This window comes from Stegostoma tigrinum, chromosome 39 (genome assembly GCF_030684315.1).
Source record: "Stegostoma tigrinum isolate sSteTig4 chromosome 39, sSteTig4.hap1, whole genome shotgun sequence".
Classification (NCBI taxonomy): Eukaryota; Metazoa; Chordata; class Chondrichthyes; order Orectolobiformes; family Stegostomatidae; genus Stegostoma; species Stegostoma tigrinum.
In genome coordinates this window covers 23708478-23780329 of record NC_081392.1, presented here as the reverse complement: position 1 = coordinate 23780329, position 71852 = coordinate 23708478, and the positions used below count along the sequence as shown (strand labels likewise).

At 44.8% G+C, this 71852-nt stretch overlaps 1 protein-coding gene and 1 long non-coding RNA gene across 3 annotated transcripts; both read right to left on the bottom strand.

Moving 5' to 3' along the window:
* Positions 1-21466: 21466 nt before the first annotated feature.
* LOC125450234 (gastrula zinc finger protein XlCGF71.1-like) lies at positions 21467-24292 on the bottom strand. The gene is made up of 2 exons (XM_048526237.2): positions 24056-24292; positions 21467-22382 (listed from the first exon to the last, which is right to left on the bottom strand). Exon 2 carries the CDS (start codon positions 22273-22275, stop codon positions 21574-21576), a length of 702 nt encoding a protein of 233 aa, XP_048382194.1. The 5' UTR covers positions 22276-22382; positions 24056-24292; the 3' UTR covers positions 21467-21573.
* Positions 24293-27709: 3417 nt separating this feature from the next.
* Positions 27710-38322, bottom strand: LOC125450233 (uncharacterized). Of its 2 annotated transcripts, none has more exons than XR_007247058.2 (3): positions 38181-38322; positions 33329-33480; positions 27710-30050 (listed from the first exon to the last, which is right to left on the bottom strand). It is a non-coding gene; the product is annotated as an uncharacterized LOC125450233 (long non-coding RNA). The 2 variants fall into 2 exon arrangements; XR_007247059.2 differs by having other exon boundaries at positions 27710-29356.
* Between the last annotated feature and the right edge of the window lie 33530 nt (positions 38323-71852).

Below are 71852 nucleotides of genomic sequence, written 5' to 3'. Positions count from 1 at the left end.
GTTTCAGCCCCACTGTTTCAGCAACTCTGCTTCAGCCCCTCTGTATCATCCCCTCTGTTTCAGCCCCTCTGTTTCAGTCCCTCTGTTTCTCGCCCTCTGTTTCTCGCCCTCTGTTTCAGCCACTCTGTTTCAGCCCCTCTGTTTCAGCCCCTCTGAAAAACCCCCTCTGTTTCTCGCCCTCTGTTTTTCGCCCTCTGTTTCAGCCCCTCTGTTTCAGCCCCTTTGTTTCTCGCCCTCTGTTTCCCGCCCTCTGTTTCAGCCCCTCTGATTCAGCCCTCTGTTTCAGTCCCTCTGTTTCAGCTCCTCTGTTTCAGCACCCCTGTTTCAGCCCCACTGTTTCAGCAACTCTGCTTCAGCCCCTCTGTTTCAGCCCCTCTGTTTCAGCCTCTCTGTTTCAGCCCCTCTGCTTCAGCCCCTCTGTTTCAGACCCTCTGTTTCAGCCCCTCTGTTTCAGCCCCTCTGTTTCTCGCCCTCTGTTTCAGCCCCTCTGTTTCTCGCCCTCTGTTTCAGCCCCTCTGTTTCTCGCCCTCTGTTGCAGCCCCTCTGTTTCAGCCCCTCTGTTTCAGCCCCTCTGTTTCAGCCCATCTGTTTCAGCCCCTCTGTTTCTCGCCCTCTGTTTCTCGCCCTCTGTTTCAGCCCCTCTGTTTCAGCCCCTCTGTTTCAGCCCCTCTGTTTCTCGCCCTCTGTTTCATCCCCTCTGTTCCAGCCCTTCTGTTTCAACCCCTCTGTTTCAGACCCTCTGTTTCAGCGCCTCTGTTTCAGCCCCTGTGTTACAGCCCCTCTGTTTCAGCCCCTCTGTTTCTCGCCCTCTGTTTCTCGCCCTCTGTATCATCCCCTCTGTTTCAGCCCCTCTGTTTCAGTCCCTCTGTTTCTCGCCCTCTGTTTCTCGCCCTCTGTTTCAGCCACTCTGTTTCAGCCCCTCTATTTCAGCCCCTCTGAAAAACCCCCTCTGTTTCTCGCCCTCTGTTTTTCGCCCTCTGTTTCAGCCCCTCTGTTTCAGCCCCTCTGTTTCAGCCCCTTTGTTTCTCGCCCTCTGTTTCCCGCCCTCTGTTTCAGCCCCTCTGTTTCAGCCCTCTGTTTCAACCCCTCTGTTTCAGCTCCTCTGTTTCAGCACCCCTGTTTCAGCCCCACTGTTTCAGCAACTCTGCTTCAGCCCCTCTGTATCATCCCCTCTGTTTCAGCCCCTCTGTTTCAGTCCCTCTGTTTCTCGCCCTCTGTTTCTCGCCCTCTGTTTCAGCCACTCTGTTTCAGCCCCTCTGTTTCAGCCCCTCTGAAAAACCCCCTCTGTTTCTCGCCCTCTGTTTTTCGCCCTCTGTTTCAGCCCCTCTGTTTCAGCCCCTCTGTTTCAGCCCCTTTGTTTCTCGCCCTCTGTTTCCCGCCCTCTGTTTCAGCCCCTCTGATTCAGCCCTCTGTTTCAGCCCCTCTGTTTCAGCTCCTCTGTTTCAGCACCCCTGTTTCAGCCCCACTGTTTCAGCAACTCTGCTTCAGCCCCTCTGTTTCAGCCCCTCTGTTTCAGCCTCTCTGTTTCAGCCCCTCTGCTTCAGCCCCTCTGTTTCAGCCCCTCTGTTTCAGCAACTCTGTTTCTCGCCCTCTGTTTCTCGCCCTCTGTTTCTCGCCCTCTGTTTCATCCCCTCTGTTTCAGCCCCTCTGTATCAACCCCTCTGTTTCTCGCCCTTTGTTTCTCGCCCTCTGTTTCAGCCCCTCTGTTTCAGCCCCTCTATTTCTCGCCCTCTGTTTCAGCCCCTCTGTTTCAGCCCCTCTGCTTCAGCCCCTCTGTTTCAGCCCCGCTGTTTCTCGCCCTCTGTTTCGCGCCCTCTGTTTCAGCCCCTCTGTTTCAGCCCCTCTGCTTCAGCCCCTCCTCTTCTGACCCTCTGTTTCCCGCCCTCTGTTTCAGCCCCTCTGTTTCAGCCCCTCTGTTTCAGCCCCTCTGTTTCAACCCCTCTGTTTCTCGCCCTCTGTTTCAGCCCCTCTGTTTCATCCCCTCTGTTTCAGCCCCTCTGTTTCAACCCCTCTTTTTCTCGCCCTCTGTTTCTCGCCCTCTGTTTCAGCCACTCTGTTTCAGCAGCTCTGTTTCTCGCCCTCTGTTTCTCGCCCTCTGTTTCAGCGAATCTCTTTCTCGCCCTCTGTTTCAGCCCTCTGTTTCAGCTCCTGTGTTTCAGCCCCTCGGTTTCAGCCCCTCTGTTTCAGCCCCTCTGTTTCAGCACGCCTGTTTCAGCCCGTCTGTATCCCGCCCTCGGTTTCAGCCCCTCTGTTTCAGCGCCTCTGTTTCAGCCCCTCTGTGTCTCGCCCTCTGTTTCTCGCCCTCTGTTTCTCGCCCACTGTTTCAGCCCCTCTGTTTCTCGACCTCTGTTTCAGCCCCTCTGTTTCAGCCCCTCTGTTTCTCGCCCTCTGTTTCTCGCCCTCTGTTTCAGCCCCTCAGTTTCAGCCCCTCTGTTTCAGCCCCTCTGTTTCAGCCGCTCTGTTTCTCGCCCTCTGTTTCAGCCCCTCTGTTTCTCGCCCTCTGTTTCCCGCCCTCTGTTAGACCCTCTGTTTCAGCCCCTCTATTTCTCGCCCTCTGTTTCAGCCCCTCTGTTTCAGCCCCTCTGTTTCTCGCCCTCTGTTTCTCGCCCTCTGTTTCAGCCACTCTGTTTCAGCAGCTCTGTTTCTCGCCCTCTGTTTCTCGCCCTCTGCTTCAGCCAATCTCTTTCTCGCCCTCTGTTTCAGCCCTCTGTTTCAGCTCCTGTGTTTCAGCCCCTCTGTTTCAGCCCCTCTATTTCTCGCCCTCTGTTTCAGCCCCTCTGTTTCAGCCCCTCTGTTTCTCGCCCTCTGTTTCTCGCCCTCTGTTTCAGCCCCTCTGTTTCTCGCCCTCTGTTTCAGCCCCTCTGTTTCACGCCCTCTGTTTCCCGCCCTCAGTTTCAGCCCCGCTGTTTCAGCCCCTCTGTTTCAGCCCCTCTGTTTCAGCCCCTGTGTTTCAGCCACTCTGTTTCTCGCCCTCTCTTTCAGCCCCTCTGTTTCAGCCCCTCTGTTTCTCGACCTCTGTTTCAGCCCCTCTGTTTCACCCCATCTATTTCTCGCCCTCAGTTTCTCGCACTCTGTTTCAGCCCCTCTGTTTCAGCCGCTCTGTTTCAGCCCCTCTGTTTCAGTCCCTCTGTTTCTCGCCCTCTGTTTCTCCCCCTCTGTTTCTCGCCCTCTGTTTCAGCCCCTCTGTTTCAGCCCCTCTGTTTCAGCCCCTCTGTTTCAGCCCCCTGTTTCTCGCCCTGTTTCAACCCCTCAGTTTCAGCCCCTCTGTTTCAGCCCCTCTGTTTCTCGCCCTCTGTTTCAGCACCTCTGTTTCAGCCCCTCTGTTTCAGCCACTCTGTTGCAGCCCCTCTGTTTCTCGCCCTCTGTTTCTCGCCCTCTTTTGCAGCCCCTCTGTTTCAGCCCCTGTGTTTCAGCCCCTCTGTTTATCGCCCTCTGTTAGAGCCCCTCTGTTTCTGCCCCTCTGTTTCTCGCCCTCTGTTTCTGCCCCTTTGTTTCAGCCCCTCTGTTTCAGCCCCCCTGTTTAAGCCCCTCTGTTTCTCGCCCTCTGTTTCAGCCCCTCTGTTTCAGCCCCTCTGTTTCAGCCCCTCTGTTTCAGCCCCTCTGTTTCTCGCCCTCTGTTTCAGCCCCTCTGTTTCAGCCCCTTTGTTTCATCACGCCTGTTTCAGCCCGTCTCTTTCCCTCCCTTTGTTTCATCCCCTCTGTTTCAGCCCCTCTGTTTCAGCCCCTCTGTTTCTCGCCCTCTGTTACTCGCCCTCTGTTTCTCGCCCTCTGTTTCAGCCCCTCTGTTTCAGCCCCTCTATTTCTCAAACTCTGTTTCAGCCCCTCTGTTTCAGCCCCTCTGTTTCAGCCCCTCTGTTTCTCGCCCTCTATTTCAGCCGCACTGTTTCACGCCCTCTGTTCCTCGCCCTCTGTTTCAGCCCCTCTGTTTCAGCCCCTCTATTTCAGCCCCTCTGTTTCAGCCCCTCTATTTCTCGCCCTCTGTTTCAGCCCCTCTGTTTCAGCCCCTCTGCTTCAGCCCCTCTGTTTCAGCCCCTTTGTTTCTCGCCCTCTGTTTCTCGCCCTCTGTTTCAGCCCCTCTGTTTCAGCCCCTCTGTTTCAGCCCCTCTGTTTCAACCCCTCTGTTTCTCGCCCTCTGTTTCTCGACCTGTGTTTCATCCCCTCTGTTTCAGCCCCTCTGTTTCAGCCCCTCTGTTACAGCCCCTCTGTTTCAACCCCTCTGTTTCAACCCCTCTGTTTCTCGCCCTCTGTTTCAGCCACTCTGTTTCAGCCGCTCTGTTTCTCGCCCTCTGTTTCCCGCCCTCTGTTTCAGCCCCTCTGTTTCAGCCCCTCTGTTTCAGCCAATCTGTTTCTCGCCAACTGTTTCAGCCCCTCTGTTTCAGCTCCTGTGTTTCAGCCCCTCGGTTTCAGCCCCTCTGTTTCTCGCCATCTGTTTCAGCCCCTCTGTTTCAGCACGCCTGTTTCAGCCCGTCTGTTTCCCGCCCGCGGTTTCACCCCCTCTGTTTCAACCCCTCTGTTTCAGCCCCTCTGTTTCTCGCCCTCTGTTTCTCGCCCTGTGTTTCTCGCCCTCTGTTTCAGCCCCTCTGTTTCTCGCCCTCTGTTTCAGCCCCTCTGTTTCAGCCCCTCTGTTTCTCGCCCTCTGTTTCTCGCCCTCTGTTTCAGCCCCTCAGTTTCAGCCCCTCTGTTTCAGCCCCTCTGTTTCAGCCGCTCTGTTTCTCGGCCTCTGTTTCAGCCCCTCTGTTTCTCGCCCTTTGTTTCCCGCCCTCTGTTTCAGCCCCTCTGTTTCAGCCCCTCTGTGTCTCGCCCTCTGTTTCAGCACCTCTGTTTCAGCCCCTCTTTTTCTCGCCCTCTGTTTCAGCCCCTCTGTTTCAGCCCCTCTGTTTCTCGCCCTCTGTTTCAGCACCTCCTTTTCAGCCCCTCTGTTTCTCGCCCTCTGTTTCACCCCCTCTGTTTCAGCCCCTCTGTTTCAGCCCCTGTGTTTCAGCCACTCTGTTTCTCGCACTCTCTTTCACCCCCTCTGTTTCAGCCCCTCTGTTTCTCGCCCCTCTGTTTCAGCCCCTCTGTTTCAGTCCCTCTGATTCTCACACTCTGTTTCAGCCCCTCTGTTTCAGCCCCTCTGTTTCAGCCCCTCTGTTTCAGCCCCTCTGTTGCTCGCCCTCTGTTCCAGCCCCTCTGTTTCAATCCCTCTGTTTCAGCCCCTCTGTTTCAGCCCCTCTGTTTCTCGCCCTCTGTTTCAGCCCCTCTGTTTCAGCCCCTCTGTTTCAGCCCCTCTGTTTCTCGCCCTCTGTTTTTGCCCATCTGTTTCAGCCCGTCTGTTTCAGCCCCTGTGTTGCAGCCCCTCTGTTTCTCGCCCTCTGTTTCAGCCCCTCTGTTTCAGCCCCTCTGTTTCAGCCCCTCTGTTTCAGCCCCTCTGTTTCTCGCCCTCTGTTTCTCGCCCTCTGTTTCAGCCCCTCTGTTGCAGCCACTCTGTTTCAGCCCCTCTGTTTCTCGCCCTCTGTTTCAGCCCCTCTGTTTCAGCCCCTCTGTTTCAGCCCCTCTGTTTCAGACCCTCTGTTTCTCGCCCTCTGTTTCTCGCCCTCTGTTCCAGCCCCTGTGTTTCAGCCCCTCTGTTTCAGTCCCTCTGTTTCTCGCCCTCTGTTTCAGCCCCTCTGTTTCAGCCCCTCTGTTTCAGCCCCTCTGTTTCTCGCCCTCTGTTTCTCGCCCTCTGTTTCAGCCCCTCTGTTAAAGCCCCTCTGTTTCAGCCCCTTTGTTTCTCGCCCTCTGTTTCCCGCCCTCTGTTTCAGCCCCTCTGTTTCAGCCCCTCTGTTTCAGTACCCCTGTTTCAGCCCCTATTTTCACGCCCTCTGCTTCAGCCCCTCTGTTTCAGCTCCTCTGTTACAGCAACTCTCTTTCTCGCCCTCTGTTTCTCGCCCTCTGTTTCTCGCCCTCTGTTTCAGCCCCTCTGTTTCAGCCCCTCTGTTTCATCCCCCTGTTTCTCACCCTGTTTCAGCCCCTCAGTTTCAGCCCCTCTGTTTCAGCCCCTCTGTTTCTCGCCCTCTGTTTCAGCACCTCTGTTTCAGCCCCTCTGTTTCAGCCATTCTGTTGCAGCCCCTCTATTTCTCGCCCTCTGTTTCTCGCCCTCTGTTTCAGCACCTCTGTTTCAGCCCCTCTGTTTCAGCCATTCTGTTTCAGCCCCTCTGTTTCTCGCCGTCTGTTTCAGCCCCTCTGTTTCAGCCCCTCGGTTTCAGCCAATCTGTTTCTCACCCTCTGTTTCTCGCCCTCTGTTTCAGCCCCTCTGTTTCAGCCCCTCTGTTTCATCCCCTCTGTTTCTGACCCTCTGTTTCTCGCCCTCTGTTTCAGTCCCTCTGTTTCAGCCCCTCTGTTTCAGCCCCTCTGTTTCAACCCCTCTGTTTCTCGCCCTCTGTTTCTCGCCCTCTGTTTCAGCCCCTCTGTTTCAGCCCCTCTGTTTCAGCCCCTCTGTTTCTCGCCCTCTGTTTCAGCACCTCTGTTTCAGCCCCTCTGTTTCAGCCCCTCTGTTTCTCGCCCTCTGTTTCAGCCCCTCTGTTTCAGCCACGCTGTTTCAGCCCCTCTGTTTCAGCCCCTCTGTTTCAGCCCCTCTGTTCATCGCCCTCTGTTTCTCGCCCTCTGTTTCAGCCCCTCTTTTTCAGCCCCTCTGTTTCAGCCCCTCTGTTTCAGCCAATCTGTTTCTCACCCTCTGTTTCAGCCCCTCTGTTTCAGCTCCTGTGTTTCAGCCCCTCTGTTTCAGCCCCTCTGTTTCTCGCCCTCTGTTTCAGCCCCTCTGTTTCAGCCCCTCTGTTTCATCCCCCTGTTTCTCACCCTGTTTCAGCCCCTCAGTTTCAGCCCCTCTGTTTCAGCCCCTCTGTTTCTCGCCCTCTGTTTCAGCACCTCTGTTTCAGCCCCTCTGTTTCAGCCATTCTGTTGCAGCCCCTCTATTTCTCGCCCTCTGTTTCTCGCCCTCTGTTTCAGCACCTCTGTTTCAGCCCCTCTGTTTCAGCCATTCTGTTTCAGCCCCTCTGTTTCTCGCCGTCTGTTTCAGCCCCTCTGTTTCAGCCCCTCGGTTTCAGCCAATCTGTTTCTCACCCTCTGTTTCTCGCCCTCTGTTTCAGCCCCTCTGTTTCAGCCCCTCTGTTTCATCCCCTCTGTTTCTGATCCTCTGTTTCTCGCCCTCTGTTTCAGCCCCTCTGTTTCAGCCCCTCTGTTTCAGCCAATCTGTTTCTCACCCTCTGTTTCAGCCCCTCTGTTTCAGCTCCTGTGTTTCAGCCCCTCTGTTTCAGCCCCTCTGTTTCTCGCCCTCTGTTTCAGCCCCTCTGTTTCAGCCCCTCTGTTTCTCGCCTTCTCTTTCAGCCCCTTTGTTTCAGCCCCTCTGTTTCAGCCCCTCTGTTTCTCGCCCTCTGTTTCTCGCCCTCTGTTTCAGCCCCTCTGTTTCAGCCCCTCTGTTTCTCGCCCTCTGTTTCAGCACCTCTGTTTCAGCCCCTCTGTTTCAGCCCCTCTGTTTCTCGCCCTCTGTTTCAGCCCCTCTGTTTCAGCCACGCTGTTTCAGCCCCTCTGTTTCAGCCCCTCTGTTTCAGCCCCTCTGTTCATCGCCCTCTGTTTCTCGCCCTCTGTTTCAGCCCCTCTTTTTCAGCCCCTCTGTTTCAGCCCCTCTGTTTCAGCCAATCTGTTTCTCACCCTCTGTTTCAGCCCCTCTGTTTCAGCTCCTGTGTTTCAGCCCCTCTGTTTCAGCCCCTCTGTTTCTCGCCCTCTGTTTCAGCCCCTCTGTTTCAGCCCCTCTGTTTCTCGCCCTCTGTTTCTCGCCCTCTGTTTCAGCACCTCTGTTTGTCGCCCTCTGTTTCTCGCCCTCTGTTTCAGCCCCTCTGTTACAGCCCCTCTGATTCAGCTGCTCTGTTTCTGCCCCTCTGTTTCTCCCCATCTGTTTCAGCCCCTCTGTTTCTCGCCTTCTGTTTCTCGCCCTCTGTTTCATCCCCTCTGTTTCTCGCTCTCTGTTTCCCATTCTTTGTTTCAGCTCCTGTTTCTCACCCTCTGATTCTCTCCCTCTGTTTCAGCCCCTCTGTTTCTCACCCTCTGTTTCAGCCCCTCTGTTTCAGCCCCTCTGTTTCTCGCCCTCTGTTTCTCGCCCTCTGTTTCGGCCCCTCTGTTTCAGCCCTTCTGTTTCACGCCCTCTGCTTCAGCCACTCTGTTTCAGCCCCTCTGTTTCAGCCCAGCTGTTTCTCACCCTCTTTTTCAGCACCTCTGCTTCAGCCCCTCTGTTTCTCGCCCTCTGTTTCTTGCCATCTGTTTCTTGCCCTCTGCTTCAGCCCCTCTGTTTCTAGCCCTCTTTTTCAGGCCCTCTGTTTCTCGCCCTCCACTCCACCATTTAAATCATGGCTGATGGTCATTGAAACACCCACTTTCCTTTACTCTCCCCGTAGCCCTTGACTCATTCTGTGATCAAGAATTTGTTGATCTCTGCCTTGAAGGCATCCAACGTCCCGGCCTCCACTGCACTTCGTTGCACTGAATTCCACAAGCCCACCACTCTCTGTTTGAAGAAATGTCGAATCATTTCAGTTTTAAATTAACCCCCTCTAATTTTAAGTCTGTGCCTAGGTGTCCTAGTCTCCCCACCTAACGGAAACAACTTCCTAGCATCCACCCCTTCTAAACCATACATTAACTTGTAAGTTTCTAGTAGATCTCCCCTCAACATTCTAAAGTCGAATGAGTACAATCCTAGGATCCTTAGCCATTCATCATACGTTAAACCTACCATTCCAGGGATCATCCATGTGAATCTCTGCTGGACACGCTCCAGGGCTAGTATGTCCTTCCTGAGGGAATTTTCAGAAGAACTTAAGAAATAGGAGCAAGAGTAGGCCATGTGCTCTGCCAAGCAAGCCGTGCCATTCGATAAGATCATGGCTGATGTTTTCGTGGATTTAGCTTCACTTAACTGTCCACTCACCATAGCCTTCATTTCCTTTGCTGTTCAACAATCTTTGCCTTAAAATCATTTCATGAGGTACCTCAAATGCTTCACTGGTCAGGGAATTCCACAGATTCACAATCCTATGGGAGAAGAAGTTCCTGCTGAACTCAGTCCTAAATCTGCTCCCCATTATTTGAGTCAATGTCCCCTAATTCTAATTCCACCCTCCCAACATCCCTGCTTGTATCATATTTAACCCATTCATAATTTTATTCACTCCCCCATCATTTTTCTAAATTTCAGTGAGAATAGTCCCAGTCTACTCAATCTCTCCTTATCAGCCATCTCAATTCTGGAATGAACCTAGTAAACTTCCTCTGTACCAGAACATCCTTTCTCAAGTCAGGAGACCAAAACTGTACACAGTACTCTCGGCGTGGCCTCACCAGCAACATATGCAGCTGCAGCGTAACCTCCCTATTTTTAAATTCCATTCCTTTTCTACTGAAGGTCAGTATTCCAGGTACTTTCTTAATTACCTGCCGCATCTGCATACTAAATGTTTTTGGTTCGTACACAAGGAGACCCAGTTCCCTCTGCACAGCAGAATACAGCATTGTTTCACTATTTAAATTGTAGTCAATTTTGCTGTTATTCCTCCCAAAATGGATAACCTCAACATTATACTCCATCTGTCAGACCCTTACCCACTGTCCTAAACTATCTATATCCATCTGTAAACATTCAGTGTACTCTGCACACTTTGCTTGACCACCTATCTTGGCGCCTTATGCAAACTTTGAAACAATGCCCTTGGTCCCCCAACTCTTAATCATCTATGAAAGGGAGGTTGGAGATGGACAGTTTTGAAAGATGGCAGGATGAAGAGTCAGTCTTTCTCAAGAAGACCAATGATGGTGGAATTATCAGTGAGAGAGACTGAACCAACTGTTATAGAGAGAGTGGAGCCACTGTAGAAGGACGAGGAGCTGGGTCCCATGAACAGGAGCTCTCTCAGGTTAAACTCATCACCAGTCATCTCTCTTTCTCTCTAGTGAGAGCACAACCCTATGGTTGTCTGGCACTGTGGAAACTATTACGGCAGGAGAGATGCAATGCACGGCAAAAGGGACTGAATATTATTTGAACTATTACCAAAAGATCATAAAATATAGGAACTGAATTAACCCATTCAGTTCCTTAAATTTGCTTTGCCATTCAATCATTGCTAATATGTTTCTCAAAACCATTCTCCTGCCTTTTCCCCATAACCCTTCAGCCCCTGACTAATCTAGAAAATATCCATTGCAGACTGAAATATGCGCAATGACTCGGTCTCCACAGGTCTCTGCATCAATTAATTTTAAAGGTTCACCACTCTCTGAAGAAATTCCTCCTTCACTCAGTTCTAAAATGGCACTTTTTTCCTCTGAAGGAAAATCCTTGACTCTCCTGTAGTGGAAGCATCTTCTCCATGTCCACTCAATCCAGATTCCTCAGTATTCTGTAACTTCCATACAGATTCCAAAACCCCCACCCCATCCTTCTGAACTCCATCAAGAACAGAGAGTCCTCAACCCATCCTGATACGACAAGTCCTTCATCCCTGTGATTATTCTTGTAAACCTCCTCTGGACACCCTCCAACACCAGCGCATCTTTACTTCGATACTGGGCCAAACTGCGCACAATATTCCAAATGCAGTCTGAACAGAGTCTTGTTTATCCTCAACAGTACAACTCTGCTTCTCTTTTCCAGCTGTCTTGAAATGAATGCCTACATTGTATTTGCTTCCTAACCACCAACTGAAGCTGCACACTAACTGTAAGAGAACTCTGAACGAGAACCCTGAAGTCACTTTGTGCTTGAGATTTATAAAGCCTTTCCGTTTCAACTGTAATCTATGCCTCTAGTCTTCTGACCAAATTGTATACCCTCACATTTTCCTTGTTGTATTCCACCTGCTGCTTCTTTGTCCACTCTCCTAGCCTGTCCAACTCACTCTGCAATCATCCTGCTTCCTGAATATGACCCGTCCCCCCACCTACCACAGTGTCATCTGCAAACATAGCAACAATGCCCTCAATTCCTTTGTCCAAATTGTTAATGAATGACATGAATAATTGTGATCCCAACACTGACCCCTGCTGAATGCCACTTGTCACTTACCCCGTCCTCAAGCTGTGCTAGTACCTTGGCCCTGAAATCACGGGCTCTTATTTTATTTAGCAGCTTCCCATGTGGCACCTTGTCAGATGTCATGTGGATGTCCAAACAGATCACTTCCACTAGCTCTCCTTCACCTAACTTGCTCAGTACTCCCTCAAAGAATTCTAAGATTTGTCAGGTATGACTTCCACTTGATGAAGCTGTGCTGACTCTACCAAATGCTCCGTGATCACATCTTTACAATGATCTCCCACATTGTTTTTGACATAAAGCTGATTGATGTAAGTTTTAACCAAAATATGAAAACTTTGCTTTCAGTCCTGAATGTGATGAACGGCAAAATCCAATCGCCTTTGAGAAGTGCAAACTCTGTTTTTTTTCACAGTATTTTGAACAGACCGGGCATTTACAAGGTCTCTGATTAATGTGAGGTAACCGACGGGATGACATCTCCCCGGAATTTTTAAAGCATTTTCCACAATCTGGGAATTTAAACGGTCTGTTTGCAGTAGGAACACATTGATGGCATAAAAGCCCTGGAACTTTTACAGCACATTCCACAGTCCAGGCATTGAAATGTTCTCTCCTTAGTGTGAATGAGTTGGTGTAACAGCAGGTTAAATGACTGAGTGAGTCTCTCCACACATTGAGCAGGTGAATGGCCTGTTACTGTTGTGACAGTGTCGATGAATTTCTAGCTCAGGTGGGGAAATGAATTCCTTCCCACAATCACCACATTTTCACTGTTTCTCCCCAGTGTGACTGCATTTGTGGTTTGTGAAGCCTGAGAATTGGCTGAAGCCTTGTCCACACACACAACACGTGTAGGGTTTCTCTCCAGGGCTGTTTCCTCCCATGTTCAAAATCGGATCATATTCTATTTGTGATAAAACAGACAACTCCATCAGATTATGTTGTAATAGTTGGGTTTGTAAATCTCCCCCTTCGAATATCCTGTAATATTGACGTTAAACAAACAACAGTAGAATGAGAGGGAATATCTCCCAAGACTCTGGATTCTATGTGAAGGAAGGGACTGAAGGAAGGTGATTTTCAACACACACAACTTGACTATAACCTTATCAGAATCTTCCAAATACTCAGCCTCTACGACTGAGAAACAGCCGGGAATGTGAACACCATCACCGCCAAATTCTGTCCGGTTCACCCACCATCCTGACTTGTCTGACGTCTGGCCCTGGAGGAGCAGAGATTTCCTTCAATTAAATAATAGCAGAACTGAAATCTATGCCTTCAGTCCCAAACACAAGCTCCACTGCCTCATGACTGACTCCATCCCTCTCCCTGGCAACTGTCTGAGCCTGAATCAAACATGCCATCGCCATGGTGAAATACTTCACACGCCAAAATTACTTTTCAATCATATATACCCACTGTCACAAAGACTGCCCACTTCCACCCCAGTAACATCACCCGGCTCTTCTCAGTCTCTGCTCATCTGCTGCTGAATGTCTCATCCACTCCTTTGTTCCCTCTGAACTTAACTATCCAAACACATTCCCCACCATACTCTCACATTCCCCTCCCTGCACTTGTCTGACTTCCTCTACCTTTATTAATGGATATATTTGAGCTCTATTTGGTGTTTTAATCTTCCTTCCATTCACTGTATCTGAATGAGAGTTTTACCATTGCCCATTCTCCCAAGCATGTGCTGCTGCCTTAGCAGCTTTATCTTCCCAGACAAACTCCCGCAAAGCTGTCAGGGAAGGATCCACAGGTTATTCACCCAGTGATGTAATCCTGAGGTCATCCAAATCTCTGCTGCCTGTTTGAGTGTTTGAACCAAGTCTGCTTCACCCACCATCCTGTACTTGTGTTGCTGAACTTTAAGCTTTTCATTCTGCTGTTCAATCTCTTGATAGTGTCTTTTTTCTCTTTCCCTGAAATGTCCTCCAGCCCTCTCAAAGGCAATTACAGATCACCAATAAATGCTAACCGAGCCGGTGAAGCCCACATCCCAAGAATGAATTTTAACAAATGTCCTCCAAGATATCTGCATTACCTCTCATTCCAAACTCCTGAGCATTCTCAAATTTAACTGTTCCACATTTGGTGCCTTCAGCCTTCATTGCGAAGGCCATAAAATGTGACAATTCCTCACTAAACTTCTCACTCTCTCAACCTCACTTTTACACTTTAAAGTACTCCTTCAAAACTACATATTTGACCATAAAAAGATTTTTGTCAACTCTCATATCTTGTTATGTGACTGTAATCAAAAATTGCTTTATAACCACTCCTGAGGAACAGCTTGGAAGTTACCACTCTGTGAAAGGCATTATATTGATAAGAATTAACTGCCATTGATTTGGACACATATCACATTCCCCTCATCATCTTGGTGAATAACTCCTCCGCTAACAGCATCGTGGGAGCTCCTAAGGGAGAATAATTGCCAGCAGCAGATGGTCAGGGGATGTTCAGCTGTAAAAAATAACCTCATTTAAGAGTCAATGAAAGTAACAATAAAATACCTAAGACAGTTGCACCTATTATTGGAGTTAGAGGAGGTTAGGCAATGACAGAGAGTTGATCAGGGAGAGCAGAGATGAACCAGAGTAGTGGATGGATATTGATTCAGGTCCACAGTAAAGGGGGCACACCAACCCCAGGGCCATGTCAGGCTTTCACAGATAACTAAGAACAACACTAGAAGCTGAATTATGCAGGTTACTAGTTAAGAAAAACTGAAAAAAATTCAGTGTTTTCAAATTTAAAATCAAATGTTAAAGTCTTCAGATCTAAAGAAATCATAAAAACTGGGGTCAGCGGAAACTCTCACCCAGCAATCATGGTGATGTTACTGAGCAATTGATTGTGTGATAAGATCACACGCATGAACACAGTGCATTTGGGTCTCCGCAAACAGGTGATCACCATAAAAGATGTGAGCATCTGTGGAGAGATTTAAAAGGAGATTGATCAGAATGAATAAATGTGGAGCTGGAAAAGCTTAGTCAGTCAGACAACATCCAAGGAGCAGGAAAGTCAGGTTGAAACCTTTGTCACGACTGGGGTTGATCAGAATGGTTCAAGGAATGTATCAGTTTTAAAGTCAGGTGGAAGAAACTGAAGTTGCTCTGCATAGAGCGAAGGAGACTGACATGAGATTTGATAAAGATGTCTACATTTATGATAGGTTTAGAAAAGGCAGATAAAGATCAGCTGTTATGATTTGCTGATAGTAAATGTATTAGTGACACAGACATAAGATATTGGGTAAGTGTTACTGGGAGATGTAAGGAAGGAAGTTTATCTAACTTTTATTTCACTCTACTTGCATTCAAAGGCCAATAATATCCAATGCTTGCTGAATGAATTAAGAATAAAGTGGCACCATCAGTTCTTGATATATTCAAGATAACAAAGTGTGGAGCTGGATGAACACAGCAGGCTAAGCAGCATCTCAGGAGCACAAAAGCTGACGTTTCAGGCCTAGACCCTTCATCAGCTATGGGTACCCGCATGGGCCCCAACTATGCCTGCCTCTTTGTAGGTTACGTGGAACAGTCCCTCTTCCGCACCTACACAGGACCCAAACCCCACCTCTTCCTCCGTTACATTGATGACTGTATCGGCGCCGCCTCTTGCTCCCCAGAGGAGCTTGAACAGTTCATCCACTTCACCAACACCTTCCAGCCCAACCTCAAGTTCACCTGGGACATCTCCAACACATCCCTCACCTTCCTGGACCTCTCGGTCTCCATCTCAGGCAACCAGCTTGTAACTGATGTCCATTTCAAGCCCACCAACTCCCACAGCTACCTAGAATACACCTCCTCCCACCCACCCTCCTGCAAAATTTCCATCCCCTATTCCTAATTCCTCCGCCTCCACCGCATCTGCTCCCACGATGAGGCATTCCACTCCCGCACATCCCAGATGTCCAAGTTCTTCAAGGACCACAACTTTCCCCCCGCAGTGGTTGGGAACGCCCTTGACTGTGTCTCCCGCATTTCCCGCAACACATCCCTCACACCCCTCCTCCACCACAACCGCCCAAAGTGGATCCCCAAAATTCTCACACACCACCCCACCAACGTCCGGATACAATGCATCATCCTCCGAAACTTCCGCCATCTACAATCCGACCCCACCACCTAAGACATTTTTCCATCCCCACGCTTGTCTGCTTTCCGGAGAGACCACTCTCTCCGTGACACCCTTGTTTGCTCCACACTGCCCTCCAAGCCCACCACACCTGGCACCTTCCCCCGGAACTGCAGGAAGTGCTACACTTGCCCCCACACCTCCTCCCTCACCCCCATCCCAGGCCCCAAGATGACTTTCCATATTAAGCAGAGGTTCACCTGCACATCTACCAATGTGGTATACTATATCCATTGTACCCGGTGTGGCTTCCTCTACATTGGGGAAACTAAGCGGAGGCTTGGGGACCACTTTGCGGAACACCTCTGCTCAGTTCGCAATAAACAACTGCACCTCCCAGTCGCGAATCATTTTAACTCCCCCTCCCACTGTTTAGATAGCTCTGATGAAGGGTCTAGGCCCAAAACGTCAGTGTTTGTGCTCATGAGATGCTGCTTGGCCTGCTGTGTTCATCCAGCTCCACACTTTGTTATCTTGAGTTCTCCAGCATCTGCAGTTCCCATTATCTCAGATCTTGATATATCATTTGGTTTGAGTTTCCAATCAGCAAATCCTCTTCCACCAAGCTGTAAAATAAGTTTACAAAAGCCATCTCAGCCAGTCCGGGACAGAATTTCAGATGAAACTAACATTTCTGCGATTTTGAGGTTGCTGTGTGTAAATATTCCCTTCTTCAACCCCTGTAAAAAGTAGTTTATAAACTCCAGCCCGATTAGTCCAAGGGACACATTCACAACTGGATTTACAAGTGAGATGTTTAATGAATGGCATTAATGTAGTATAGAATAATCTCTGCAATGATAAAATTCAAAAGAATTGCCAGCAAGAGAAGTTGCAAGCATTGCATGCACCTTCATTGGTGCTGTAGTAGTTCTGATTCAGCAGTCTGACTGCTGTTTCCTGGATTGATTTCCAGTCAGGGAGTGAGGGTTTATTGTTCCTGTACAAACTCTTAACATGACCATGAATTTCAGGCATTCAAACCAGCAAAGAGAGTATCTCTATCAGATTCAATGAGAGTTTCACATCAGAGATGAATTAAATGAGAAGAAGCACTGAAATCCATTGATTTCATCTGCTCGGAACCAGCCCTACAAAATGTTTCTTGTTGAGGCATGCAGGTGCTTTTGGTGATGTCATGACAAAGTCTTCAGTTTTTCCAGTATTTAATTGGAGGAAATTTGTGCTCCACCAGGGCTGGATGTCAGACAAGTGAGGATGGTGTGTGACCCTGACGGAATTTGACGGTGATGGTGTTCACATTACCTGCTGCTTCTTGGTCAGTGAGGATGAGTATTTGGAAGATTCTGGTAAGGTTATAGTCAAGTTGTATGTAATGAAAATCCCCTTCCTTCAGTCTCTACCTTCACAGAGAAGCCAATGTCTTGGGAGAGATTCGCTTTCACTCCATTGTTGTTTGTTTAACATCAATTTCACAGGATATTAGAAGGGGAAGATTTACAAACCAAACATTACAACATGATCTGATGAATTTGCCTGTTTTATCACAAATGAAACATGATCCAGTTTTGAACATGGGAGGAAACATCCCTGGAGAGAAACGGTACACATGTTGTGTGTGTGGACAAGGCTTCAGCCAATTCTCAGGCTTCACAAACCACAAATGCAGTCACACTGGGGAGAAACAGTGAAAATGTTGTGATTGTGGGAAGGAATTCATTTCCCCACCTGAGCTAGAAATTCATCGACACTGTCACACCAGTAACAGGCCATTCACCTGCTGGATGCGTGGGAACAGACTCACTCAGTCATTTAACCTGCTGTTACACCAACTCATTCACACTAAGGAGAGATCATTTCGATGCCTGGACTGTGGAAGGTGCTGTAAAATTTCCAGGGCTGTTATGCCATCAATGTGTTCATACTGCAGAGAAACCTTTTAAATGCCCAGATTGTGGAAAATGCTTTAAAACTTCCAGGGAGATGTCATCCCATCAATGACCCCACATTAATCAGAGACCTTTTAAATGCCCAGACTGTTCAAAATACTGTGAAAAAATAAACAGAATTTGTGTGTCTCAACAGCGATTGGATTTTGCAGTTCATCACATTCAAGACTGAAAGCAAAGTTTTCATATTTTGGTTAAAACTCATGTCAATCAGCTTTATGTCAAAAAACAATGTGGCAGATCATTGTAAGGATGTGATCACGGAGCATTTGGTAGAGTCAGCACAGCTTCATCAAGCGGAAGTCATACCTGACAAATCTTAGAATTCTTTGAGGGAGTACTGAGCAAGTAAGGTAAAGGAGAGCTAGTGGAAGTGATCTGTTTGGACATCCACATGACATTTGACAAGGTGCCACATGGGAAGCTGCTAAATAAAATAAGAGCCCATGATTTCAAGGCCAAGGTACTAGCACAGCTTGAGGACTGGGTGACTGGCAGGGCTCTTTTTCAGGATGGCAGCCAGTGACTAGTGGCATTCAGAAGGGGTCAGTGTTGTGACCACAATTAATCACAATTTGGACAAAGGAATTGAGGGCATTGTTGCTATGTTTGCAGATGACACTATGATAGGTGGAGGAATGGGTCATAATCAGGAAGCAGGATGATTGCAGGGTGGCTTGGACAGGCTACGAGAGTGGACAAAGAAGCGGCAGGTGTAATACAATAAGGAAAATGTGAGGGTATACAATTTGGTCAGAAGACGAGAGGCATGGATTATATTTGAAACAGAAAGGCTTTATAAATCTGAAGCACAAAGTGACTTCAGGGTTCTCTTACAGTTAGTGTGCAGCTTCAGTTGGTGGTTAGGAAGAAAATACAATGTAAGCCTTTGTCCACTCTCGTAGCCTGTCCAAATCACTCTGGAAACATCCTGCTTCCTGATTATGACCCATCCCTCCACCTATCATTTGAAGAAAGCTGGAAAACAGGAGCAGAGATGTACTGTTGAGGATAAACAAGACTCTGGTCAGACTGCATTTGGAATATTGTGCGCAGTTTGGCCCAGTATCTAAGTAAAGATGCGTTGGTGTTGGAGGGTGTCCAGAGGTGGTTTCCAAGAATAATCACAGGCGTGAAGGACTTATCATTTGAGGATTGGTTGAGGACTCTCTGTTCTTGATGGAGTTTAGAAGGATGGGGTTGGGGCTTGGAATCTGTTTGAAAGTTACAGAATACTGAGGGATCTGGATTGAGTGGACATGGAGAAGATGCTTCCATTATAGGAGAGTCGAGGACACGGAGGCACCACCTCAGAGTGTAGAGATGACATTTTAGAACTGAGAGAAGGAGGAATTTCTTCAGGGAGTGGTGAATCTTTAAAATTAATTGACGCAGAGAGCTGTGGAGACCGAATCATTGAGTGTATTTCAGACAGCAGTGGATATTTTCTAGATTAGTCAGGGGTTGAAGGGTTATGGGGAAAAAGCAGGAGAATGGTTTTGAGAAACATATTAGCAATGATGGAATGGCAGACCAAATTTAATGGACCGAATGGTTTAATTCAGTTCCTATATTTTATGATCTTTTGGTAATAGTTCAAATAATATTCAGTCCCTTTTGCCATGTATTGCATCTCTCCTGCCGTAATAGTTTCCACAGTGCCAGACAACCACAGGGTTGTGCTGTCACTAGAGAGAAAGAGAGATGACTGGTGATGAATTTAACCTGAGAGAGCTCCTGTTCATGGGACCCAGCTCCTCGTCCTTCTACAGTGGCTCCACTCTCTCTATAACAGTTGGTTCAGTCTCTCTCACTGATAATTCCACCATCATTGGTCTTCTTGAGAAAGACTGACCCTTCATCCTCCAAACTCCCTTTCATAGATGATTAAGAGTTGGGGAACCAAGTTAGTGTGTTAAAGTTTGCAGATGATGCCAAGATGTGTGGTCGAGCCAAGTGTGCAGAAGACACTGAATGTTTACAGATGGATAGAGAGTTTAAGAGAGTGGGGAAGGATCTGTCAGACAGAGTGTAATGTTGTGGTTATCCATTTTGGTCGGAATAACAGCAAAATTGGCTGCAATTTAAATTGTGAAACTGCTGCATTCTGCTGTGCAGAGGGCCTTGGGTGTCCCTGTGCACGAACCAAAAACATTTAGTATACAGATGCGGCGGGTAATTAAGAAAGTAAATGGAATACTGACCTTCAATAGAAAAGGAATGGAATTTAAAAATAGGGAGGTTATGCTGCAGCTGCATACGTTGCTGGTGAGGCCACACCTAGGGTACTGTGTACAGTTTTGGTCTCCTGACTTGAGAAAGGATATGCTGTCACTGGGGGGTGTACAGATGAGGTTTACTAGGTTCATTCCAGAATTGAGATGGCTGATGAGGAGAGATTGAGTAGACTGGGACTATTCTCACTGAAATTTAGAAAAATGATGGGGGAGTGAATAAAATTATGAATGGGTTAAATATGATAGAACCAGGGATGTTGGGTGGTTGGAATTACAACTAAGGGGGCATTGCCTCAAATAATGGGGAGCAGATTTATGAATTAGTTGAGAAGGAACTACTTCTCCCATAGGATTGTGAATTTGTGGAATTCCCTGACCAGTGAAGCATTTCAGGCTCCTTCATTGAACGATTTTAAGGCAAAGATTGTTGAACAACAAAGGAAATGAAGGCTATGGTGAGTGGACAGTTAAGTGAAGCTGAATCCATGAAAAATCAGCCAATATCTTTTCAAATGGCAGAGCAAGCTTAACAGAGCACATGGCCTACTCTTGCTCCTATTTTTTATGTTCTTCTCGAAATTCTTTGAATTTGGTTGTCCCTCAAGTACCTATCCTGGCTCTGCTCTTACACCTTTTATTATAACAGACTTTAAGACTTATCCAATAACAGGTATTATGCTAACTGGTCTACAGTTAGTTTTTTTTTTCACATGAAGGGACTATATTGGCAATTTTCTAATCCTCTGGGACTTTTCCAAGCTTTAAGGATTCTTGTAAGATGGCTACTAGTGAATCCATGAATTTTGCAGCGAGTTCCTTTCATACCCTAGGATGCAGCCCGCCAGATCCAGGGGTCTAATTGGTCTTTAGCTCCATTAGTTTTCCTAAAATTTCATCTCCAATGATATTCATTGCATTTATTTCCTGTCTTTTTTTTTGCCTTTTGGCTATTAAGCGAGTTTGAAATGCTATGAGTGGCTCCTACTGTGAAGACTGGTGTAAATTATTTATTCAACTCTTCTGCCATTTCCTGCTTCCCCGTTATTATTTTCCCAATTTATTCTCTCAAGGGCCTGCGCCGACTAGATTTAAACAGACAGACTTTTTTAATCTGTAGAAAAATTAAGGGTTATGGGAAATGGAAGCACAGTAGCCTTGAGGGTTATCAGATCTGCCATGAGCTCATTAAATGGTGGAGTGGATTCAATGGGCTGAATGGACTCCTCCTGCTCCAACACCTTGTGGATGGCAGTGTTTTTCACACATGGTGGAAGCCCCAACAATTGGGAGAAAGCTTCTGCATCCAGTACAGAATAGATGCTCTCTTTATGGATATTACCAGGCATGAGCAATCCTTCTAAAGTACTCGAATCCCTTTATTGTGGAAAGTTTTACCGCTATTTGTACATCAAACATGAAGCAATGTGCCAATTTTCCACACAAGTGTATATTGCTCAATCAAACAGTGAATGTGACCACAAGTGCAGGGTTTCTTCAATGTTGCAGCAACAGAAATTTGTCTCAGGATTTAAACATTGCATTCTGGGAGAGGTGATGTGGATTGGGGAGGAAAATATTCATTCTAGGAATTTGGACAAGAAAGGTAGGTTCAACGTCAGAAAGTAACTTGCAGGGATTGAGAGGTTGGAACTTGAATATGGAGGGTTTACAGCAAAATGGACAGTACCAGCAAGGGAGCTATTAACAAATGGAGAAAGTAAAGATGTTCAGTGGTCAGACACTTCATGGGAACAGGACCATTGGAGCAGGAAATGAGAGTCTTGGACATGGTGAGCTCTAACATAGCAAGACAGGAGATGGAGGGAGAGTGAAGACACGTACATGTCTAGGGCTCGGACATGGAAAAAAAATCTTTTGAGGCACTTTGTCCGAGGGAGCGAATGAGAGGGAAACGGGACAGGAAGCTGATTGGATTGTCTCAATCTTAGTTACAAAGAAGCTCCATGTATTCCTTGTACTTATTGCTGGGAGGTGAGGATGGAAAAGGCAGGAGAGAGGGAGAGCTCTTCAAAATAACAAACTTGTGTTCTTTATTTAAAAAGCTCACCACACTGTGTAATTGATACATATCTAATTTATTTGACACTGAGAATACTAGCAACTTTAACTTGGTTGGATTTTACTAACATCAACAGAATAAGAGCCTGATATACATGGATCAGTTCTGGATGTGATTAACAGGAAAATCCCAACACCGGAACTACTTGTGACATCGCTGGTGTCTCACCAGATGGAATGAATGAGCAAATTTCTTCTCACACATGGAGCAGGCATATGGTGTCTCCCCTGTGTGAACTCGCTGGTGTGACCGAAGGTGAGATGATTGAGTGAACTTCTTCTGACACATTGAGCACGTGAATGGCTTCTCTCCAGTGTGAGTGCGTCGATGTAGAGTGAGTTCAAATGAATGCTTGAACCCAGTCTCACACTGAGAGCACTTGAATGGTCTCTCATCTGTGTGGACACTTTGGTGGCGTGTCAGTTCCCTGGAGCTTTTGTAGCACTTCCCACAGTCTGTACATTTAAAAGGTCTCTCGATAGTATGAACCTGCTTGTGTCTCAGCAGGTTGGACAAATTAGTAAAGCCTTTGTCACAAACAGAGCAAGTAAACGGCCTCGCTCCAGTGTGAACTCGCTGGTGTTGCAGCAAGTGTGCTGACCGAGTGAAGGCCTTCTCACAGACGGAGCACAGGAACAGCCTCTCCCCAGTGTGACAGCGCTGATGAATTTCCAGCTCGCAAGGGAAATTAAACGCCCTCCCACAGTCCCCACATTTACACAGCTTCTCCCTGTCATGACTGCGCTTGTGTTTAGACAGGCCGGATGATTGGCTGAAGCCTCGACCACACACAGAACATGTGTACGGTTTCTCCCCACTCTGAGAGGTGTTTTCTTCTTCCATGGTCAAAATCCAATGATATTCTGGTTACAATAAATTGAGTAATTTGTCAATTCTTGATGAGATGTTTGGTTCGAGTTTCCCGACTGCGAATCCACCCCTTGAATACGCTGTGAAATGGATTTAGACAGAAGAAAACAAGTGAGTGGGAACCCACAAAAAATAAAAGCAGCATGTGAAATTAAGCTGAATGAAACTGGTGATTAGTGGGGCTGGCATGGGCAAAATGTGACCCTGATCATAACTGGTTCACAGAAGTCCTTTAGGAGAAGCGAAGTTACAATATCTCTGGGATCAGAGAGAAGTGCAAAAGAGAAGTGGGAGCTATAAGGAGTGTATCTACGACATGTTGAAAGGCAACCTGGTCAGGCAAACACTTCTGTGTTGAGGAAGGTGTCGATCTGTTCGACATCCACTTGGACACAGATGTAGACACTTGGAGCAAATAAAATAAAACACAAAACAAAATCTGCTTTGGGCCTGCTTTACCATTCAATACGATTATTGCTGATGCTCAATGTCAACACTATATTCCCAATTTTGAACCACACTCCTTGATATCTTGAAAATCTAAACATTTATTATATCCAAGAAAGTAATTAACTCAGAGACCAAGCCTCCACAGTTTCATATCAATTCTCATCGATCTACTCAGTATCTGGAGACTGTGAACCCTATTTCTAGACTGCCCACCCAGGGGAAACAAGCTCCCTGCATCTCATCTGCTTGGCCCTAATATAGTTTTATGTGTTCTTCTAAACTCTAATAAATTCTGGCAGAGTCAAACCAATCTCAGGCAGAGTCAAACCATTTCAATCATATTCTTCCCTTCTGTTTTTACAAAGTTTATAACTCCACATTTATCCATGTTTTCCTGCACCTGACATATGTTTGTTCATACACTCAGTACTTCTGCATCAACCTCAAGCTTCCTTGCATCCTTTTCACTACTCACAATCCCATTTTTTTCCATACATATTCGTTGACAGGATGTGGGTGTCACTGATGAGGCTGGCATTTATTGATGAGTTTATTATTGGTTTAGTCATCCATGGTCATCAAAATTGGTAATGTTGCTTTTGGTTCCCTCATCCAAGCCCTTGAAGAACAGAAACTTCCTCCAATTAAATATTGATTGAAGTATTTCTCATCAAGTCCCTAACAATTCCATAAGACATAACCAGTTTGTCAGCAACCAGAATGTTACACAGACTCCAAAAACGGGTTTCTGCCCTATTTTCTGCACCATCACCAAGGCCAACAATTTTGACTACAATAACATCACCCTGCCCACAGGTCATACTGATCTTAACCATACAGTGTCCGAATTAGAAAACAGGTCATTTTTAAAACTGTTCTCAAATGTCTCCATGATCTTGTATGTCATAATCTCCCCAAAAACTGAATGAAGCTAACATATCCAGGCTTTCTAACTCTCCTCTTTGTTCATCTCTTCTTCTTCCTCTCTGCGAGATGCTCATTAATGCCTACCTCCTTGAAAAAGCTTTCAGAGGTTTGCCCTAATGTGTACTTTATAGTTCTGTGTCAAAAGCAAGAAGTACTTAGCAGGCTAGACAGTGTCACAGGAGTGAGAAACAGTTAATCTTTCAGTCTATGCAGACTGACCGTTGGGGATAAAAACAGTGCACAATCAGAAGTGGAAGATAAATTTGCGCAAGAAAAGAATTTCGAACAATGAAAAATGACATTAGATCTTAAAACTGTTAAAGCACAACCCTAATTTACATATGGCCAGCAAAACCAGCAAAAAAACATTTCAAACCTTTTAAAATGCACCCATTATTCGAGACACGAAGTTCGACAAGACAGAGAGACTTTCACAGAGGACAGAGGTGAATTCAGATTCACAGGAAAACAGTCACACTCACTCCAGATGGACGTAACTTAATAGTAAAGCTCGGAATTGTAGAGCAAGTCTCATGAAAACAAAAATCTCCAACGATTCACTGTGTCCCCAAAGATAAAATCCACAGGAACTCGCAGATACAAAGGTTTCAGAGTCTCTCTGCAGGAAGAAAAGTCAAAAGCGGCGCCACGGAACCGGTGGGCGCAGTGACGTCACCACGCCGGAGGCAGCGATGCATCGCTGCACACCTGCGCAAGTGTGCCAAGGGAATGTTCCTCAATGGATCTGCGACTGCGCGGGGGTGAGCAATGCACATGCGCAGAGAGCCTCACACAAATCTCCAAGGTTGTTACACTCAATTGGCAGAAGCTCGTGTCCAGTTATTATTTTCGTACCATTCAATGCTGTCCACCCTGCACCTTCTAAGGATTAGTTCCTCAGTTGGCTGGACAGCTCATTTACAATATAGAATAATACCTCCAATGCAAGTTCAGTTTCTAACCAGGCAATGTACCAGGAAGGTCCTGTCCCACTCCTTCACCAGAACATCTTAACAGTTAATCCAAGTTTTTGAGGTCCTCAGTAGTATAGTGGTTAGTATCATGTGGCAGGCCAGGAACAAAAGCAAAATTGCTAGAAAAGCTCAGCAGGTCTGGGAGCATCTGTGAAGATAAAAACATTTCAACACTAGTGATCCTTCCTCAGAATAGGCAGGCCAAGGTTCAATTTCCCAATGGTTGTGGAAATCTAAGCTTTGGGCAGCACAGTGGCTCCGGATTAGCACTACTGACTCACAACACCAGATTCTGCGTTCAATTCTACCCTTAGGTGATTGTCTGTCTGGAGTTTGCTCATTCTCCCCACGCCTGCATGGGTTTTCTCCTGGAGCTCTAGCTTCCACAGTCCAAAGATGTGCAGGCTAATTGGGTTGGCCAAACGAAATTGTCTGGGCTGTTCAGGGATGATTGGATTAGCTGTGCTTTAGGGGGAATGGGTTTGGGTGGGATCATCTGAGGGGCAGTGTGGACTTTTTGAGCTGAAGTGTCTGTTTCTACACTGTAGAGATTCTATGTCCTGTCATATTTAATCCTGAAAATATTAAATTGTCCTTCAAATCTGTGTAGCTTTTTAAAGATTGATCTTCAACCCTGCTCTGATCAGTCAGAAATAAGGGGAGGGGAGGAGGCCAATCACTTCCTCAAGATCAATGTCATTCAATTAGATCATGGCTGTTTACCCAGCTGAATGGAATTTTACCACACCATCCACATATCCCTCAATATCTTTAAAGTGGAGAAATCTATTTCTAACTTGAATGAAATACCACAGCCTCTGTGGTAGAGAATTCCAAGACTCGCCTCATTCCAAATAGGAAATTCCTCCTTGTCTCAGTCTCAAATGGCCCAGCTGTGTTCCCTGATCTGGACTTGCTCATTTAGGGAATAATCATTCCTGCACCAACCCTGACAAGACAATATAGTTTTGTTACTGTTCTCTGTGCAACTTCATGTGTCTTTCCATGTCTAGTATCCAGCAACAATTACTCATCCAAATCCCATTTTAAACACTCAGGCTGATGAAACTGAATTAAAACCAGAAAACCTGCTGATCAAAACATGAAGCGACAGCTGGGGTGAGTCTTTGAAAGTCTTGTTATAAACCATTCCAGCAGCGCTTTTTGGCCCTGCAATTAAATGTAAATTGTTACTTCTCCAAATAAAACGAATTTGCCAAAATCCATCAGATGTGTTAATTGGATAGGTATAGACTCTATTTCCTCTAGTGGGAGAATTGAGAACAAAGGGACATCATTTGGAGATAATGTGAAATCTGCATACAAGCAATTCATCATACAAAGAATAGCAAAAATAGGGAATGAAAATAGAACTTGTTGGAAAACACTCAGAAGTTCTGGCAATATATGTGCTGAAAGAAATATAGTTAATATTTCAGGTCTGTGAATTTTCATCAGGGCTGGGAAATATAAGAAATGTAATAAGTTTTGAGTAGGTGTGGATTAGTACAAAAAGTGGCCTGTGACAAGTGAGAAGACAGGAAAGATTAAATGACAAAAAAATTCTTCCCTCAAGTCCACAAGCAATGGAGTTGGGGCTAGAAAAGAAACAAAAGATGAGCCTGGAGGAGGGGTGCAGCTGACTGAGAAGCAAACTGAAACAAGCCAAATGAAAACCAAATAGGGGGAACGTTGGTCTCAATGGTGAGACCTGAAAGCTTTAAAAAGCCGACCTGAAAGATGAGGTGCTTTTTTGAAGCTAATGTTCAGTATCACCGGAAGAATTCAGTGAGCCGAGTTCAGAAACGTTAGCATGAGAGTAAAATGGAGAATTAGAAATGTAAAATCCCTGGTCACAATAGGTTGTGGATACTGAGAGCCAAGTGAACATATTAAAACTGAGATGTTAAATTTTTGTTAAGGGCTTAGCAAAGATAAAGGTATATGAAATAAGGGTCAGTCCTGATTGAATTGAATGTTTCAGCAGACTTTAGGGACTGAAACACCTCCTTCTGTTCCAAATGTTTCTCTGACACATTCAGAAATTCTTCCTGTGTGGAAGCAGGCCTTTTGGCCCAACAAGTCCACACCAAACCATAAAGCAGCCCACCCAGACCCACCCCACTAATCTACACACCCTTGAACACTATGGGCAATTTAACATGGCCAATCCACCTAGCATGCACATCTTTGGACTGTGGGAGGAAACCGACGTACACAGAGGAAACCCAGAGAACGCGCAAGCTCCACACAGACAGTCGCCCAAGGGTGGAATTAAACCTGGGTCCCTGGTGCTGTGAGGCAGCAGTGCTAACCACTGTGCCACCAATTCCTCAGGCTTTTGGAAATGTATTTACAAAAGAATTCAAAGGGTACTCAAGATTTTTTTTCTTTATTCATTTACAGGATGAGGGTGTTGCTTTTAGGCAGCATGTATTGCCCATCCCAGTAGCCCAGAGAGCAGTTGAGAGTCAATCATTATGCATTCTCTGAATTAATCTATTTCAGTCATGAATGTGATTAACTGCAGCAACAACAGCAGAATCTAATTCCCATCATCACTTACAAACTAATTGGTGTATCAGTGGCTAAGGATGCCTGAGGGAATCCCTTTTCACAGACAAAGCAAGTGAATGCGCTTTCCCATTGTAAACTAATTGGTTTCTCAACAGGCTTTGTGTTGTCATGCACGCAAGCAAGTGATTGGCTTATTCCTCATTGTGTGTGCTTGTGGCTCAGCAGATCACTGTTCTTAGCACACTCCACATAGCCATAACATTGAAAAGATCTTTGTTTTGATCAACATGAATAAGTTGGTGTGAAGTGAAGCAGGTTAAACAAGTGATTCCTTCCCTAATGCAAACTCATTGGTAACTCAGCAGAGTTCATAACTTCATGAAATTCATTCCACATGTGAACATGCTGATGTTAAACAAGGGGCAGAGCACCAAACACTGTCTCCCTGTGGTAAGCAATCCAACAATCACTCCTAACTCTGAAATTACAGTTCAGAGTATCTCTGGTGCTTTAAAATATTTCTAAGTACGAGACAAGCATTGAAGTATTCTTTTTTAATCCATGTGAATCCATTCATAGATTTACAGAAAGTTTCCAGTGCAGGAAGAGACCACTTCTCAATGTGTCTGCACGGGCCAAAAAAACAAACATCCATCCAGCTAGATCTTGAGCTGCAGATCCAGAGACCTTTCAAATGTGTGCAGGGTTTCTGCCTCCATTCCCATTTCAGATAGTGACTTCAACACCCTGACTACAGATGTTGCCAAACCTGCTGAAATTTTCCAGTAATTTCTGTGTTTGTTTCACCAGTTATCTGGCTTATCACAAACAGAAGTGCTTGCATAGGAAACTGCTGAGTCCTGGAAAAGGAGAGTCCTGTGATGACATACTTTGGAGAGAATATATCACTTCCAACAGTTCAAGAAGACAACTCACCACTACCTTCTCAAGAACAATCAAGGATAATCAATCAGTGTTGATCAGTGATGAAGCAGTGAAATAAAACAGCTGCTAATGGGGACTGATAGTCAAAGACAAAGAACCCTCACCCCATCCCCCTCTCTGATGAAGGGTCTAGGCCCAAAACGTCAGCTTTTGTGCTCCTGAGATGCTGCTGGGCCTGCTGTGTTCATCCAGCCTCACATTTTATTATCATAGTCAAAGACAATAGGTTGTTTGTGATAGCAGCCAATGTGGTGACAAGGCCCAGTGTAAGGCCTAGTGTGTGGGGGTGGGGTAAGGACATGGGGAAAGGTACTCCAGCCTGAAAAGAGGAGACTATTTGCCCTATACTCTGCACTGAATTGGAATGGTGAACAGCCCAAAAGGGCTGAATGACCCACTCCAGTTGTTCTGTACATTCTCCCCAGACTTTCCCCACTCGCCAGTTTTGCTCAAGGTCTGGTTTCCTGCTGTTGAGTCGTATCCCCAGCTCTTCCATGCCTTTCTGTTCATCAATTGTGTGGGGGCCCTGGTTTATTTGAAATATAAAAACAGGAAGGGGCCACTGAATCACTCAGATTTTTTTTATCAGAATTAGAATGAGCTTTATTGTCCCATGTACTCAAATGAATACAGTGAAACGCTAAATAAAAGCCAAAAGAAATGCAGATGCTGTCAATTAGAAACTAAAACAGAAGTTGCTGGAAAAGCTCAACAGATCTGGCAGCATCTGTGAAGAGATCAGAAATCAGGGTCTAGTAACCCTTAAATGAACAAGTCGCCGCTTACAGCACCATCTTAGGCACAAAGGTCCCAAAGTACAGCTTTTTAATTACGTTTTTTTGGAAGAATAGAGGTTAAAAAGCAATTGCAGGTTATTGGAATAAATTATAAAATGGAGAAAAAAATTCAGAACAACTCTCTTCAGACGCAGTTCATGCTGGCACTCAGCCTCCAGTCTGCACTAGGTCGTGACTCCAGACATCACCTGGTTTCAGCTCAGGATTCATGAGGCCAGGAGAATGTTCTGGAATTACCTGGAGATGGAAGTTCACACCAATGCCATGCTGGGCCAGCAGGCTGCCATAACAGGCCAAGAGGACCCTCGTCGGGTTTGTGCCAAGGCTGAGAGTTTCAAGGCTGCAACTCGGAGGCCATGAGATCCAAGGCCAAGAGTTCTGAAGCCAGGAGCTCAGAAGTCGTGAAGTCCGAGGCTGGAAATTTGAAGGCCAGGTGTTCGGAGGCTTTAAGAGAGAAGAGAATGATTAAAAAAAAACAAAAGGGAAAAGAAAAAGAAAATGAATCATTTATTGAGGGTCATATCTGATCTAAGACTCAACTCCATTCACCCAAATATTTAGTTTAATACTGGCTCTCCCAGTCTGTCACAATTTGATTTAAAGAGAATTTCCATTGACACCACACCTTCAGTTCGGCAAATGTCCCAAGATACACCTCAGAACCAAAAAGGTATGAATCTGACCAAATTAAATGCTGTGTCTAAGGGGATCTTAGGAGGCCTGACAAAAGCTTGATTGAAGATATAGGTCTTTACATTTTGAAAAGCGGAGAAAAGTGGACTGGAAGGGAGGAGTGTTCCTCTTTATTGTCAGTTTTTTTAAAAAACCCATTTGTGGAATATAGCTGTAACGAGCAAGGCCAGCATGTGTTGCCCTGAGAAGGTGGTAATGAGCTGCTTTCTTGAACTGCAACGGCCATTAGAGATGTGAGTTCATCCACAATGCTATTAGGAAGGGAGTTCTGGGATTTTTGACCAAGGGACACTGAAAGAGCTGCAATATTTCTCCAAGACAGGATGGTGTGTATCTTGCAGGTGAACTTGCAGATGGTGGCATCTCTCCTGTAGCTGCTGCCCTTTTCTTTCTAGTAGGGAGGTCATGGGTTTGAAGATGCTGTTGGAGGTGCCTTGAGGCGTAACTGCAGGAACAAAAGGAAGGGGAGGTAGCTGTGAAATGACCTTGGCTGTTCTTCATGCCCCTCATGATTGTACAAACTTCTATAAGGTCAATCCTCATCCTCCAACAGTGTGGAGAAAATAACCCCAGCTTTTTCAGCAGTACTGTTGGGCTAACAGGTTTCATTAATGGTCGATTGTTTGTTTGGTAATACGTTAATCTATCCCATTTTATACTGATGCAAATTACAACTACCTTGACTGTATCCATTTGCTCTTGCTTTAAATTAAATTTCAAAGATTTAAATGCATTTTCCCTTCAAAATTCCATTGAATTTTTCATTGTGCACTTGAACTAACAACTTACAGCAAGTATTATGATGTCTCCAGGACATGTCTTTTATTCCCATTTCGATATCATTTCCCAACTTGGCAACCTTCCATTCACTTGGCTGATCCAGAGGTAACTGTCAAAAACCACTTTGTGGACAGTTTCATATGACAATGTTTGTTTTTCTTTAATTTCAAAAGCCTCACATCAGGCTTAATACAATTGAACACAAAACAGCCCTCTTGATTTGCGCCCAAACTACATCTCTGTACTCCCTTCACCACTGGTGCACAGTTGCAGCAGTCTCTACTATCTATAAGATGCACTGCAGTGACTCAGCAAGGCTGCTCCCACAGCACCTTCTGAATCTGCAGTCTTTACCATCCAGAAGAGCTGATGCAGCAGTCACATGGGAACGCCACCAATTGCTAGATCCCCTCTAGGCCACATACCATGCTGACCTGGAAGTATGACGTGGAGGTGCTGGTGTTGGATTGGGGTGGACAAAGTCAGGAGTTAGATGACATCAGGTTATAGATCAACAGATTTATTTGAAATCACAAGCATTCTGAACACTGCACCTGAATATATCACTTTTTCTTACGATGTGTAATAAATTAGCACTTCACTTGACTAAGGAGGAACACCCTGAAAGGTTATAATTTCAAATAAACCAGTTGGACTTGAACCTGGTGTTGTGAGACATCTGACTTTGAGCTGGAAATATATCATGTTCCTTCTGCGTTGTTTGGTCAAATTCCTGGAAGTCTCCTTTGATGGCAGTGTGGATCTACCAACAGTAGATGGGCTTTAGCTGGCCCCAGCCTCTCCAGAGCAGTTGGCAATGGGCAATAAATCTGGCCCTACCCAGCGATGCCAATGACTCATTAGCAAATAAAATAGTTATCATATTTAAATTAATATGCTAATTAGCAAGAAAACTGAAAAGGGATACTTATAGATCATATGTTGAAGGGGTGTGGTTCTCTTTTATCACCCCTCTATCATATGCACTTTGTTACTTCCCATTTCTGTTCTGGCCCCTGCTGGGGTCACATCAATTTGACCTGTTCTTCTCCTGAGGAGTGCCATGAGTTTATAAATTACTCGCACACAGATACATGAGCTTCAGGCAACAGATCAAATGTGGGTGTAAAGATTCTCCAATCTTTTTATTCACTTGTGCCCTAAATGTTGACAGTTCTTAATTACTCCAATCTAACCGTATAGCCCATTCCTAATGAACCTCACTGACTTCCTGACCATTCCCTGTGGGTTGAAATCTCTCCGGATTGTTTCAGGTCAGTTTCTCTCGGGAGAACGTGTCACTGCCTTGATGATGTCACAATGCTGTCTCATTACCCCCAGCCACATTAACCATGTCATTTCCGGCTGTTTCTCAAGGAGCTGCATGCGTTTGGGACCCTCTCTGCAGTGCAGCTTCACCGTGAATTGACATGCCATTTCTTTCATATACAAGATATTATAACAATATCCACTGAGCCTAACGTAATGGCACATATTAACATTCAGGTGCATTTATCAAAATGGGTGCCTCTCTCAACATCTCCCCATGCTGTGCTGATCTGTCAGGGAGTGACCAGATGATCAAATGTGGTTTCCTGAAACAAAATGTAAGTATTGACAAGGAAAGATATCATTCAAAACATCTCGACATTCCAAGTATTAACAGCAACCTAGGTGGATACTAGATTGCAAGGTTCTCCTGAACTACATCTGAAATCAATTTTTCCATTCGTTTATCATCCTGAACAATATATTCATTACATTCTATTTAAAATTGGAGGTTCCTTGATGCATACAAACTGGCAGGGTTTTTGGGATTGAACAATGACGAACATTTGTTCTAAACACAGCCAGCATGATCTCAGAGGGCTGAAGGGTCTCCCTTTCTGTTCGACCCCAGTGATTCTAGGATCCAAAGAGAACAGGATCAGCTACTCAAATCTCTCCAACCAACTGAAGTCCTGAGCCCCTGATGATATTCCTGTAATTCCAGTCCCAAACTTCTCACGGAACTTAGCACCTTTCTGCAAAGGGACTGCCCATATTTGGGCTCCTTCTGACAAAGTTAGAATTGAAAAGGAGGAAAATGATGTTTCACTTATTTGAAACCAAAGTTTGACTCCACTGGGAGCACTGTCAACATTTGTCACTGCCATTTGGTCAAAGGAAATAGAGGCACTGGAAGTGCGTCACACCGATTCAAAAAGGCATTATCAAAAGTGAAATCCTGTAACCCTCCAGCAAGTCTGGGGAGCCTTTCTCTAGAAAAGAGAAAACTAAATGATGATATGAAGGAAGCCTTTAGAATGACGAAGGGCTTTAAAAATCCAATAGTGGTTGTATGAGAAACCTTTTTACCCTGCAACAGGTCAGAATGTGCAATTCATTCCAATAGCACGAGATGGAGGTGAACAGAGGAACATATTTGAGAAGTTGGATGCATACGTGAAGGAGAAAGGAATAGAAGGATCTGCTGATGGAGGAGATGAAAGGCGAGGATGTGGAGCATAAATACTGATGGAGACTAATTGAGTTGATTGGGTGAGAAATTCAATGGAATAAAGACAAACATATTTACTTCTGAGTTAATTGGAGCACTGAGGAAAACATTATTTCCTATCCAGGGCAAAATAAATTTACTTCATTGGCTTTTGGGGATCACTTCCTTGGGAATGTTCATTCCCAGGCTCAAAGAGCATCAGCCTCACTGGAAGCAAGGTGGTGAGTGGCCAGTCCAGCAAAAAGAAACCCTTTGACCCTCTCACTTCTCCCACTGTCAGCATGAACAAGGCTCAGTCTTGGATGCGAGTCAGGGAAACCTGCAAATTTGGTTTCGTTTTGGTCACCTGACCTAATATGACCTTACGTCAAAAGTTTCTTGATAATCTTTTTCAAATTATAGAACATGATAAAAATGCAAATTGTTTGTTGATTTGGACATACACCATCAGCTCTTCAGTATCGCTAGATGAATGATCTGTGACTTCTCAAATGACCGCATTGCAGGAGTACCATCATATGAACTGCAGCAGGACACGAAAATTAAACATCACCTTCTCCACAGGCAACAGGGCTTTGACAATGATCGATGGTATCTGTGGAAGGAGAAACAGAGTAAATGTTGCAGAAGTGCAAAATGAATGACAGAATAAAAATGCTGTAGAATTTGGTGGTCTGAAATGGAAGAAAAATGCACTCTCTTTCTGGGAAAATATTTCCAGACTCTGAAAGATACCATTCAAAAATTAATCTGGTAAGAGAGCAGCACATGGTGAGGGGGTGGACAGCAGTGGAAAAATTATTGACAAAAATGTATAAGGAAATAACAGTAAAATACTACAGAGATCAAATATATCCATCATTAGAGACTGAAGAGATTAGACGCCGAGAAAGTTGATCAAGGAGCACAGAAGTGAGTAAGAGCAGTGCGAGCTGCTATTATCTCACACTCTGGGAAAGAAATCCAGAAGAAACAAAGATTTGGATAAGTGATAGTAGGAACTGCAGATGCTGGAGAATCCGATTAAACAAGGTGTGGAGCTGGATGAACACAGCAGGCCAAGCAACATCTTCAGAGCTGGAAAGCTGGTGTTTCGGGCCAAGACCCTTCTTCAGAAATGGGGGAGGGGGAAAGAGGATTCTGAACTAAATAGGGAGAGAGGGGGAGACAGATCGAAGATGGAGAGAGAAGATATGTGGAGAGGAGACAGACAAGGGAGGTGATAGGTCAGTCCAGCAAGGACAGACAGGAAAAAAGGGGTGGGATGAGGTTAGTAGGCAGGAAATGGTGGTGCACTTGAGGTGGGAGGAGGGGATAGGAGAGAGGAAGAACAGGTTGGGGAGGCAGGGACAAGCTGGGCTAGTTTTGGGATGCAGTTGGGGGGAGGGGAGATTTTGAAGCTTGCGAAATCCACATTGACACCATTGGGCTGCAGGGTTCCCAGGCAGAATATGAGCTGTGCCTGCAACCTTCGGGTAGCATAGTTGCGGACCTGCAGGTGGACCAGGATGGACATGTTGTCTGAGGAATGGGACAGGGAGTTGAAATGGTTCGCAACTGGGAGGTGCAGTTGTTTATTGTGAACCAAGCGGAGGTGTTTTGCAAAGCGGTTCCCAAGCCTCCGCTTGGTTGCCCCAATGTAGGGGAGGTCACAACGGGTACAGGGGACGCAGTATACCACATTGGCAGATGTGCAGGTGAACATCTGCTTTATGTAGAAAGTCTTCTTGGGGCCTGGGATGGGGGTGAGGGAGGTGGTGTGGGGGCAAGTGCAGCACTTCCTGTGGTTGCAGGGAAGAGTACCAGGTGTGGTGGGGCCGGAGGGGGGTGTGGAACGGACAAGGGAGTCACGGAGAGAGTGGCCCCCTCCGGAAGACAGGCAAGGGTGGGGAGGGAAAAATTTCTTTTAAAGTGGGGTCAGATTGTTGATGGCGGAAGTGTCAGAGGAATGCACGTTGGATCCGGAGATTGGTGGAGTGGTATGTGAGGATGAGGGGGATTCTTTTATTCTTTTTCAGTTGTTATTGCATGGATTGGGTGATAGGTAGGAGTTGTGGAAAAAGGTAGGAGACCAGGTCAAGGGCGTTCTCGATCACTACGCTGGGGGGGGGGGGGGGGGCACGTAAAGAGGTGGGGTTATGCTCCTTGAAAAATCAAGGACATCTGAGATGTACAGGAGTGGAACGCTGGGAGCAGATGCGGTGGAGGTGAAGGAATTGGGAATAGGAGATGGCATTTTTGCAGGACGGTGGGTGGGAGGAAGTATATTCTGGTAGCTGTGGGAGCCAGTGGGCTTGAAATGGATATGTTTCTAGATGGTTGCCCAAGATGGAAACAGAGGCCCGGGAACGTGAGAGAGGTGTTAGAGATGGTCCAGGTGAACTTAAGGTTGGGGTGGTCAGTGTTGATAAAGTGGATGAACTGCTCGAGCTCCTCGTGGGAGCACGAGGCAGCGCCGATACAGTCGTCCGTGTACCGGAGGAAGAGGTGGGGTTCAGGGTCAGTATAGGTACGGACGAGTGACTGTTCCGACAAAGAGGCAGGCAAAGCTTGGGCCCATGCGGATACCCACAGCCACCCCCTTTGTCTGTAGGAAGTGGGAGGAATTGATAGAAAAGTTGTTAAGAGAGAGGACGAGTTCGCCTAAGCGCATAAAGGGGTTAGTGGAGGTGAACTGGTCAGACCTGCAGGACAGGAAATAGCATAGGGATTTTAGGCCATCTGTATGGGGAAATGCAGGTGCTAATGTGGTATACTGCATCCGCTGTACACGTTGTGGCCTCCTCTACATCGGGGAAGCCAACCAGAGGCTTGGGGGCCACTTTACTGAACACCTACACTCAGATTGCAATAAAAAACTGCTCATCCCCACCTCCCTAACCTGTTCTTCCTCTCACCTATCCCCTCCTCCCCTCTCAAGCCACACCCCCTGCCTGCTAACCTCATCCCACCCCTTTCAAGATAATAAAATGTGAGGCTGGATGAACACAGCAGGCCAAGCAGCATCTCAGGAGCACAAAAGCTGACGTTTCGGGCCTAGACCCTTCATCAGAGAGGGGGATGGGGTGAGGGTTCTGGAATAAATAGGGAGGGGGAGGCAGACCGAAGATGGAGAGTAAAGAAGATAGGTGGAGAGAGTGTAGGTGGGGAGGTAGGGAGGGGATAGGTCAGTCCAGGGAAGACGGACAGGTCAAGGAGGTGGGATGAGGTTAGTAGGTAGCTGGGGGTGCGGCTTGGGGTGGGAGGAAGGGATGGGTGAGAGGAAGAACCGGTTAGGGAGGCAGAGACAGGTTGGACTGGTTTTGGGATGCAGTGGGTGGGGGGGAAGAGCTGGGCTGGTTGTGTGGTGCAGTGGGGGGAGGGGATGAACTGGGCTGGTTGAGGGATGCAGTAGGGGAAGGGGAGATTTTGAAACTGGTGAAGTCCACATTGATACCATATGGCTGCAGGGTTCCCAGGCGGAATATGAGTTGCTGTTCCTGCAACCTTCGGGTGGCATCATTGTGGCAGTGCAGGAGGCCCATGATGGACATGTCATCAAGAGAATGGGAGGGGGAGTGGAAATGGTTTGCGACTGGGAGGTGCAGTTGTTTGTTGCGAACTGAGCGGAGGTGTTCTGCAAAGCGGTCCCCAAGCCTCCGCTTGGTTTCCCCAATGTAGAGGAAGCCGCACCGGGTACAGTGGATGCAGTATACCACATTGGCAGATGTGCAGGTGAACCTCTGCTTGGTGTGGAATGTCATCTTGGGGCCTGGGATGGGGGTGAGGGAGGAGGTGTGGGGACAAGTGTAGCATTTCCTGCGGTTGCAGGGGAAGGTGCCGGATGTGGTGGGGTTGGAGGGCAGTGTGGAGCGAACAAGGGAGTCACGAAGAGAGTGGTCTCTCCGGAAAGCAGACAGGGGAGGGGATGGAAAAATGTCTTGGGTGGTGGGGTCGGATTGTAAATGGCGGAAGTGTCGGAGGATAATGCGTTGTATCCGGAGGTTGGTAGGGTGGTGTGTGAGAACGAGGTGGATCCTCTTGGGGCGGATGTGGCGGGGGCGGGGTGTGAGGGATGTGTCGCGGGAAATGCGGGAGACGCGGTCAAGGGCGTTCTCGATCACCGTGGGGGGAAAGTTGCGGTCCTTAAGGAACTTGGACATCTGGGATGTGCGGGAGTGGAATGTCTTATCGTGGGAGCAGATGCGGCGGAGGCGGAGGAATTGGGAATAGGGAACCCTGCAGCCATATGGTATCAATGTGGACTTCACCAGTTTCAAAATCTCCCCTTCCCCTACTGCATCCCTAAACCAGCCCAGTTCATCCCCTCCCCCCACTGCACCACACAACCAGCCCAGCTCTTCCCCCCCCACCCACTGCATCCCAAAACCAGTCCAACCTGTCTCTGCCTCCCTAACCGGTTCTTCCTCTCACCCATCCCTTCCTCCCACCCCAAGCCGCACCCCCAGCTACCTACTAACCTCATCCCACCTCCTTGGCCTGTCCGTCTTCCCTGGACTGACCTATCCCCTCCCTACCTACACTCTCTCCACCTATCTTCTTTACTCTCCATCTTCGGTCCGCCTCCCCCTCTCTCCCTATTTATTCCCGTCCCCTCCCCCCATCCCCCTCTCTGATGAAGGGTCTAGGCCCGAAACGTCAGCTTTTGTGCTCCTGAGATGCTGCTTGGCCTGCTGTGTTCATCCAGCCTCACATTTTATTATCTTGGAATCTCACCAACTGCAGTTCCCATTATCTCTGATACTATTTTAACCTCCCACCCCTTCACTTGGTCTTCCCAAGATCCCTACGTCACCACCTAGACACCTTAACCTGCTCCATCCCCACCTCTTCAACTTGTCTGTCTCCTCTCCACCTGTCTCCCCCTCTCTCCCTATTTATTTCAGTATCCCCTTCCCCTCCCCCATTTCTGAAGGGTGTAGGCCCGAAAACGCCAGCTTTCCTGCCCCTCTGATGCTGCCTGTTCTGCTGTGTTCCTCCAGCCCCACACCTTGTTCTCTCACTTTCAGCGAAGGGCGGCTGCGCATGCGCCCAACTTCGTCTCGACCCTTTCAAAGGTTCAAAGCTGTTGCGCATGCGCCCCGCAGATCATTGCCCCCAATAAAGATGGTGGCGGTCACACGGGCCTATCGCCATCTGAGACATTGATTTGTTTTCTGCAAACACGAGTCTGGGAGTTTCAAATGTGTGTTTTCCGACGTGCACTAAGTCTTTGTAAAACTTCCAAGCCCATACGAATATCACTCCCCTCCCGCTTTCTGCCGTTTTGCCTTCTTTACCGTGTCCTGCTCTTACCTCAATTGCACAAATCTTGGTCTCAGCGAAGGATCTCGGCCCGAAACGTCAGCTTTCCTGCTTGGCCTGTAGTGTTCATCCAGCTCTGCGCCGTGTTATCTCAGCGACGCTACCCTGCTGTCGTGGATGATCACATGGCTTGCACTGATCCCGCCCCTTCTTTATTCCGATTGGTTAGAAGCGCAGTGACATCCGATCGGTCCTTCATGGCAGCCCTGTGGCCTATTGGGCCCGCACTGCCATCAATCACCCAGACGCCATTGTGAGCTGGAGCATGCGCAGTGCTTCGTGTTAGCATTGTGAGAAGCTAATGATGGTCGTCGTAATGTTGCATTTTGAGACAAATGAGACTGAGAACTGGATGAGAAAGATTGTTACATTAGCGATCCTGGGGTTTTACTAAGTCGCTCTGAGGAAGGGGCACTGCACCCGAAACTTTAACTTTTTTTTTTACCTTCACAGATGCTGCCAGACCTGCTGAGCTTTTCCAGCAACTTTGTTTTTGTTCCTGATTTACAACATCCCAGTTCTTTTGCTATTTCTATTAAATCGCGATTGAAAAGGCTTCCGGCAGCTCAAAGCTAAAGATATTCTTGATACCGCTCGGTCAGCGAACAGAGAAATGGCGGTGAAATAAGGGTAATAAATCCAGGTATAGCAGTCCTCAGGTAAGATGTAAAGAGAATAATTATGAACATGAAGAACATCATTTGGCTAAGTGAGGTGAGTGTTGTTCATATGAGTTGTGATTGGGCAGAGAGGGATGTTAATCAAAAAAGAACAAGCATAAAAGAGATTCACAAGAAAGGTCTGTGCAATGGAAAGCAACGAGAATCGGAAGATAAAAGCCCCAGACAGAAGAAAAAATTTGAAGACCGAGGCTGCAAAAACTCCAATAAGTTGTTTCACTGTTCTATTGCCATAATCAATGCTCTATTGACATAAGCAGTATAATGCACATTCAACTGGAAATAGCTGTCTGAGTTTGTCACTGTAGTTTACTTAATAGCAGATCAACTTCTCCACACTTTGTCTCAATAAAGCTGACAGTTGGCTCACAAGTTAATTCTGCTGCCAAGTCCATTCCTGTTTGAAAAGGGGTATAGATCACATTTAAATAGACAATGATAAATGTCAATCCAGGCTGGCAGCTAAACTCCACTCCCTCACCACTGACTCCATCCCTGCCCCTGGTAACTGGCTGATAACAATGCTCACAGTCATGGTGCAATATTTCACCCCAAGATGAGCTTCCAACCACATTACTCACCCCCACACCCATTATCACAAAGATCATATACAATTTCAACCTCAGCAGCATTTCAGTTCATCTGCTGCTGAAACTCTCATCCATTCCTTTGTTACCTCTCGACTTAACTCCCCAAACAAACTCCCGGCAGGCTTCTTAATTCTACTTCCCTGAAATCTTGAGATGATCCAAAAATCTACTGCCCATGTGTTTACTCTCACCCATTTCAACATCTTCGAGTTTTGCCATCCTGTGCTCACTAACATACCCATTTTCTGGGTGACAAAGCATCAACGTATTGAAATACATGTCCTTATTTTGAAATTTTGTTGTCACACCTCCTTCGTTTAATAGTCCCTCCAGCTGCAAAACCCTCTGAGATATATCTGAAGAAGGCTCACTGGACACAAAACAATAATGCTGCTCTCTCTCCACAAGCACTGCCAGATAAGCTGAGTTTCTCATCAATTTCTGCTTGTGTTACTACTTTCAAGCATCTACTGTTGTTTTTGTTTTTCCTTCAAGATATTTGTTCTCCCTGACTTCCAACCTCCAGTAGATTTCTGGTTTTAACCCTACCACCTTTTGCATGTTTTCAGTTTCCAAGGCCATAAGCTCTTGAATTTACTCCCTAAACATCCCTGGTTTTCAAAGTCCCTTTGTTTGTTCAGGATATTCCTTGAAACCTACTTCTTTGGCCAGTTTTGGGTCACTTGTCCTAATAAGTGCCTGGTATCAAATATTCTTTTGTGACAACCTTGTGTAATATGTCAGATCATTGGATTGAATCAAAAATGTGAAAACATTTAAATTGTTCTTTTGGAAAACATCACTAATCCTTCACGATCATTTGGTAACTCCTTACCTAATATCATTGCAAGTGCGACTTCACCACACGACCTGCACTGGTTCAGAAAGGTCAAACGTCAAGTTCTCCAGATGTAACTGAGGATTGGCAATAGTTACTGATACCTTTGGAGAGTGATCCAAAGTTCATGTATCAGGATATGGTGAATGAATGACATGGTGCAGAACTTTTTGGGTTATATAAGCTCAGAAACAGAACAGCAATGGCTTCCTTTTGACTCGAGAGGGTCTAACTTTACTTTTTAATTGAAAAAATGTTCAGGTTCATTTATAGTTTTTCACGGAGAATGAATTGTTGATCTTATTCAGCTGCATGTGTGCAATAAATTTCTTTAGATGTGAGGTCAAAGAAATTCAAAACTATTCCCCACCCTCCCACAGACTTTGTCTCACTGTTAAGGTGCCTGCTCATGGACCTAGGGGATCCAGGTACATGATTATTTGAAGTTTACATTACGTTTAGACAGCCGTTAAACATGTTTTTGGCACGCCAGCCTTCATTGCTCAATTGTTTCAGTTTAGGAGTTGGGAAGTCATACTGAGGTTGCACAGGATGTTGATGAGACCTCTTCTGGAATACAGTGTGCGGATTCTGTTGCACAATAATGGGAGCCACATTATGAAGCTGGCGAGTATAAAGAAGAGGTTTACCAGGATGTTGCCTGGTATGGAAGTTTTGATTTATAAAGAAAGGTCGGATAGACTTTGACTTTTCTTGCTGGTGCTTAAGAGGTTGAGAGGCGGCCTGTTAGAAGTTCATAAAATAATGAGATGTAGATAATATGAATTGTGGTCGTCATTTCCCAAGGATGGGAGATTTCAAGACTAAGGGATGTTTTTAAGTTGTGAGGAGATTATTTCATTAAAAAAATGTGAGGCAGAACTTTGCAATGACTGTGAATAAAACAATGGCAAGTTCCAGCAGAGAAACAGGTGGCAAAGAAACAGGTGACAGTGAAGCAGGCATGTGCGGGCAAATGTGTTTCCTTTGCCAGTGACATTCACCGCTTCACAAAGTGGAGAACATTGAGGTGCAGCAGTGACGGTGTTTATTTTTCTGGTTACTCACCTTGCATATGCTTTTTCCGCCAGTATCCCTGATTACATCACAAGGTGACAGGACGAAAGCTGCAGCAAGACATGTGGAGCCAGTGGTGTAATTGATACAGCGTTTAAATTTGGATTGGAATAATGGAATATTGTATCCTCTCTCGCTTAAGTGAAATTGACAGATGCTTCCGAAGAGGAATGTCTGCCCAGCGCTGTTTGTGTCAGGTTCCCAGCAGCTGATGTGATTGGACCGCTGGGTTCTGGAAATTGAAAATTGAAATTGAAAGGTAAATGAGTAACATGAGTGTGGGGCTACTTCAGCTCACTGTCTATTTCATATCCCAGCTCATGGCAATAGTACCCATTGTCAGCAGAAACTGCTTGTGTTCCACATAAAGCTGCCTTTTGTTGGGAAACATTGTGTACAGCAGGAGAAGCGGATAGAACAGTGTGTGTATAATATCACAAAGACTGACACTAAGACACATATTAAACGGTAAAGATAACAAGTAAAGTTGCAAACTTGCTCGCCCAGCTGGCTTGTTTTCGTTCAGCCTTTTCATCACCATGCGAGGTAACGTCTTGAGTGAGACTTCCAATGGAGCGATGTTGTTCTCCTCCACTTGGAATTTATACTGCCTGGTTCATTCCGGCGACTTCTGTCGTTTCGCATTCTATTCTGTATGGGTTGTATATGGGGTCCAATTCTATATGTTTGCAGTCTGCATTATAGATTGAGAACCATGTCTCTAGGAATTCCCATGTGTGTCTATGTTTGGATTGCACTACTGCAGTTATGTTGTCCCAGTTAAACTGATGACCTTCATTATCCGGGTGTACTGATATTAGGGAAAGTTTGTCATGTCTTTTTGCTGCCGGCTGATGTTCATGCACACTGATGGCTAGTTTCCTTCCTGTCTGCCTGATATAATGTTTGTGGCAATCATTGCGCGGTATTTTGTAAACAATGTCAGTTCTGCATGTCGTGGGTATGGGGTCTTTAATCCTTGAGAATGTTTGTCGTAGCATGGCTTTGGGTTTGTGTGCTACCGTAACTCCTAGTGGTCCTAGGAGTTGTCAGTTCTGATATGTTCTTGATGTACGGCAGTGTGTCCTGTGTGTTAGGGCATAATGTGTCCTCTTCGTGTTGCTGTTTAGTCAGCACCTGCGGATGAAATTGCAGGGATATCCATTCAAAGCGAAGATTTTGTACTGGTGTTCTTCCTCTTTCTGCATAGTTCTGGGTCATTGCAATGAGTGGTGGCCCGTTTAAATAGTGTCCCGACACAGCTTAGTTTGTGCACCACTGACCTGAGTTAGTTGCCAAATTAAAAGTATCCGAGCCCCTCGAGGCACTGACCTGAGTTGTGATGTGCATAACACCTGGATTCCCAAGAGGCATTTTGTAAGGTGTCACACTGATTGCTAATAGATAAGAGAAGGGCTCTGGAACTGAAGGTAATGTATGAGCATGAATAGAGAGTTGGTGAACATGCAGGACATAACAGTAAGCGTTGATGTGACTGTGACGAGAGGAGTGCAAAGGATTCAAAGGTCAATGTAAAGGTTGAATTAACGTCTCGGGAAGGTTTTCTTTTAAAAAATAAGCCCAGTGACATCACAATGGTTTGCCTGTGATGCCATAAACACAAACAAGAATAAACAGTAACTGCTGTGTGTCCTCACTTCATGTTGAGACAACGTGAGGTGAACATTGCAGACTTGTAGCTCTGCAGTTTCATGTGTGCATCACTTATTTCTTTTCCCTCATCAGTGTAATTAGAACTAACACTAATTGAAGTAGAGAGAAAGAAGCAATACTTTTGTGGTATCGCTCTTGGTTGTGAGAAGAGTTATGAGGTAATTTGAAATCAATTTATACTGGACACTATTTGGAAAGAAATTAGATTTTAGTACAAATTTCAAAGACAGGAAAACTGGAAAAATGGTGTGAATATGACAATTGACAATAGGTGCTGGAGTAGGCCATTTGGCCCTTCAAGCCAGCACCATCATTCCTTATGATCATAGCCGATCATCCACAATCAGTATCTTGTTCCTGCCTTATCCCCATAACCCTTGATTCCACTATCTTTAAGAGCTCTGTCTATCTCTTTCTGGAAAGTATCCAGAGAGTTGGGCTTCACTGCCTTCTGGGGCAGAGCATTCCATATATCCACCACTCTCTGGGTGAAGAAGTTTTTCCTCAATACTGCTCTAAATGGCCTACCACTTATTTTTATACTGCGTCCTCTGGTTCTGGACTCACCCATCAGCGGAAACATGCTTCCTGTCTCCAGAGTGTCCAATCCCTTAATAATCTCATATATGCTTCAATCAGATCCCCTCTCATCCTTCTCAACTCAAGTGTATACAAGCCCAGTCGCTCCAATATTTCAACAGATGACAGTCCCGACATTCTGGGAATGGACCTCTTGAACGTACACTGCACTCCCTCAATAGCAAGAATGTCATTCCTCAAATTTGGAGACCAAAACTGCAAACACTACTCCAGGTAGCCGTCTCACCAGGGCCCTGTACAGCTGCAGAAGGACCTCTTTGCTCCTATACTCAATTCCTTTTGTTATGAAGGCCAGCATGCCATTAGCTTTCTTCACTGCCTGCTGTACCTGCATGCTTGCTTTCATTGACTGATGTACAAGAACACCTCGATCTTGTTGTACTTCCCCTTTACCTAACTTGACTCCATTTAGCTCGTAAAGTGCCTTCGTGTTCTTGCCACCAAAGTGGATAACCACACATTTATCCACATTAAACTGCATCTGCCATGCATCTGTCCACTCACCTAGCCTGTCTAAGTCATACTGTATTCTCATAACATCCTCCTCACATTTCACACTTCCACCGACCTTTGTGTCATCAGAAAATTTGCTAATATTACTTTTAATGCCTTCGTCTATATCATTAATATATATTGTAAACAGCTGCGGTCCCAGCACTGAACCTTGTGATACCCCACTGCTCACGGCCTGCCATTCCGAAAGGGACCCATTTATCATTACTCTTTGCTTCCTGTCCGCCAGCCAATTTTCAATCCAAGTCAATATTTTGCCCCCAATACCATGTGTCAGAATTTTGCTCGCCAATTTCCAATGTGGGACTTTATCAAAGGCGTTCTGAAAGTCCAGGTACACTCCATCCACTGGTTCTCCCTTGTATACCTTCATAGATACATCCTCAAAAAATTTCAGAAGATTAGTAAACCCCGATTTCCCCTTCATAAATCCATGCTGACTTTAACCTATCCTGTTACTGCTATCCAAATGAGTCGCAATTTCATCTTTTATAACTGACTCCAGCATCTTTCCCACCATTGACGTCAGGCTAACTGGTGTACAATTTCCTGTTTTCTCTCTCCCTCGTTTCTTGAAAAGTGGGACAACATTAGCCATCCTCCAATCCGCAGGAACTGATTCTGAATCTATAGAACATTGGAAAATGATTACCAATGTGTCAACGATTTCGAGAGCCACCTCCTTAAGTACCGTGGGATGCAGAACATCAGGTCCAGGGGACTTAACAGCCTTCAGACCGAACAATCTACCTGACACCATTTCCTGCCGAACACAAATTCCCTTCAGTTCGTCCATTACCCTAGGTCCTTCAGCCACTATTACATCTGGGAGATTGCTTGTGTCTTCCCTAGTGAAGACAGATCCAAAGTACCTATTCAGCTCCTCTGTCATTTCCTTGTTCCCCATAATAAATTCACCCGCTCCGTTTCTGACTTCAAGGGCCCAATTTTAGTCAACTTTTTTTTTCTTTTCACATACTTAAAAAATCTTTTCCTATTCGCCTTTATATTTTTAACCAGTTTGCCTTCGTACCTCTTTTTTTTCTCCACGTATTGCCTTTTTAGTTATCTTCTGTTGCTCTTTAAAACTTTCCCAGTCCTCCGTCTTCCCACTCATCTTTGCTATGTTATACTTCTCTTTTATCTTTATACAGTCCTTAGCTTCGCTCGTCAGCAACGGTCACCCCTGCCTCTCATTGGCATCTTTCTTCCTCTTTGGAATGAACTGATCCTGCACCTTCTGCTTTATATCCAGAAATACCTGCCATTGTTCCACTGCCATCTCTGCTGGGGTATTGCACCATTGAACTTTGGCCAGCTCCACCCTCATAGCTCCATAATTTCCTTTGTTCAACTGCAATACTGACTCTTCCGATTCTCCCTTCTCCCTCTCAAATTGCAGATTAAAACTTATCATGTTATGGTCACTACCTCCTAATGGCTCCTTAACTTTGAGGTCCCTGATCAAATCAGATTCGTTGCACAACACCAGATCCAGAATTGCCTTCTCCGTGATAGGCTCCAGTACAAGCTGTTCCAAGAATCCATCTCGGAGGCACTCCACAAACTCCCTTTCCTGGGATCCAGTACCATCCTGATTCTCCCAGTCTACCTGCATGTTGCAATACCCTAACACAACTGTAATAATACCTTTGCGACAGGCCAATTTCAACTCCTGATTCAGCTTACACCCTACATCCTGACTACTGTCTGGGGGCCTGTGGATAACCCCCATTAGGATCTTTCTACCCTCAGAATTTCAAACCTCCATTCATACTGACTCTATATCTCCTGATTCCATGTCCCCCCTCACATGTCATTCCTCACCAAGAGGGCCACCCCACCCAGTCTGCCCATCAGTCTGTCGTATTGATAGCACGTATGGCCTTGAATATTCATTTCCCAGGCCCTGTCCACTTGAAGCCATGCCTCAGTTATCCCCACAACATTGCACCTGCCATTTCCCAACTGAGCCTCAAGCTCACCCACCTTATTTCTTATGCTTTGTGCATTCATATATAATACTCCCCTCGCCCTTCTATCAATCCCTATTTCACTTGGCCATACTGTACAATCCTTTCTTGAGTTTTCTGCTCCGTTGACTCTGTTGTCTTCGAAACTTCTCTTATTCTCACTTTCCCTTTAACTTCATTCTTAAATTTCCAGTTTGTTTCCCCCCCCCCCCCCCCCCCCCCCCCCCCCCCGCCGACTACTTAGTTTAAACACACCTGTGTTGCAGTGGCAAATCTGACTGCCAGAATGCTGGTCCCCCACCTATTAAGATGCAACCTGTCCCTCTTGTACAATTTATCCTTACCCCAAAACATACCCCAGTGATCCAAGAATGTAAATCCTTGTTTCCTGCACCAGTTCATCACCTACACATTCAAGTTCATTATCTCCCTATTCCTGCCCTCTACAGCCCGAGAAACTGGAAGCAAACCGGAGATAACCACCTGGAAGCCCTCCTTTTCAGCCTTCTTCCGAGTTCTCTGATGTCCCGCTGTGGAATGTCCCACTGGAATAACTGCCAGCCATTCAGTCCATCAACCCTGATGCACAGGAACTGAGAAGTACTCAAAACAATTTGAAATCTTAATGGAAAAGGAGCAGTTGATTAAGCCACGTGCCTGTTGGATGGGAACAGGAGAAGAACACTCACTCAGGGATGGGGGAGGAGACCATTCAGCATCACAATGCTGTGATGGAGGAATATGAGGACACCCTTCAGGTACTTGAACAACACAGCAACAGGAAGGCTCCATAACCCCTCAAGCCATTTATACATCAACAGGAGGAGTACATTCAGACCTTGTGTCTTACTCAGGAAAAGGAGTAAGGCATTCTGGCCATCTAGACCATAGTGTAAGAATACCAGGAGGACATTCAGCCCATCTAGGTATAAACCAGGAACTGAATGAAACCATTCAGCCATTCATGTCTCTTACACAGCAATCACAGCAGATCTTTACAGCCTAGTGCCTCTTGCACAGGCACTGGAAAGTGTACATAGAGGTTGTAGAAAGATAAGAACTTAAAATAACTACATTGACTAAGGAGTACAAAGTAGTGAGTCGACTATTGAGATTGAAGTTAACGTGTTAAATTCCATTATCTAGGAGTTAAAAACAGCAGATTTGCAAAGTCAGACCACAATCCAGCAGAGTCAGCATGGTTTCATGGAGAATAAATCATATTGAATTATTTGATTGAGTTCTTTAACAATGTGACAGGCAATGTGGATAATGAAGATTATGGAGATGTTACATGTCTGGACTTCCAGAAGTTATTGGATAACATGCTGGACAAATGTTTAATCCGTAAAATAAGAGCACGTGGGCTATAATAATTTATGAACCTGAATAGAGAATTGCTGAACCAACAACATGCAGTGAGATGGCGTAAGGGTGTGTAGTATTATAGTTGGAACTTTTGATGTGCTAGAATTCAGTGCTCAACCACAACTATTTGCAATCTGTTGTATTACTTGATTGAAAGTATAGAAGATACTATCACCAAATGTTCAGTTGACATTAAAATGGGGGGGAAAGTAGGTTTGCAATGAAGCTGTAAAGATTTACAAATGGAACTGATAGTTCAGTGAATGGACGTACATTTTGCAGTTAAACTTATTGTGCACAAGTATGGGGTTATCCGTTTTGGTCAGCATAGTACAAAGCCAACTTATTATCTCAATGTCAAGAAACTTCAAAGTGCTTAAGTGCAGAGGGGATAATTCATACACAGGTACATAAGGTAGTGAGGAAGGCAAGTGCAATTTCAGCATTTATTTCTAAAAGAATAGAGTACAAATGTAGTGGAGTGAGACTGCAACTATGTAAGACATTAGTGAGTCTGCAGCTGGAGTACCTTGTACAGTTATTTTGCCCTGACTTGAGAAGAGATGTACTTGCACAGGACACATATCAGAATAGTTTAATGAGATTTATTCCAGAAATACGAAGTAAGCTACTTACTAGCAGTTCAGATCTATACTGTCTGGAGTTTAGAAGAATGAGCGGAGATTTCATTGAGGTGTATAAGAAGCTAAAGGGAACTGACAATGTAGGTGTGGAATTCACGAACCAAGATGAAGAGACATTGAGTAAATGATAAGTTATGGAAAGTGGGCAGGAAAGTGGAACTGAGGCCAAGATGCCATCAGCTATGATTGTATTAAATGATGGAGCAGGTTCGAGGGGAGAATTGCTGACTGAGGCTCATCATCCTTATTCAGCCATTAGCATGTGCTGCACAGGAATGGGGGAGGGACTGGTTATCATACAGAAAGCAGACACTCAGGAAGAACCAGTCCTGATCAGTTTGACAGAATGTAACCAGTGGATTCACACAGTGACCAGTGCTGAGTCGTCAACAATTTACAATCTATATCAATGACTTGGAGGCGTGGAACAAATGGATTGTAACTACTCTGAGCAATGACATGAAGATAAGCTGGAAATTGAACTATTGATAGAAGATGGATTATGTAAATGGATACAATTAGGTAAAGCCAATGGGTAATAGTTTTCCAGATGGCATGTAATGTGGGGACTGTTCCATCACACTCCCGAATTGTGCCTTGCAGATGGTGTACAAGCCCTGGGGAGTCAGGAAGTGAATTACTCCTCACAGTATTCCCAAACTCTTACCCGCACTTTTAGCCACTGCATTCATATGGGGAGTCCAGTTGAGTTTCTACTCAATGGCAACTCCCAGGATGTTGATGTTGAGAGATTCAGCGACATGAACACCATTGAATGTTGAGGGGTAGTCGTTAGATTCTCTTTTTGGTGGTGGTCATAGCCTGACTGTAATGTGGGATAAATATTACTGCCACTAGTCAGCCCAAGCCTGAATATTATCCAGATCTTGTTGTATTTGGATACAGACTGTGTCAGTGTCTGAGGAGTCACTGATGGTGCTGAACATTGTGCAGTCATTGGTGAACACCCGTACTTCTGACCTTGAGAAGGAGTCAAGGTCTTTGATGAAGTGCCTGAAAATGGCTGGGCCTAGGATACTACACTGAAGAACTCCTGCAGAGATGTCCTGGAGCTGTAATTATCTTCCTATGTATCATATATTACTCCAACCCTAGAGAGTTTGCCCCCAATACTCATTGATTCCAGTTTTGCTTGGGTTCCTTGATGCTATTCTTAGCCAAATGCATCCTTGATGTCAACGGCCATCACTCTCACCTTCTCTTTGGAATTCATCTCTTTTGAAAATGTTGAACCAAGGCTGAAATGAGGTCAGGAGCTGAGTGGTCCTGATGGAACACAAACTGGGCGTCACTGAGCAGGTTATTGATGAGACAGGAGAAAATTTAAAAGCTGCAGGACTCCTAGCTTCAGTTCTGCTTTCGTAACCAGTGCAGTTATATGCTTTTGGAAGAAAAGTAAAGAATTCAGTAATGCCAATGCCATGGGATGTAAAATGGTGACAACGAGATTCGCCATATTCATGTTTATGGACATGGTGCCATCATCAGTTAACATCCCAATCCCTACGATGGAGGGAAGGTCACTGATGAAGCAGGGAAAGAAGTTTGGGCACAGGAAGCTCCCCTGAGGAACATCCTGAGGAGAAGTCCTGAAGCTGAAAATAACTGACTTGCACTAACTGCAACAATCCTAGTTCCTGTGGGCCAGCTAAGTCTCACATCAATTGAGAGTTTCTCCTTGATTCCCATAAGAACATAAGAATGAATGACACCAGTAGGATGTCCTGCTCCTTAAACCTGTTCTGCCATTCAAATACAAAAGGAGCTACACAATAGCCAAACTTAAGCTGGCAAGTGGCAAAGACTATTCACGCCACCCAAATGTCAGGCATTGACAATGACCAAAAAAGAGTCAATATGGCCCTGGCATTCAACGTTCTTCACATCATTGAATGCCCCACTATCAATATTGTGGGGGTAACCATTGATACAGTGGTTACAAGAGCAGGTCAGAAGCTGGGAATACTGCAGTGAGTAACTTACCTGTTTACTCAACAAATCTTGTCCTTTATCACAAAACAAGAGTCAGGAGTGTGATGGAATACTTCCCATCTTTTTGGACAGGTTCAGCTCCAACAATACTCAAGAAGCTCAACATCATCCAGGACAAAGCCACCACTTGAATTGACACCAGATCCGCAAGCGTCCATTCCGCCCAGCTCTGACGCTCAGTAGAAGCAGTAAGGATCAGCTGCAAGAAAGACTGCAAAAGTTCACCAAACATCCTCAGCTCATTCCAAACACATGACTACTTCCAGCTAGAAGGAAAAGGTCAGTGGATCAATTGTAATGTCACAGCCTGCAAGACTTTTTTCAAAGCCACTGGCCATCCTGACTGGGTAATATATCACCGTTTTCTCATGGTCACCAGGTCAAAATTCTGGGATTCATTTCCTAAGTACACTGTGGGTCAGCTCATAGCTGGTGGAATGCATTGTCTCAAGGAGGCAGTTTACCACCACTTTCACAAGGGCAAATTTCTGTTATTGGTCTATAAATGAACTGCACTCGTCCATCTTTGGAATGTGCATTACATCTTGTGGATGGCCCATGCTGCATCTACTGTGCACTTGTAATGGAGGAAACCAACGAGACATAATGTACCCTATTATCAAAGTTCTCAAAAGTAAAAGCTCATTCCAGACACAGGATTTCTAACAGCAAGAAGGGCAAGTGCAATGAATGCATGGGAACATTAGGAACATGAATCAGAATCAGACCTAAGTAGCGACAGATTGACAGAGCGAAGAATGCCACTGAGTGGTTTGCTTTGTAGTGGATGGTGTGAATCTTCTTCAGTGCTGTTGGGCCATTGAACAGTGTTCCATCACACTCCTGACTTGTCGTTCGAGGACAAGATTTATGGAATCGAAAGGTAATCTATTTACTGCATGATCCTTGTCTTTGATCTGCTCGTGAAACCATGGCATCTATTTTGTGAGTTCAGCTCAGTTTCTGGTCAATGATAAAACCCAAGATGTTATTAGTGGGTGATTCAATGACAGCAATGTTGTTGAATGTCAAGGGTCAGAGTCTGTCTCGTTGGAGATGAGTATTGCTGGCACTTTTGTGGGGCAAATGTTACTTGTCGCTTGTCAGCACAATCCTGGCTGTTGTCCATGTCTTGCTACATTTGGATCTGGGCTGATCGGCGATCTGAGGAGCTTGAGAAGTGTAGTTCGCTAATGATTATACATCACATCTGACCAGATGAAGGAGAGAGCTCACAAACTGTTTTGCATGTCCTGCTGCCTTTGACCATCAAAGTGGTTTGGAAAGTGTTCTCTCATAAGCCTTGGTGAATTTCTGCAGTGTACTTTTTAGATGCTCTATATTGCTGCTCTGAAGCATAACTGGTGAAGGGGATGAATCTTTGTGAATGTGATAGTAATCACGTGGACTTTTTTTTTCAGGTTATTTCTGGAGAATATTCCAACACACTTTTGGCTTCGCAAAGCCTGCTCACTATCTGTAAGACTGGAGCCAGGAGGTGAGTTATGCACTGTTGGATTCCTCGCCCCTGACTTGCTCTTGAAGTCACATGTACACATACAAATCATTCAGTGCAATTGCCGGTCTTTGGTAATTTCCCCAGGATGATGATGATTCTGTTGGGGATGTAGTGATGGTATTTCCTTTGATTATGAAGCAAGTTGTTAGATTATTAAATATTCTATTTGTCTGGCTTTTGTATAGCCCCACTGTTATTTCTCAGTGGTTAGACCAAGCCTGATTATTTTACAGGTTTTGTTGCATTTGAACCTGGACTGTTTCAGTGTCTGGGGGTCTATATAATCAGTGAACATTCCCATTTCTGTACTTAAGAGGGAAGGAAGGTCATTGAAGCAACTGAAGATGCTTGAGACTCATACACTATCTCTCCTGAGGAATAGGTTCGGTGATGTCTTGGATTTTAAATAACTGATACTAAGAACAACATTGTTTATTTGCTGGTGATATGCACCAAGCAGCAATAAAGCTTCACCCAGATTCTGATTAACACTAATTTTAATTGGGCTTCTATTGGAACAGTCTGTCAACTGGTGCCCAAGAATAATTATGCTCACATCCTGTCTGGATTTCAGGTGTTTTGAACCAGGCTTGGAATGAGATCAAGAGCTGAGTTACTCTGATGGAACACTGACTGAATGTCACTGAGCAGGTTATTGCTGATTGAGCACATCAGTGCCAACATGTTTTCTGATGTGCAGATTTACATGGTAGACTGTACACCAGTATGTCAGTGACTGGCTACAATGAAATTTCCCTGATTTTGTGCACAGGGCATTTTTGAACAATTAACCACATTGTTGGTAGATGGCACTGTTCTTGCTGGACTGGAACAGCTTGGTGAAGGATGGGGTAACTTCTCCAGTCAGATGTTACCAGGGCCTACAGCCATCGCAGGTTTTAGTGTCTCTAACCATTTCTTGATATACTGTGGAGTGAATCAATTCGTCTGAAAATTGTCATCTGTAATGCTGGGGACCATTACAGGAGGCCGAAATAATTCCCACTTGGCACTTCTGGCTCAAGATTTTTACAAATATTCAGCTTCCCCTAGAACTGAGGACACAGTTGTTGGAGATCAGCCTGCTCCTTCACTGGTTTCATTCATTGTCCACTATCTTTTACAACAAAATGTGCAGGCCTTCAGAGTTTAGATCTGATGCATTGGTTGTGAGATCACTCAGCACTGTCCATCACTTGCTGCTTATGCTGTTTGGCATTGCAAGCCATTCTGCTTGGTAGCTGAAGACAATAAGAGCTTCTTCAGGTTGTCACCTCATGTCCAGATCTGGCTGCTGCTGCTCCTGGCATGTCCTTCTGCACTCTTCATTGACCATGGTGGGTTCCTGGCTTGATGGTAACTGTAGAGTGGGAAATGTGCCGGGCCGTGAGGTTGCAGATTGTGTGAGTCATGCAGAGTATGATTCTGCTACTGTTGATGGTTCACTGCTGCCCATGGATGCCTTGTTGTTCGTTGCTAGATCTGTTTGAATTCTCTCCCGTTCAGCACATAGGTTGCTACATGACATGGTGGAGGGGGCAGAAAATGTGAAGATCGCACTTCCTTCCACAAGGACCTTGCAAAGGCCACTCTTATTGATATATTAAATGGAGAGGTGAATCTGCAACAGTGAGATTGGTGATGGTACAGTGAAGGATATGCTTCCCATTTATTGATCTTCTCATAACCTGCTGCAGAGCAGTTGAGCAGCTGCCAGATCCAGCATCAATGCTGAGAACTACAGTGATGAGATACCAAGAAGCTGCCCCCATCTTCCTGGCTCAGTTGGACAGGAATTAGCAGAGAGGGCGGTGATTTTGCCTGGGACATAATCCTGGTCTCAGAATCCTGCTTTGCAGTAAATGTCTGACTGTTGCTTGTTTAGTCTGTGAGAACTATGATGCAGCTCAATTTTACATATTGTACAGCAAAGAGTTAATATCACTTTAAGTCTTATAAATTTCTAAAATAAACCAAATGCATTGTTTTTCAGCTGAAAACAGCTGAAGTGAAAATAATTAAATTACCAGAGTACACACCTTATTATTGCAGAATTTAGTGAATCTCGTAAACAGCTGGATCATGTTCACATCAGTGAACATATCATCTTCCAGTCAACAAATCTGTTAAAAATAAACTTAAAACAAAACTCCTGAATTCAGCCGCAGTGCTACTGGGCCCACCACTGCCTCCAAAACACTGGCCATCTTCTAAATCTGTCCAGAGACTTGGACTGATAATCACACAATCCCTCACAACAGACCTGTCAGAGGCATCCCAAACAACAAGGAAGTGTATGGAGTGGATTGACGAATGAACTAACATCGGGCTCATTGCTTGTCCAAATGCAGCCAACATTTATCAGAAATGACCTGCCTACAACCATGTCTCTTGAGTTTATCTCTGTTGATGATTTCTGGTGTGCCACCTAACCTCTGTAATTGTGCATCTTGGACCAGATCCTGAATGAAGGTGTTATAAAGGTGATGGACTCCTACAGCACAGTGAATCCCTCATTCACAAAATCCAGCGCATGTTACTTCACACATCAATGTCCAAACAGAATTGTCCAGCGACAAAGATGGTCAGCATATTCCCAAACCAACATTTTTGTGTGTGACTGAAGATAAAAATTTCTCTGGAAATGTTGTTAGCAAATCTAACCATTAACAGCAAAATCACATCACTGAAGACTGGCATCCTTCGATAATACCCACTTTCTGATTATCCAAAGAGCACACATCTACCCATTTATTCAGTTCAATTTTATGATAATAACATGATGAGAACTGTGCACAAATCACAGTAAAGGACTTTGAAATGATAAGACATTTTACCACAACCATTATTAAGTGCAAGGACATTGAAAACATACATTTTTTCCCCTTCTACTAATATGTGTGCTAATATTTACACACAATTATTTTCATGGCAACATTGTCATGGTGTCAGATCAAACTTTGACGAGGAGACCTTCTGCTGAATCGCCGCTCTTAGCTGGTGGATCAGCCTTTGTATTATCCAGTCCCTCCAGCTGTTTGTTCACAGAAAATGAATGGAATTAGTTGAGGACTGCCACGTGTAATGCTGGGAGTCTTTGGAGGAGGCTGAAGGGGATCATCCCATTGACACTTCTGTCTGAACATTGTTGTGAGTATTTCAGCCTCATGTTTTCAAATGTTCTGAGGAAGGGTCACTGGACCCGAAAACTTCACTCTTTTTTTTATTCACAGGTGCTGCCAGACCTGCTGAGCTTTTCCAGCAACTTCTGTTTTTATTATCTTTTTGACTGTTGTGTTGGGCTCCTCCATCATTGAGGAAGGTGATATTTGTGGAGCATCCTCCACCAGTAAGTTCTTTGATTGTCCAACACCATTCAGGACTGGATGTCACAGCATTGCAGAGATTAGGTCTGATTCATAGGTTCTGGGTTCACATAGATCTGTCCATCATTTGCTGCTTGTTCTATTTGCTGAGGAAATGGTCTTCACCTCATTTATGGATGGAGTTGCTGCTGCTATTGACAGGATCTCCTGTGTTGTTCATTGAACAGGGGTTTATCCCTGGCTTGATAGTCATAATAAAGTGTGGGATATGCTGGGCAATGCTATTCAAAATGGTGTTGGAGTAGAATTCTTCTGATTTTGGTGACCGAAAATTCCAGTGTTGAGTTGCCAAATTTACTTGAAATCTAACCCATTTCGCACAGTAGTCATGTCCTACATGATGAACGGCATTCCCAATGTAAAACTGGGACTTCGTCTCTCAAAATAGTGTGTGCAGTATTCACTGTTACTGATACAGTCATGGATTCATGTACCTGCGTTCAGCAGACTGGTGAAGTTGAGGTCCAGTACGTTTCTCCCTCTTAGTCGGTCCTTCCCCACCAGTTGCTGCCCCAATCTGGCAGCTGTGTGCTTTCAAACCCAACCATCTCCATCAGCAATGTTGCTGCCGATTTTCTCTTGTTGGTGGTTTTGCAATGAACCACCCTTTATACATTCTCAATTTCTCCACTCTCTCAGTGCTTCCTCCTGCTTAATGTGGAGGGACACTGATCCTCCAGTTCAGGGAGATGATTCAGCCAGAAGTTTCTCTTTCAACGTCTGATCTGACTCAATGAGGCTTCATGATGTCACATTGTTGCTTGGCTAGTCTGTAGGATGGCTCTCCCAATTTAGTCACCAGTCCCCAGACACGAGCAAGGACAACTTTGCAGTGACTACAGGGCTTCTTATTATTGCATCTGTCAACTGAAGGGGCCGAATGGCCTCTGCTGTCCTGTATGACACTGTCCCCATGGCTCTTGGGATTAAACCTTCCAAGGCCTCACTCTTTCAGTTACTCACAGTTCCTTGTCTATGGCACAGATTTCTACAATTCTGTGTTTTAAAACTGCCCAGCTGTGCCTCTAACTTTCCTTGCCATCACGGCCTGCTGCTCCATCCTTCTCCTTCTGCATTCCTCCCTATCTCTCCAGCCTTCTCCAGTCCCACTCGCTCTCCCTATTTCTGTGACATTTTCCAGCCCCTTTGCCCTCCTCATCTGTCAAACGCCTCCAGCACCCTTTGCCCTTCTTATCTCTTTGGCCTTCTCCAGCCCCACTCACTCCCCCCATCTCTCTAACCTCCCAGCAGCATTCAGTTTACTAATCACATTTTTTTAGATTAGATTAGATTCCCTAAAGTGTGGAAACATGCCCTTCAACCCAACAAGTCCACACCACCCCTTGAAGCATCCCTCCCAGACCCATCCCCCGATAAACCACACACCCCTGAACACTACGGGCAATTTAACATGGCCAATTAACCTAAACTGCACATCTTTGGACTGTGGGAGGAAACCAGAGCACCCGGAGGAAACCCACGCAGACAAAGGGAGAATGTGCAAACTCCACACAGACAGTCCCCTGAGATGGGATTCAAACCCAGGTCCGTGGCGCTGTGAGGCTGCAGTGCTAAACAGTGACCCAGTGTGCCGCCCCCAATGCTTTAACCGCTGCCAGCCCCATTCACTCTCCAGATCTCTCTAAGCTCCTGGTCCCATTTGCCCTTCCTATCTCTTTCACATCCTCCAGTCCCACTCACTCCGCTATCTTGCTAACCCAACCAGTCCTATTCACGGTCCCTATTTGTCTCACCACCCCACCCCATTCGCCCTCTCCATCTCTCTCAACACCTGCCCCCTTCGCCTTCCCTATCTCTCTAAGCACCTCCAGCCCCACTCACCCTCCCTAGCTCTCTAACCTCCCAGCCCCATGCAGCCTCCTGATTTCTCTAACCTCTGCCAGTCCCATTCACACTCCCTATCTCTTTCACCTCCTCCAGTCTTCCCTATCTCTCTACCCTCCAGCTGCTACACCTCTCCCCATATACTGTGAATGAATGAAGAACACAATCTCTGTAACCTGTTCCGGCATGCACAGGCCTCGCTATCTCTGTAATATCTCTTGCCCCTCATTCTCAATTCTGTAACTTCCTCTCGCCCATATGACCTCGAATTTCCTCTAGACTTCACACCTTCGTCTCTCTGTAACCTCATCAATCATCTACTCTGCTCCCAATTTTGTCATCACCTCCTTTCCCTATCCCATCCCCCTCTCAGTAAACTCCTTCAACATCTCCTCCAGCCACTTCAACGCTCCCTGTTTCTACGATTTTCTCCAGCACCTACTCTACATATCTGTAGCTTCCCATGGCTCTGATAATCTCTATATCTCTGTCACCTTCTCGAGCATCTACACCCACTCCCTAACCCTGTAACATTCTCCAGTACCTACACTCTTCCATATATTTGGAACCCTCTTGAGCATGTACATGCATCTCTTATCCTTGTAACCTGCAATGACCCCTAAAACTTTCTCATATCGAGTGGCATGGTGGATCATTGGTTAGCACTGCTGCCTCACAGTGCCCAGGACCTTGGTTCAATTCCAGCCTCAGGCAACTGTCTGTGTGGAATTTGCACATTCTGCTGTGATTGTGTGGGTTTCTGCTGGGTGCTCTGGTTTTCTTCCGCAGTCCAAAGATTTGCATGTGAGGTGGATTGGTAATGGGAGTTGCAGGGATGGGTTAGGGGAGGTGTGTCAGTGTGGACTTACTGGGCCACTGTAGGGATACTATACCGTTACCTGTTGTATGTGAACAGCAGAAGACCAAAAAGTCCCATTTTAGAGTCAAAGGAGCAAACCGTTCAGTACCTTGAGCCTGATTTGGAGGAACAGGACAGACCCTTCAGCCCATTGAAACTTACACAGTAACAGTTAGATCCCTTTAGACCTCAAATGTCTTCCGCAGCAACAGGAGGAGGATACTCAGATTTTGAGCCTCTGACTTAGGTACAGGAGTGAGATATTTAGGTGCTGGAGTTTGTGACCCTGGGAACATGAGGAGGACATTCAGCCCATCAAAATGGGAAATGAATGAGGCCGTTCAGCCAGACAAGCCTCTTACATGGCCATCAGAGCAGAACTTTTAACCTTTTTTGTCCATTACACAGGAATTTGGAAATTCATCTAAAGGTTACAGAAAGGGAGGAACTCAGACTGTTTATCCTCATTAGTAAATAAAATGCAATGAGAAACTACTGGGATTGAAGACAAATTGTTAGAATATATTTCTAAAAAATTAATAACAGGACATTTGAAAATCAAACAGCAATCCATCGGGGCCAGCGAGGGTTTTTGTTTTGAAGGGTAAGTCATCTTTGAGTAATTTGCTTGAGTTCTTTCGAGATGTGACCAGCAAGCTGGATAGCCGGGATCTTGTCTGTATTACATCTGGACTTCCAGAAAAAGTTGGGTAAGATACTATACATGAGACAAATATGCAAGATAAGATCAAGTGGCTTCAGGAGTAATTTATTAGCTTGGATAGAGGATTGGCTAATCAGCAAAATGCAGAGGATGGGATAAGTAGGTCTTCTGGTTCGCAATTTGGAACAGGTGGAGTGCCAGGGGAATTGGTCCTCAGGCCCCAACTATTTTTAGTCTATTTTAATGAATTGGATGAATTTTTCACATGACACTAAAGTAGCTAGGAAAGTAAGTTGTGAGGAAGAAATAAGAAATTTTCAAATGGATATGGATAATTTAGGTGAAGGGGATAACATTTCCCAGATAAAATTTAAGATAGATAGGTATGACCTTATGCATTTTGGTCAGAGGAATAGAAAGGCAAGATATTATATCGAAAAACTTCAGAGTGCTTTTGTGCAGAGGATTTAGATACCCTCCTCCATGATTTGTAGAAAACTAGTGTGTACATACAGCAGGAAATGAGCAATGCAAATGGAATTCCCAAATTTATTCTGAAAGGAAAATACCATAAAAGTAGCAAGTAGCTGCACTCATGTAACGCATTAGTGAGACTTCAACTGGAGCAATATGAACAGTTTTGGTGATGACAGATGTAGTAGCATTGCAAACAGTTCAGAAGAGGTTCACCAGATTAAAGGGTTTATTTATGAAGAGAGATGGAGCATTTTAGTCCTTTACTCTTTGGAAATTAGAATGATGAGAAAAGATCAAGTTGAGGTATGTAAGATGTGAAAAGGGACTGATAATGTAGATGTCAATAGTGTATTTCTTCATGTGGAACTATCCAGAAAAAGAGGTTATCTGTGGCAGAGTTAATATGGAGTGAATACAAATTGCCTCCGTCAAATGGTTATGAAGCTGTGGAATTCACTACCCGAGGGTTCAGGGGATGCTGGGACAGAAAGTAAATGAAGGTTCTGGAGAACTAGCAGGAATGTGGAGATGAGATGAAAGCAGGTTTGAGGTGCCGAATTACTTCTTGTTCTTACATTTTGTGTTTTTTTTTTCGGGAACATTCAACAAATCAAATGTGCTACGCAGGAACTGGGGAAGGATTGGCCATTAAACAGGAAACAGACATGAGGGATAACTCAGTCTTTATCAGTTCGACCGAGCATAAACCTGTGCAGTCACACAGTGATCAGTGCAGGTCCCCAATGCTTGTAATGTTTATCAATAATTTGGAGAGTGAGAAAAATGCATTGCAACTAAAATTTATACTGACACTAAAATATGCAGGAAATTAAATAGTAAACGAGACGTGGAAATTCTGTAATCGGACAAAGACAGGTTAGGTCAAGTGGCAACAAATTGGTGGATGGAATACAATGTGGATTAATGTGAACCTGTCAATTTTTCATGAAGAATAAATGCAGAATACTGGATAAATAGAGACTGATTACAGGACTTAGTGATTCCACATGTACAGCAGTACACAGATCCATTCAGTCATCAGAAATGTTTCTCTGTCTCCCTGATGGTCTGCTCCCTGATGTTCCCAGTGGCCCCATTGCTCTCAGTAAACACTGGATATTTTAATGCGTTTGGTTTGCAATGGGGTGTGATGATGTGGAGCGTAGTTGAAGCCATACATCGGGGGTTGGTCTTTATCTGAAATGCCATTCTTTCTTTCTATGTGGAGAGATGAAGCTAGTAGGAATGGCTGACTCCTTCTGTAGGCAGAGACTGTGGCTGCTGCCAGGACAAGGTGGTATTCACCGCCATGATGTACTGTGCATGGTCCCACTGTTACATTAATGGAGTGAGAGGTCCTCCAGTTCCTCTGCCTCTGCGCATTGACAGGGGCACATTGCAGAGCCATGTACATGAGAAAAATGAAAAGGAAAAGAAACAGTTTGAATTCAAGTTAAAAGCAGAGGAAATAAAAGGTGATAATGGTTTTCTTCAGCATTAAAACAGAAGTTGAGAGAAGAAATGGAGATAGAGAGTGAAAAAAGCACAGAAAGAGGGAATGTTTGAACTTCAGAAGTTGGCAATTAGATATGAAAGTCAACTTAAAAGGGCGGGGGTGAAGGGTGAAATCAGCTTTGTGAGCAAGATAGTGATGACAAGCAAAACCATTGTAGCCAAAGGCCTGACGGGAATTTGTTTAAATATGTTCAAGTGTTGCCTAATTTCAATGAGAAAGATGCAAAAGACATTTTCATTTCATTTCAGAAAGTGGCTAAAGACATGGAAAGGCCAGTGACCATGTAGGCATTGTTGATCCAAACAAAGTTGGCAGGTAGAGCTGGTGAGGTATTTGCATCACGATCAGAGGAGGTATCTCGGAAGAATGAGGAGGTGAAGGAAGCTATCTAAGTGCATATGAGCTCGTGCCAGAAGCCTGTCGACATTTCACGAATCTAATGAGGGAACCTGTTCAAATGTATATCGTGTTTGAAAGGATCAAACAAAGTCATTTTGATCATTGCATTAGAGCATTGAAAGCACGTCAAACATATGACGCATTTAGAGAGACGGTTATTTTGGCGAGTTCAAACATTCACTTCCTGGGTAGTGAGAACTAATGTCGAAGAGCAGAGATTTAAAACTGTAAGATTAGCAGCTCAAATGGCTGATGATTCTGAATTGGGTGAAAAAACAGATGGTTGGTGGTTCAGGAAAAGTGCTTGGAAAGTGGATATGGGAGAACAGGAAGAGCCAGCGATTTTTGATGAAGTGGTAATAAAAAGCTCAGTGGAAACTAAGAAAGCTGCACCAGAATACATAACGTGGTTAGGGGTTGGTTGAGAAGAACATGCCAGAAATCTTTAAAAATCTAATTGATAGTAAGATTTACTCATTCTGAGGAAGGGTCACTGGACCCAAAAAGTTAACTCTGATTTTTCCTTCTGCTTCCAGAGCTACGGAGCTATTCCAGCAATTTCTATTCTGTTCCTGATTTACAGCATCCACATACCTTTCGGTTTTTACCAGGTTTACTCTTATATGCCAGGAAGAGTTACATAAAGAAATTACAATTTTAAGATGTACAGGAGCATGCCAATGTTTGATGGTGAGAGATGAGGAGATATGTCATTCAGAAGGACTATTACCAGAAAAAAAAGCTGGTAATATGTGAACCTTATAGTGAGAAGAACAGAGTTCCTTTATGTAAAGTGAGATTAGAGTTTTCAGCGAAAAGTGTAGAAGTGGTGGTAAGAGTACGAGAGGAACTCTGAGCTTCAGTAATAGAATTTGTCCTTGGTAACGATATCGCTGGATCACAGGTAGGAGTGTTGCTTCTGTGCTTGAAAAGCCAGTGGGAAATCAGGCAACTGAGTTATTACAGGGAGTGTATGCTGTTTTTATTTCCGTGCTGTGTCCTAACAAGGTCACAAGACCACAAGGTGAAGCAAGATTACCCACTGAACCTGGATGCTAGTTTTTTTTTTGCCTTTCAAGCACAAGGTCCCTCAAATCTCTCTGTGCTGCAGCTTTCTGCAGTATTTTTTCCCAGTAAAATAACAATCACCTGTCCTAGTTTTCATGCCAAATACAAAAACCTCCACATTTCATTCTGCCCACTGAGCTTTTGCCTGCTTGCTAATCCTGTTTCTATCCCTCTGTAGTTTCGTTGTGCCATCCTCACTTCTTGCCTCCATCTATTTGGTATCATCTGCAGACTAGGCAACAATACATTCTCTTCTTTCCTCCAAGTGATGAGTATATATAGTAAATAACTGTGGCCCCAATATTGATCCCTCTGTGGGGATCCACAAGTTACAATTTGCCATCATAAAACTGTCCTGTTTGTTTCAACTCTCTGCCTTCAATTCGTTACCCAATCCTTGACCAATACATATCCCCAACTGTGTGGGTTCATGAGTTCTTACTGTGTGAAGCAGGCTCATATACAATACCTTACTGAATGTTTTTTTCTGGAAATACAAATATATTTAATCAATTGGTTTCCCTTTTATTTATCTTGCATGTTTCTGCCTGAAAATATTTTAATAAACTTGTCAGCTATGATTTCCTCTTTACAAAATCATGCTGAGGCTGCTTGATTCTTTCATGTGTTTCTAAATGCTCTGTTATTCCAAACTTAATAGACTCTAGCATTTCCCAATGATGGAGCGGGTTGTGAAATTGAGCTGAAGTTGTGGGTCTGGTCACTTAGAAAAGGGGACAATGAAAGCTACTAATTGTCATAAAAACACAAATGGTGCACAACTCTCCTTCGTGGAGGCAACCTGCCACCCAGTCAGGCCAGAGAGGCGCTGGCCTCAATGGTCTCGTGTGGATTGATGGCTCCACTAAAGGGAGAGGTCTGGAAGGAGCAGATAGTGAATGAGAGGGATATGATTGACAAACAGGTAAGCCATAATTTTAACCACTCATTCTAAAGCTGCCACTTCCACCACAATGAAGGATAAGGCTTATGTGACCATCGCCACCTCAAAGCTCCTTCTCAGTCACACAATGCCCCAACATCGACTGCTGAATGAATAGAAATTTCCTCCAATTTAGTCTAGAACCTGGGGGTACATTCTGTGCAGGAGAAAAGTTAGGAATCATGTCTATACAAACATGGTGCTAAAGGGATGGTAATGGTTCAGAACTATGCCCCATAAATGGCAGTTGATGCCCAAACACTCAGGTGTTAGATTTAAATCTGAAACAGATAAACTTTTGTCCAGCAACTATATTCAGGGATGTGGACCAAAAGTCAGTGACAGAGTTAGGCCTTTGTAAACTCAAGATTGAATGACCCTAAAACACTCCTGATCCGGCTTCCACTTTCAACCTCCCTGTAATGTTGAGGTCACCCAACACATTTGCCCGTGCACTCACTTGCACTGAGTATAGTTCTCCTCACCCTGAGCTCACTGAGCTGAAGAGCTTGGCAGTTGAGAAAAAGCAACATTTAAAACAAAATTCTTATCCTTGTTTGCAAATCCCTCCATGATAGCGATCATTCGCATCTCTAATCTCTGCTGGCCACAATCACTCAATATATCTGCCTAATTCGCCTTCTGCTGACCCCTTCTTAGAAAAGTAGAAAAGTACAGCACAGGACAGGCCCTTCGGCCCACAATGTTGTGCCGTGGAATAATCCTAATCCAAAAATAAAACAACCTAACCTACATTCCCTTCGATTCACTGCTGTCCCTGTGCATGTCCAGCAGTCGCTAAAATGTCACAAATGACTCTGCTTCCATGACTTCCGCTGGCAAACTATTCCATGCACTCACAACTCTCTGGATGAAGAACCTACCTCTGATGTCTCCTCTATACCTTCCTCCAAACACTGTAAAACTATGACCCCTCATAGCAGTCAACCCTGCCCTGGGGAAAAGTCTCTGGCTATCGACTCTATCCATGCCTCCCATTACCTTGTACACCTCGATCAGTTCACCTCTCTTCCTCCTTCTCTCCAGAGAGAAAAGTCCGAACTCAGTCAACCTCTCTTCGTAAGACAAGCCTTCTAGTCCAGGCAGCATCCTGGTAAACCCCCTTTGCACCCTCTCCAAAGCCTCCACATCTTTCCTATAATAGGGCAACCAGAACTGGATACAATATTCCAAGTGTGATCTCACCAGGGTTTTGTAGAGCTGCAGCATAACCTCGCGGCTGTTAAACTCGATCCCCCTGTTAGTGAAAGCCAAAACACCATATGCTTTCTTAACAACCTTATCAACGTGGGTGGAAATTTTGAGGGAGCTATGCACTTGAACACCAAGATCCCGCTGTTCATCCGCACTGCCGAGAATCCTGCCTTTAATCGTATATTCAGCATTTAAGTTCGACCTTCCAAAATGCATCACTTGACATTCATCCAGGTTGACTTCCATCTGCCATTTCTCAGCCCAACTCCGCATTCTGTCAATGTCTCGCTGAAGCCTGCAATAGCCCTCGATACTATCAACAGCACCTCCAACCTTTGTGTCATCAGCAAACATACTAACCCACCCCTCAACCTCCTGATCCAAGTCATTTATAAAAACGACAAAGAGCAGAGGCCCAAGAACAGAGCCCTGCGGTACACCACTCAGCACTGACCTCCAGGCAGAATACTTACCATCTACAACCACTCTCTGCCTCCTGTCAGCCAACCAATTCTGAATCCAGGCAGCCAAATCACCCTGTATCCCATACCTCCTGACTTTATGAATGCGGTCAAATAATCTCACAATCAATGATGGACTTTGTTTCAGTCCATTTTTTAAAATCGAATTCACAAGTAACTAATATAGAGATACTGGTCCAGGTGATGTGTTGTAACTGCGTTACATGGAGGCCAGTGGACCCCATTGTGGTTCATAGTGACAACATTCACAGAAAGTGTTGGTTGCTTGAGGAAGTCTGGCTCAGATTGATGAGCTGGAACATGAGCTCCAAACACAGCCACACACTCAGGAGAGCCAAAAGTCTTGTGGTATTATTGCTAGACTGTTAATCCAGAGATCCAGAGAACATTTTGAGGAACTGGGTTTGAATCTCACCATGGCAGATGGTGGAATGTGAATTCAATAAAATATCTGGAATGAAGAATCTAGTGATGACCATGAATCCACTGTTGATTGTTGGGGAGGAATCCCGTTTGGGTCACCAATGCCCTTAGGGAAGGAAACTGCCATCCTTAGCTGTTCTGGCCTACATGTGACTCCAGAAAAACAGCAATGTTTCTTAGATACAGGGCCCCCCTGCCTTTGGGAAATTCGGGATGGGCAATATATGCCACCTAGCCAGTACCACCTTCATCCTGTTAAAGACTGAAAATAACAGCAAGCTCAGGGATGGATTACCTGGATGGTCTGTTTCAGGAGGCAGTCAGCCACTTCAGATTGAGAACAAAAAGGTGTGATGATGAATGAGGCAGGGAGAAGAAAACAAAGGGAGTGCTGATGGAGCTTCAGCCCTTGAGCTTGTCGAATAGATTTGAGATTCTTCTTCCTTGTGTGCATGAGCAAACTGACCAGAGAACTGTGATAGAGGGGTCATTCAGGAGGGGATAGTGAAAGAAGTGTAGTTGTAATTGAGGACTGTGTCATCAGGGAAATAGACACACTTCTCTGGTACCAGAAATGAGAGTTCCAAAGGCTATGTTGCCTGTGTGGTGCCTTTGTTTAGGATATCTCACCTGGACTGCAGAGAAACTTGGAGTGGGAGAAGATCAGCGGTCAGCGTTGAGAACACACCTATTCACTGTATGCATTAATGATCAGGCCAAAGGAACTGAGGATATTGTTGTGCTCCTGAGATGCTGCTTGGCCTGCTGTGTTCATCCAGCCTCACATTTTATTATCTTGGAATCTCCAGCATCTGCAGGCCCCATTATCTCTGAGGATATTGTTGTCATGTTTGCAGCTGACACAAAGATAGTTGTTTGGACAGGTAATGTTGATGAAGTTGGTGGGGGGGGGGGGGGGGCGGTGCTACAAAGGGATTTGGACAGGCTTGGAGCGTGGACAAAGAAACAGCAGATGGAAAATAATGTGGGAAAGTGTAAGGTTTTGCAATTTGGTCGGAACAATAAAGGCGTAAACCATGTTCTAAATGGGGAAAGGCTTGAGAAATCAGAAGTGCAAAGGGACATGCTAGTCCTGGTTCAGGAATTTTCTGAAAGTTAACATGAAGGTTCAGTTGGCAGTTAGAAGACAAATGCCATTTTAACATTTATTTCAAGGGGCCTAGTGTACAAGAGCCGAGATGTATTCCTGATGCTGGAGCAGCTCTGGGTAGACAGCATTTGGAAAGTTGTGAGCAGTTGTGGGGGGCCCGGTATCTAAGGCAGGATGTGCTGGCATTGAAGGGAGTCTAGAGTAAGTTTTCAAGAATGATCCCAGGATGAAGGACTTGTCATAAAAATTAGCAGTGACATTCGACCAATGTTCGATGGAATCTGATTATATGCGCGGGATATAGGAAGGATAGAAAGGGAGACAAAAGAGGAGGACAAGAGGCATTTCTAAGTAAGAAAAACATTACTAGAGAAAATATTTCTAAAAGATCATCCAGTGAAAATATGGGTTGAAATTAGAAATCGGAGGAAAGGAGTGGCCACCTTGCTGGAATTGTACTATGTACACCCCTTTTATTCCGAGAAAAACAGAGGAACAAATATATAGAGACATCCCAGTTATATGTAAGAATAATAAGATTGTAATTGTGGGTGATTTTAATTTTCCAAACATGACTGGTACTGCCATCATGTTAAATGTTTGAAGAGTGAAGCATTTGTTAAACATTCAAAAAGAAATTGTTTGGACTGGAGGCCTGTTGCCAGGGTTGTTCCACAGGGATCAACTCTGCGTCCTTTTTTGTCTGTTATTTATACAAAATGATTTGAATGAGAATATAGAGGGTATGTAAGTTTGTGGACGACACCAGAAGTAGTGACATAATAGACATTGAAGTTTTTTTATGATTACAAAGTGATATTGATCAAATGGGTTAATGGCCTGAAAAACGGCAGATGGAATTCAATTTGGATACATGTGAGATATTGCATTTTGGGACAACAAACCAGGGTAGGGATTATGCAATTAATGGTACTGCCTTGGGTAGTGTTGGAGAACAGAGGGACCTAGGGGTGCAGGGACACAGTTCTTTGAGGTTTGCGTCATGTATAGACAGGATGGTTAAAAGGGTATTTGGCACATTTGCTTTCATCACTCAGTCCTTCAAAAGTAAGAGTTGGGATGTTATGTTGAGGCTGTACGAGGTACTTGGAAGGCCTCTTCTGGAATACAATGTCCAACTCTGGTTGCCCAGTTATAGGAAGGATATTTTTAAACTGAAGAGGGTTCAGAAGGTATTTATCTCAGGATGTTGCCAGGGATGGAAGGCTTGAGTTGCAAACAAAGTCTGGATGGGCTGGGTCTTGTTCACTGGAGTGTAGGAGGTTAAGAGGCAATCTTATAGGCTTATAAAGTAATGAGGGGTACACATCGAGTTAATTATGTTGTCCTTTCTCTAGGACAGAGGATTTCAAGACTAGGAAACACATTTTTAAGGTGAGAGGAGACAGATTTTAAAAATGTATGAGGGGCTTTTTCACAAAGAGGGTGGTTTGCATGCAGAATGAACTGCCTGAGGAAGTGGTGGATTAGGCACAACTACATTGTTTAAAAGACCTTTGGCGAAGTACATAAATAGGAAAGGTTTGAAGGCAAATGTACCAGAAGCAGATAATTAGAACTAATTTCATTTGCGATTATAGTTGGCATGGACTGGTTGGACTGAAGAGTCTATTTCTATGCTGTATGACTATGCAAATGTTCCTACCAGAGAAGGAGCAAACGTTGATCATCTTTTGGGTACTAAAGTGGAGTAAATGACTGAAGTGACAGTATGGAAACACTTTGGAGTTGGAATATACTATAGAGATGAGGCTCAGCATTATAGGGAATTAATAAATCAGGAAGGTGTGTGGAAAGTGTAGTGTACAAGAAAACATTAAAAGAGACAAACAAATCACTAGAACCTATTTAAAAAAAACGCGTACATAATACACACACCATTTGGAATAAATTGACAAGCTTTCAGGACAATGAGAGATAAATAGGTATGACCTGGTGGGACCTGAAACATGGTTACAGGAAGGTTAGGGAGTTAAAATGCCCATGGGAATTATTTTTTTTTTTCTGAAAAAAGTAGATACAAAGGAACAGGAGGGAGTATATTCACTCTCTGGAGGATTGAGGGAGGCAGAGCCCTTTTGGTATTATGACTGGACTGTTAATTGAGAGAACCCAGATAATGGTCTGGGGACCTGGGTTCAAATCCTGCGGTGGCAGATGGTGGAGTTTGAATTAAAAACCAGAATTAATAGATTGATGATGAACATGAATCAATTGTCAGGAAAATCCCATCTGTTTCATTGATATCATTTAGGGAAGAAAACTGCCTTCCTTAACTGGTCTGGCCAAAATGTGACTCTGGGCCCACAGCAATATAATTGACTTTTAACTGCCCTCTGGGCAATTAAGGATTAGTAATAAATGCTGGCTTAGCCAGTGATGCCCACATCCAGTGAATGAGTAAAGACAGGAAAATTAAATATCTCTAAAGGGTTAATAAAAACAACATCAAAAGGCGTAAGATGAATGACGAAAGGAAATGAGCTGAGAGCAAAAACACTTATACTGAACGCTTCTACAACTATATTAAATAAAAATAACAGTGAAAATAAATGTTGGCCCTTTAGAGGATGAAATTTACGAAGTAATCCTGTGAAATTCAGAAATTGCATTAATCAATACTTTGTCTCTGTTTTCACAGTGAAAGGTAATCATCTTTCCCCCGCAAAAAGAAACTGCAGAGGGTCTTTGTTATTTTACTATGACCAGAGAAGAAGGTATCAAGTAATCTGATGGAATAAATGCAGATAAATCCCTAGGGCCTGAGGGCCTGCATTGTAAGGTGTGTGCTGAGGTGGCAGCAGAGATAATGGATACATTTTGATATTCAAAAAATCCTTGGACTCTGGAAAGGCACCAGTGTATTGGACTCTTTCTGATCTGACACTCTTATTCAAAAAAGAAGGAGATTGGCAAAATGTGGGACTGCATACATCAGCACACTTGACCTCTGCTTTGGGAAAATTGCTGGAGTCAAGCCTAAAGGAGGAGATAACTGAACACTTGGAAAAAAAAAGCACAAAGATTAATTCACCACTATCAGCACAATTTCATGAAGGGCAGGTCATGTTTGACAAATCTGCTGAAGTTCTTTGAGGATGCAATTAGGAAGCTGGGTATTGGGAATCCAGTGGATGTGGTATATTTTGGCTTCCAGAATACATTTAAGAAGGTGCTGCATAAAAGACTGACCCAGATGCTTCGATTCTACTGAGTTAAGTGTAGGGTATTGACTAAGATAGAGGATTGGCTGACTGATGGAAAGCAGAACACCAGGATAAATGGGATCTTTCTGCATGGTGAAATGAAACGAGTGAGGTGCTGCAGGTTTCAGTTCTCGGACCTTAACAATTCACAATTTATTCAAATAATCTGGAAGCAGAAACAGAATGAAACATAGCAAAATTCACGAATGATTTTAAACCTGGTAGTAACGCAGGCTGTGATGGGGAGATAACGAGTTTACAGATGAATATTAAATGAAAACCAAAAGTAGTGTGCATGCTGTAAATCAGGAACAAAAACAAAGTTTCTGGAAAATCTCAGCAGGTACGGCAGCATCTGTGGAGAAGAAAACAGAGTTAACGTTTTGCGACTGGTGACCCCTCCTCAGAGCATTTTTGTTACAGATGAATATTGATAGGCCAGGAGAATGGGCCAGAATTTGGGAGATGGAGTTTAATGTGGATTTGTGCAAGGTGTTCTATTTCAGACAGAAAAGTAAAGGGTAAATTCTTCTTTAAGTGGGAGCAGATTCAAAGTGCATCAATGATGAATAATTTAGGTGTGTCTGTGTGTGAATGTCAAAGTAGGTATGCAGGTGCAGTTTACAATTAGAAAGACAAATGAATCCCTTGCAATTATTGCAAGAGAACTGCATTATAAAAGTAAAGAAGGGTTGTTACAATTAGAGATAATGGGAACTGCAGATGCTGGAGAATTCCAAGATAATAAAATGTGAGGCTGGATGAACACAGCAGGCCAAGCAGCATCTCAGGAGCACAAAAGCTGACGTTTTGGGCCTAGACCCTTCCTCTGATGAAGGGTCTAGGCCCGAAACGTCAGCTTTTGTGCTCCTGAGATGCTGCTTGGCCTGCTGTGTTCATCCAGCCTCACATTCTATTATCTTGTTACAATTAGGCTTTGTCGAGGCCACACCTGGAGTATTGTGTCCTGTTTTGGTCCCCTTACTTACGAAAGATGTGGTTGGCACTGGGGTCTGTTCAAAGGAGGTTTAGCAGTTTGATTCCGGGGACGAAAGATTTGTCATATGAGTAGTAGTTGAAGATCTTGGGCTTATACTCGCTGGAGTCCAAAAGAACAAGGGAGGATCTGATTCAGGTATATGAAATGCTGAAGGATGTTGATAAGATGGACGTTGGCAACATGTCCTCTTATGGGACCAACTTGGCTTGAACAAGTTTTCAGAAATATAGAATGACAAGAGGCAGGTTCAAAATTGACATAAGGCAAAACTACTTCTCTGAGTGTTGTGAATCTGTGGAACTTACTGCCCCAGAGTGCAGTGGAGGCAGAATAAATCAACAGTTGCAATAAATAAAGAAAAGTGTTTCTAATGAAAAGTGGGATGACGGGCTGTGGGGCGCAGGCAGGAAAGTTGCATTGAGACTGGATAAGATTTGTTATGAACATATTAAGAATCACAGTGGACTCAAAGAGTTGAATTGCCTACTTCTGCTCTTAATTCCTATGTTCCGATGTTGTTCCATCTGAAGTTCTTTGGTTTTTAGACTTCAGTGATGGTTGGGGTGGCGGTAGTCGAGCGGTGCAGTTAATGGAGATGCAGGCTTGCTTGGTGTGTGTAGGACAAGGCAGTAATGTGGATAAAAAGACCACAATCAGGTCATGTTGACTGCTAGAGTAGGTCTGTGAACCAGGCGGCCTATTCTTATTCCTAATTCCTGATGTTTAATTACCTTGAGTAAACAAAATCGAAATGTCACAGTCAGACAGACAGTCCTTACTTACTATGTCAATTTCATGACAAAAAGGCAAATGTCCATCTACGCTGGAAGTAAAGAGAGCTGACCACTCTTTTGAGATTTACAAATTATTTTTTGCACTGCAGATGGTGAATTGGATGACGGGACTGCACAACACGTTAGTATTGTCACAAATTGGCAGTCTGGATCTGGAGTAAAAGTATTATATTGTCAATTCCAAAGAAATTTTGTTTATTTTTGTTCATTCAAAGGATGACAGCATCATTTGTTAGGCCATGATTTATGGCCCATTCCGAATTGCCCAGGAGGCGGTTAAGAGTCAACCGCATTGTTGTCCGTCTGAAGTTACATGTAGGCCAGAACAACTAAGAATGGCAGTTTCTTACCCAAAAGGGCACTAGTGAACCAAATGGGTTTTTGCAGTAAATGGTAATGGATTTGTGGTCATCATTAGACTCTTAATTCCAGATATTTGTTGTATTCAAATTCAACCATCTGCCATGGTGGGATTCTTACACAGGTCTCCAGAACATTACCTGGATCTCTGGACTAACAGTCCACTAGGCTGTTGCCTCTCCTGAAAGTGGCCACAACTGAGATATTTGGCAAAATATTATGACAGTATTATGGAAGAATATAAACATTGAAAAGCTGAGAAAGGGGAGATACAAAGAGAACATCAGTCTAAAAAGAGAGGTAGATGTGTCAAGAGAACAAAACATATTGGTGTATGAAGCGCAGGAGGGAAAATGTGTCTGTGTACAGACATGTTGAATGTCTGAAAGGAAAATCTGTATTATT

Coding starts and splice junctions, on each gene's coding strand:
- LOC125450234 (XM_048526237.2), bottom strand. CDS start 22,275: ATGGAAGAAGAAAACACCTCTCAGAGTGGGGAGAAACCGTACACATGT.